Raw genomic sequence first — 72,089 nt, 5'->3', positions numbered from 1 at the left:
CCGAAGACACTGCGGGCGCTCTCCTGACGGAGATGCTGACTCTGGCTCCTTACAAGGTGCCGGAGAAGACCAAGAAGGCCAAGGGAACCCAAAAGAGTTCCCGACGCCAGGCGTCGTCGGACTCACCGTCCGATGACTCTGCGGCACACTCCTCCCCCGAAGAGGAGGAAGAAGAAGAAGATGCTCCCCCTTCAGTTGGGGGAGATAAGAAAAGGAAGGCCGTCCCAACTTGGGGGGGGCGAAGGGTCCAAGAAGGGAAGGACTCTCCTTCCAGACAGTTCCACCGCCGTCGACGAAGGCGAAGACGAGTGGTTTCCCAGGGCCAAGCCCCTGGGGAGATCGTAAGTATTCGGATACCAGAGTAAATCATAGCATTCCTTTGTCACACTGCTTTCCCTAACGCCGAACATGATTATGCAGGCCGCCCCGAGCCCATATCGATGTATCATCGGACGGCTCCCTTGGCTCGTCGGACATGGATAGCGATCCAGTCCTGTCGTGGAATTGTCACGGCACATGTCCTTAGTGTCAGGACTTAGTTGCGAGGCCAACGCATCTATGTGGTACCTTGAGAGGGGTTGAGCGGGACGAGAGACGCGATGTTTTACCCAGGTTTGGCCCCTCACGGTGGAGGTAAAAGCCTACATCCTGCTTCATTGATATTGATGATGATGATCACGGTTACAAGAGTGCTCTATCTTGAGAGCTATTGTCTAAACCTAACTTGTCCAACTTGTGGAACTTGTCAATCTTGTCCCTCTTGGGGTACCCTACCCCTCCTTATATATGTTGAAGGGGCGGTTTACATGACTAGTCCTATTAGGATTAGGATTACTCTATTACAAGTGGAGTCCTAGTCTTGCTTCCTTTGTAAGGGAATATTCCTTGTGCTTTCCTCATAAACCGACCCACCATTAAACGTGAACCGGCCTTCTGGGCCTTGGTCCTCATCATCCATCTGACCCGCCCGCCAGGTCACCAGTGAGCCATAATGACCAGGCGGGTTGCATGTAAACCGCCAGGTCAGGGCGGGTCGCCAGTGAACCGCCAAGTGTCAGCTGGATCTCAAGTAAACCGCCAAGTCTAGTCGGGTTATACTTCCAGCCGGTTTATGCCGCGGGGTATATCCCCGACATTAGCCCCCAGTTTAATTTGGATTTATCCATGTTAATATGATCCTGTAAAACAAACACAAGAACAAACTTGACAGATTATGCTCCGGGTTAAGAATTCTTGTAAACCGGCACCTGATCATCCTTAATTCCTTGTCATTTCCTTCTTCTAGAAAATCCAGGCCAATAAGCCAGCTTCATACTCAATTTGCTGTCATTGGTTTCTCACACAGAAATATTGTGAAGAATAATCTACTTGAGTCGGCTTCCAAAGCGCCGGCTTAAGAAATATTTGTCTTGAAATACTCATCTGATATTCATCTGGTTTGAAGATGTAAAACTTGTCGGTTTATCATTACAAAAATTGCCGGGTTAAAAAACAGACGATGCCGGGTAATAATTATTGTTGACACCGGGTCATGTAATTGATCTTCCTAATTTACTCAAAACTAATAATTTGAAGACGTTCCTCCTTTATATGCATAATCCCTATAGCCCCCAAGTCTTGAGTAGAGCAAAGTGATGACTTAAGACTTGCTTCAATATAAATATTACCACTTTGAAAAATCCATGTGTGTTCATCTCAATCACTAGTCAGAACTGAGTATTCCACATATGTAGTCCCCAAGTGCCGGGTTGTCATGCTTGCAGCAACCTGGGACTTGAATTTGCCTGATGCTCAAAAAACATCAACCAGTGTAGCCCCCAAGGGCCGGGTCATTATGCAATAATGAGCGGGGACTTTATAAATATGATCATGTAAATTTGAACAACAACGTGTAGCCCCCAAGGGCCGGCTCAGTAAGATAATATTGAGCTGGGACTTTATATATACTTCATTGAATATAACATCATATGATGTAACTCCCATCATGGGGCTTGAACCCACGTCCACAAGGTTAAGAGCTTTGTGCTTTACCAACTAAGGAGTGGACCCTTCAATATAATGGATAAAAACTTGTGTACCTTGAATTGTTGACAGGAGCAATTGGTAGCCCCCAAGGGCCGGCTCATTATAATGTAATGAGTCGGGTCTTCAATAAGGCCAATAAAAATGACTTTGCATTAGCCCCCAAGTGTCATGGTGCATGCTTGCAGCGACATGAGACTTGCATATTTGACACAATCTTAACTTGAATAATGTAGCCCCCCAAGTGCCGGGTCATAAGCCTGCAGCGCCTCGGGACTATTCCTTCAATTATAGAATAAATCATATCCATTGATAATATAATAGCCATTGCACTAAAGCGACTTTGAAAACCTTAATCATAATACTGGTTATTGATAACCATAATAAAATCCAGCCATGTTGGCTATTTGAAGATTTGAACAATATAATCCAATGATTTATGAGCGCCTGATTCCAATGACGTAATCCAAATATATACTGACGTCTTATAATCCTACGCCGGGCCGGTTTAATAAACACCAGATAATTTATCATCATACTGGCGATTTATAGTCAAAAGCCAGGCCGGGTTAATAAACGCCGGTGATTTATAATTATGCTTTATTCAACCTGTTTCTGTGACATTGAATCACATTGTTGGTTTACCAACTTTTTGTAGTAAGGGTGATAACCCAAATTTTAAGTACTGATAACTCCTCCCATATTGTGCCGGTTTATGATAAAACCTTCCGGGTTGTGATAAACATCGGTTTATTTCATACTGGTGACTTGTTAGTCAAAAATCAGACCGGGTTAATGAACACCAGATTATAACTGATCATGTACTGACAACTTGTAGTTGAACGCCAAGCTGGGTCAAGGACGTCGGTTTATCAGAAGATATTATGAACCTCAACAAAGGCGAAAAAACTTGGCAAATAGAAGTCAAAAAAGAACATGCGATGCTTTTTACGAGATGCCAGGCTCCAAGTCGAGGCTTTTCATGGGCTGCCAGGCCACTGAATTAACCATTTCACAAAGCCTCTTAAGATGGACCTCAATCTTTAACCAATCATGTTTTAACTTTGACAAGTTCAGGGTCTATGAGATTGACTGTCAAACGTTCGCGGGTCGTACCAGGTTTACCTGGGCGGAGTGACTTACTTAAAGAAGGCAGGTTAATTCGGGGTTTTAGGTGCGTACACCTGGCTTCCAAGCCTGGCTTGATAGCCTATTACAAGGGTGTAGACTCTTAGTTCATTGCGAAGCAAAGAGCCCCCAAGTAACTTCCCTGGTGGCCTTACGCCGATCAAGAGGTGTAGCTATGGTTCGAATACGAGCAAGCCCCCAAGTGATTTCCCTGGTGGACTTACGCCGATCAAGAGGTGTAACTATGGTTCGAACATAGCCCCCAAGTGATATTATGAGTTGTGCTCAAGGGATGCCCATGTTTGAGCTGTGCTGTGCAACAGACTCTCTTTGGCCCCTTATGATAATATTGGCTTGATAGCCGGATTACCGAAGTAACCAAAGCTGTGCTCTTATGACAATATTGGCTTGATAGCCGGATCAATATGTAATCAGAACTCCGCTTTATAAACAGAAGCCCCCATGCGATCAATAATATGATAAGCCAATAAGGCAGGATAACCCATGTTTGAACCGCGCGTCATGGCAACAGGTCCTCTTCGGCAACCTTTAACTTTTTGCAAGAGATAAATTCTTCTTGAACCGGGATTTGAACCGGAGATTGAGAGCTTCAAAGCTTTGTGGGAGACATCTTTCCCTTGAGCCGGATTTTAAACCGAAATCTTTATTTTCAGCTGGAAATATTCTGACAGCCTTTAAACTCGAACTTGTGAGAAATTAATTCTTTTTGAACCGGAATTTTAAAACCAGATTTGAAAGCTTCAAAACTTTGTGGGATACAGATTGTCCTTGAGCCGGATGTTTGAACCAGATTTGAGAGCTTCAAAAGCTTTGTAAGAGACAAATTTACCTTGAGCCAGATGTTTGAACCGAATTTGAGAGCTTCAAAGCTTTGCGGGAGAGAGATGTCTCTTGAACCGGATTTTAAACCAGAATCCTTATTTTGAGCCGGAAATCTTCTAATGGCTTTTAAATTTTCATCAATCTAGCAGTAATCTCCGGGGCCGGGTTATTTTTCCCTTCAATGACCCGGAGTTCTTGAATTTATTGAAACCGGCTAATTTGCCGAGTCATACCATTGTAGCCCCCGAGTCTCAAGACGACTCGAGGAGTTGGCTTGAGATTCTCCATATTTGACCATAGCAGAAGGTGTATATCATTGATGTTGATAGCACGATGTGAATCCGCAGAAGGTTGAGGTGACTGCAGCAGGTTATAAATAATCCCGTATGAGCCGTGTCAGCAACTCGGCCAATGGTTCCTTCCAACTGGCTGTTTTAAGTTTAACCAAACTTGTAGTGGCGGTGATGTAACGCCCTCGATGCGGTTATATCTCCCACGTGTCGAGGCATGACTTAGAGGCATAACCGCATTGAAAGCAATGTCGCAAGTTAGGCAATCTTCACAACATCCCATGTAATATAGATAATAAAAGGGGAGATAATATAGTTGGCTTACACTCGCCACGTCAATCACAGTACATGAATAGCATTACAACATTCAAACACTCATGGCCCGACTACGGCGCCAAAATAAAAGATAACCCAACATGCGACACGGTCCCGATCACCCCAACTGGGCACCACTACTGATCATCAGGGAAAGACACGTAGTATCGTTAAGAGTACTCGTAAAACTCCCACTTGAGCTCAAGCGCGCCATCTGGAGCGGAATCATCAGGCCCTGCATCTGGTTTGGAAGTAATCTGTGAGCCACAGGGACTCAGCAATCTCGCACCCTCGTGATCAAGACTATTTAAGCTTAATAGGTAAGGCAAGGAAAATATGTGGAGCTGCAGAAAGCGACTAGCATATATGGTGGCTATCCTATTCGCAAAAGAGAGCGAGAAGAGGAGGCAAAGCGCGAGCGAGTAACTAGAGGACAACCTGCGCAAACATTACTCCAACACCGTGTTCACTTCCCGGACTCCGCCGAGAAGAGACCATCACGGTAACTCACACTGTTGATTCATTTTAATTAAATTAAGGTTCAAGTTATCTACAACCGGACATTAAAAAATTCCCATCTGCCCATAACCGCGGGCACGGCTTTCGAAAGTTCAAATCCCTGCAGGGGAGTCCCAACTTAGCCCATGACAAGCTCTCACAGTCAACGAAGGAATAGACCTTCTCCCGAGACATTCCGATCAGACTCGGTATCCCGGTTCTTCAAGACACTTCGACAAGTTAAAACAAAACCAGCAACACCACCCGAATGTGCTGACAAATCCTGATAGGAGCTGCACATATCTCGTTCTCAGGGCACACTCAGATGAGACTAGCTACGAGTAAAACCAACCCTCAAGTTTCCCCGAGGTGGCCCCGCAGGCAGCTCAGTCGGACCAACACTCAGAGGAGCACGGGCCCGGGGGGGGGGGCTAAATAAGATGACCCTCGGGCTCCGAAAACCCAAGGGAAAAAAAGGCTAGGTGGCAAATGGTAAAACCAAGGTTGGGCATTGCTGGAAAAGCTTTATTCAAGGCGAACTATCAAGGGGTTCCCATTATAACCCAACCGCGTAAAGAACGCAAAATCCGGGAACATAACACCGATATGACGGAAACTAGGGCGGCAAGAGTGGAACAAAACACTAGGCGAGAGGCCGAGCCTTCCACCCTTTACCAAGTATATAGATGCATTAAGATAACAAGGCAATATAATGATATCCCAACAAGTAAATAATGTTCCAACAAGGAACGGTCTCCAATCTTCACCTGCAACTAGCAACACTATAAGAGGGGCTGAGCAAAGCGATAACATAGCCAATCAACGGTTTGCTAGGACATGGTGGGTTAGAGGTTTGACATGGCAATTTGGGAGGCACGATAAGCAAGTGGTAGGCATCGTAGCATAGGCATAGCAAAAGAGCGAGCATCTAGCAAAGCAAAGATAGTAGTGATTTCGAGGGTATGATCATCTTGCCTGCAAAGTTGTCAGAGTTGACTGGATCCTCGAAAGCAAACTCAACGGGCTCCTCGTTAGCGAACTCGTCTCCCGGCTCTACCCAAACAAGACAAACAAGCAAACGGAACACAATCAACCACGTGCAAAGCTCAAACAATATGATGCAAAGATGGTATGCTATGCGGGATGCGATGCGGGATGCATATGCAAGATTTGACGAGGAACGAATGAACCTGGCCTCAACTTGGAAATCCAAGTGTGCCACTGGAAATATGAGATGAAATCGCTTGAAAACGATATAAAGAACGCCGGAATCAGAGTTACGGTTTGGAAATGGCAAGCAATTCAAATATGACCACGTTCTGCGATTTACAGCAAGTAGCCATCTAAATGCAACAAGATGAACATGCTACAGCACCCAAACATGGCATCAAAATACATGGCAGGAATCCATTCAAGAAGCTTAAAAAAAGTCTAGCACTGAGCTGTGGCCAATTCATCCATTAACAGGTTCAAACAAGCATGGCAAAAATGCATTTGACAAACAGATTTCAGACTTAGTGAAATTAACACTTGTCTGGAATTTCAGATCAGATACCACTCTTCGAAGAATGAAAACTATATGGTACAGGACCTGAACATGGCAAATTAAAGCATGGCATGGAGCTACTCAAAGAGCTTAACAAAAGTCCCTTAGTGACCTTGAGCCAAATGGGATCAGAAAAATACAATTGCAAGCATGTGAAAATGGCAAAAACATAATCAGTTCTCAGACTTAGTGAAAACTGGAGCATGCTGAAAACAGATATCAAGTAGGCATGTTTACGAGCTCGATGCACTCACTACAGAGCAAGTCATGACAATCTAAGGATACACCCATCAAGAAAACACAAAATTCAAGCTAGACATGGCAAGAACAATACCATAGCATGCACGGATCAACTACAACATCATCGACAAAATCGCTAACAAGTAGACAATCTGCCCATATTCACGAAATGACAAAAGTAGAGCTCGATTGACTCAAGTTAGGGTGCTCCACAATTGCAAACAAGGACATGGATGGTTAGAGCACTACAATATTAACAAAACATCCTTACTGATCATTCTCAAAAGAGGCACAGATCACTAGGAAACAACATGAACATATGGCCATATTAGATAAACAGGTCAAGGACTTAGTGGAAATGCTAAGTCCCTGAAATCAGCATTAACAAATGCATCACTTTGCAAGCTTGTGCTAGTCACCACACACATCACAAAAATACATGGGTTGCACCTCTGGAGAGATGGCAAAACATATAACAAAACTCATGAAGAGCTCAGGGGCATATCATGCACACAATAATCATGGCAAAAATGACAAATATCTAATTGGAGCAGCAGATCTGACAATTATCTCAAATAGCACTCTTCTAACAGCATTTCGGGCATCAAGATGAGCTCAAATGAGAATGATTCAATGAGATGAAATGATGTGCTCTCTGAGACGAACATGTTGATATGCTATATGCCCAAAACGGAGCTATAGATGAGGAGTTACGATGCGATGAACATGGACAAAGAATTAGGGTTAGGGATGGAAAGTCAACCGAGTTTGGATCTAGATCCAGATCCGGGGTGCACGGAAAACGAGGTTCGCCGGGGAACTCGCTGGAGCTGCGAGAGACGGCGGCCAGACTTGAAGCTCGGAGGATCCGGCGACAAGGGGAGGAGGAGGCCGGAGCTGGCGGTGGCGGCGGTCGGACGCGGCGTGGCGCGGCGGACGGCGACGCGTCGGGCGGTGGGGGCGGCTTGCCGGAGACGGCGCCCTGGCACGGCGGCGGGCGAACGCCAGCGGGGAGGCAGCGGATGGCGGCGGGCGAGGGAGCCAGGCACGGGGAGGCGGCGGATGGCGGCGGGCCCTCGGGGGCCGGCTGCGGGCCGGGCGGGCAGCGGCGGTGGGAGGAGGCGGCCGGCCACGTGGCGCCTCCTGATTGGCGCGGGCGGCGGCGGCGACTTCGTCCGGCGGCGGCCGGACGTGTCCGGTGGCGGCCGGGCGATTTTAGGGTTTGGACGGGGGAGAGATCCGGATTTTCGGAGGAGGACCCATTTATAGGCATAGAGGGAGTTAGGAGTGTCCAAATGAGGTGCGGTTTTCGGCCACGCGATCATGATCGAATGCTCTAGATGATGGAGAGGGTTTTGGTGGGTTTTGGGCCAAATTGGAGGGGTGTAGGGCTGCAACACACATGAGGCCTTTTCGGTCCCTCAGTTAACCGTTGGAGCATCAAACGAAGTCCAAATGGTACGAAACTTGACAGGCGGTCTACCGGTAGTAAACCAAGGCCGCTTGGCAAGTCTCGGTCCAATCCGGAAATGTTTAATCCCCACACACGAAAGAAAGGTAGAAATGACCACCGGAGGAGAACGAAGCGCCGGAATGCAAAACGGACAACGGGGAAAATGCTCGAATGCATGAGACGAACACGTATGCAAATGCAATGCACATGATGACATGATATGAGATGCATGACAACGACAACAACACACGGAGACAAAAACCTGAACCCGAGAAAATAAAATAACTTAAGGCCGGAAACGGCAAGAGTTGGAGTACATATTGGGTAAATCATATCCGGGGTGTTACAGGTGAGTTGTGCGGCTGCCCATTGAGCCATCCAGTGCAGACGGCGGCTGATAATACATGATAATTTCCCTCCAATTTGTTGGAAGAAAAAACCGGGCTTCCCAAGCAGTGACTTGCTCATACTCAAAAAACCACTCATGCAGACAGATGCAGCCCAGTGTGTTGATGTAGACCAGGCCGCGAGAGACGGACAGTAAAGAGGACCGCAACATCTAAGGCGGCACAAACAGATGAACCAGCCATGGCGTTGTAAGCCGGTGCGGACGATGAGTCAATCACGAAGACTGGTTTGGAGGTGGGTCGCTCGTGCATGTTGAACTCCCCCTTCCCCCCTTTTTTTCTAAACACCCGGGTTTTTGAATCGCGCGTCTGCTGTCTGAATCACGCGTCGTGGTGGCTCAAAAGATTGTTGGAAGTGACGCAATAAAAAAAGCCAGCAAAACCTCTTAAGCTGAATAGCTGCAAGCATAAAATAGCACGAGCAGACAACATATGTTTGTATAATACGCATTTAATACGCAGAGCAATTTAACGGAAACAAGTGCACCTGATTACGTCCGTAGACATCTGCAGAGCAATTTGCAAACAAGGCGAGGCGGTGTGGTCGGGGCGGCTCGACGCGCCAGCGAGGTAACTTGGTGGCGGCGACTTGTGGTGGCAGAACCGGTTCAACCCGGTGGCGGATATCAGCGGAGGATGGTCAGCGCCAGCAACTCACACCCAGGAGGATGAGACCACGACGTCGGGCTTCGGCAGCGGAGACGGTAGCCTCTGGCGCAGTGGTATGGCGTTGGTTGGGGAGCCCATCGCTACTCAAGGCGTAGCTAGGCGGGTCAACGGAACAGATCAACAGAGCAGTCCGAGCCCTTGGAGAATCTGCTTCCGGGTCGTAATCTCCCTTTTTTCTTTTCTTTTTAAGCTGGACATGAAACAGGCCATTGGGAGATTCACGTGATGAACTTGACTGATTTTTGGTGCATGCCTTTTGTCTTATTCCTTTCCATCTAAATAGGTACTTCCTCCATTCCACAATGTAGTACTTCCTTTTTTTCCGTGCTTCAACTTTGACCTTAAATTTAACTACCAAAACCGATTGCGGTGGGAGCAAAAATTATATCAGTGAATTCATATTCAGAAGAAGTTCTCAATTATATAATTTTTTTCTCCCACCGCAGTTGGTCTCGTTGGTTAAATTTATGGTCAAAGTTGGACCTCGGGAAGCGCGGGCGCACTATATTTTGGAATGAAGGGAGTAGTAGTATTATTCCTTGGTTCCCGTGTGAACATTGCTCTGCTGTTTTGGCCTATACCTGGGACGCAGAGTAGTAGTATTTGATTCTTATGAGGAAATAGACTGCCCCCGGCCTGGCGGTAGCAGGAGCAGCGATTTGTCTAATCACTGGGTGATCTGATGCCTTTGAAGTAGCCATCAATTGGTACTTATAGCAGTACTAGTTTTGATCTTCACTTGATTTATCTTTGTATCCCCGCGGACTAGCAACACAAAACAGTCTCGGGACATTGAACAGGTAACCCAGCCGCAACAATTTTACGGATTCGGCGGATCGGACAGTGGCAACCCTTTGCCCGCTTCAATGGAAACTGTGACTTACAGCTTGCAGGACTCGGTGAGTCTCCCATCGGTTTGGACAGATCGTCTTGCGTCGGCGGTGAACCGGACACAAAACCCTAAAAAAAATTAATCTTAATCTCGTATTTCCCTCCGACTACTTGCCACGGAGATGATGTATCTTCTTCTGCGCCGGTTCTTCTTCATCCAGCACATCACGAACTTTTTTGATCCCTGTAAAGATTTCTTCAAGAACTCATCACCACCGTGCGCGAGCCCCACGGTGGGCGCCAACTGTCGTGGAATTGTCACGGCACATGTCCTTAGTGTCAGGACTTAGTCGCGAGGCCAACGCATCTATGTGGTAGCTTAAGAGGGGTTGAGCGGGACGAGAGACGCGATGTTTTACCCAGGTTCGGCCCCTCACGGTGGAGGTAAAAGCCTACATCCTGCTTCATTAATATTGATGATGATGATCACGGTTACAAGAGTGCTTTATCTCAAGAGCTATTGTCTAAACCTAACTTGTCCAACTTGTGGAACTTGTCAATCTTGTCCCTCTTGGGGTACCCTGCCCCTCCTTATATATGTTGAAGGGGCGGTTTACATGACTAGTCCTATTAGGATTAGGATTACTCTATTACAAGTGGAGTCCTAGTCTTGCTTCCTTTGTAAGGAAATATTCCTTGTGCTTTCCTCATAAACCAGCCCATCATTAAACGTGAACCGGCCTTCTGGGCCTTGGTCCTCGTCATCCATCTGACCCTCCCGCCAGGTCACCAGTGAGCCATAATGACCAGGCGGGTTGCTTGTAAACCGCCAGGTCAGGGCGGGTCGCCAGTGAACCGCCAAGTGTCAGCCGGATCTCAAGTAAACCGCCAAGTCCAGCCGGGTTACACTTCCGGCCGGTTTACGCCGCGGGGTATATCCCCGACAAGTCCCGACCGCCACCTCCCCTCATCCCGCGGACGACGCCGAGGTGCTGTCTCACGAGGCACCGGGTCGAGGGGAGACAGTCCCGGAGGTGCCTCAAGGCGGCCTCCCGGACTCCGGGAGCCGAGGGGACAAGGCCCCTGAGAGCTCCGAGTTCGGCCCTCAGCCGAACACCGCGCCGGAACCTCCAGTGGTTCCGGGCTCGGGCAGGCGGCCTCCTTCTAAGAGGGGCGAGACGCCTGTACCGGCGACCTTTGTCCATCTAGAGGTGCCGGACAATCTGCTGGAAGCGCTTCGCAGCGCTTCCATCGACGAGGAGCACCGTACTATCATGAGTGCGGTGATCCGGAAGGTTCAGTCCGCCAAGAGTGGATTGACTGAAGCCTGTGCCAGCCTTCTAACAGGCTTTGAGGTAAGTGTTTGAAATATAGGAAAATATTACCGCATAGACAGCAGCCCCTGATGCTATGTTCGGTGTTCACAAAGAAAAGCCAAACAGAGGATCAAACAATATCGTAGGAGTCTAATATGAGTATGTCAATATGCGTATGCAGGCTTCGCTGCTGGCATCCGCCGCACTGACTGCGGAGGTCGACGTACTAAAGCAGGAGCTTAAAGGGTCCCAAGACGAGCTCGGTCTTGCCAAGAGGCAGCTCGAGGAGAACAAAGATAAGTAGTACCTAGTCTGTGGATATGTATAAAAAGAATGCGATTGCAAAATGACAGGATCATCGTGAATTTGCCAGGGGCCACGACCGAAGTGGTGGCCCTAAAGCAAGCGTTGTCCGAGGCCAAAGATAAAACGGCCAAGGAGCGCACCGAGCGAGAAAAGCAAGAGGCTTGGGTGGGCGAGGTGCAGCAAGAGCTCCAGGCTCTCGTGACGAAGCACGAGGCGTTGGAGCTTGACTCGAAGACGCGAGAGTCTGAGCTTGCCGCGGCCCTCGAGAGCGCAAAAAGTGCCAAGGCCGAAGCCCAAAAGGCCCTCCAGGAGATCGACGGAATGAAGAAGATAGTGGCGGGTAAGGCATTCTATATGCAGAGTAAGCATGTAAAAGTAAATTACCGATTACTTACCCGAATTCGGAGCTCTCCAGGAGCATTCGCAGATTTGCCCCGCAGCGTGTCGGATGCCGCATAGTTTTACCAAGCCGAGGAGGGAAGCTCAACGGAGAAGCTATTCTGGTCTCAGTATACTGAGACCGAACACCCGATTCCCCTAAGCGACCAGCTAAAGCAGCTGGTCGAGCTGCACAAGGCGGCCGAACAGGCCATGAAGGGCCTTATAGTCCGGCTATGGCCTGGCGACGCCCTTCCGAACAGCTACTTCGGCCTGGTGAGGCGGCTTGTGGATGTCTGCCCACGGCTGGAGGTCGTCAAGCGGTCCATCTACATCGAAGGTGCACGCCGGGCTTTCGCACGTGTGAAGGTGCAGTGGGCGAAGCTAGACGCTGTGAAGCTGATCAAGGAAGGGCCGCCGCAGGGCAAGGAGCATCGCACCCCCGAAATTTATTATGAGGGTGTCCTGAAGGGTTCCTATCTTGTAGCGGACGAATGTTCAAAGGATGTAATATTTGAGTAAACTTGCTCGTGTGATCCTGTATGATGAAAACTTGTTTCATATGCGCTATGCAACGCTTGTGTGAATTTAAAATATTACCTTCTGGTTGGCTGTTTATCCAATCTGAGAGATGGCTAGTCCTCGGCTTCTACCCCCATGCCACGAGTGCTGGGGTGTTCGGGATAAACCTGAGTACTCTTGTTCCCATGTTTGGGTCCTTCGAGGGAGGTGCTCAGCACAACGAACAAGGTAACCGGACTAATAATGCTTTATAACTCTCACTTAGCCATAGAATTCTATAATTTTAAATTTCGGCGAAGCCCCTGGTATTTGGAAGGCCGAATTCGGGGCGTGATACACGCCTTTTAAGCCGGACAGGGCCGGCCCCTCGCTCCAAGCGGCATAAGTCTTTAGGGACTCGAAAACCTCGCCGAACAGCGACCAGTCTCTCGCCTTATCATGACAGTCAGTTTTAGCTTTCTCTACTGAGGTGCTTAGCCCAGCAGAACCGGGGCACAATCGCAGTAGTTCTCCTAGCACTACCTTAGCCGATAGAGCGGAACATAAGGTACCAAAACATAGGAGCCGGGCAAACCCAACATTTGACCAAAGACATGATTCGGAGCTGATGCATATAATGCTATAAGTTCGGGGTGCCGCACTTGTGAAAGTGTTTGGACTTTTCACACCATATTGTGGGGTACGTAAGCCCCTGGTGTATTGGCCGTACCAAAGTGTACGGTTGCAAGGCGTCATTAATGAACACATATATGTATAACAAGAATGCAATAATAGTCGCAATGTTATGCATTGTTTATTCAAAAAGGTGCGTTTAAAGCAGAATGATACAGATGGTGCGATAAGCAAAGAGTAGGACTATGTCCCTTCCAAGGGCAAGCTGAGGAATAGTATTAAATCAAATATTTCGCTCGTTATTGTAATCCACCTGGGAATTCCGTGGTGTGACGTAGCTTTCTGCCTCCTTGGTTGCTGCATCATGTGTTCGGCAATAGTGCTGCCGGACAGGGTTTCCAGAGATTAAGGTCCTGAAAAAGAGAAAAATAACCAAACAGGAAGCCCCTAGTGCGGTTTAAGCCACGTCTTGGGGCATGCCGCAGTTGTGCCCCCCTCCCCACCTGTGCCCATGGTATTTTTAATGCGTAATTATGTATGCGTGGCACGAGTTTCGCCATTCGGCTGGGACTGGGGTGGGGACCGCATTGCTACGCGAGCTCAGATCGCGCCAGGCGGTCTAGTTGCCAATTGCTCTGAGCGCGCTTGAAGGTGTCCGGGTCTTGAAATGCCGAACTGGTGGATTGCCTTGAGAGGTTGCTTTGCGCTTCTGCTGCGAGGGCCGCGGTGTGATCCTCCGTTCAGAGAGAGCGCTCTGTGTTTCCATTGACTGTAATAACCCCGCGAGGTCCTGGCATCTTGAGCTTGAGGTATGCATAATGCGGTACCGCATTGAATCTCGCAAATGCGGTTCGCCCGAGCAGTGCATGATAACCACTGCGGAACGGGACTATATCAAAGATTAACTCTTCACTTCGGAAGTTATCTGGGGATCCGAAGACCACTTCTAGTGTAATTGAGCCTGTGCAATGGGCCTCTACGCCTGGAATGATGCATTTAAAGGTCGTTTTTGTGGGTTTGATCTGTGAGGGATCTTATACCCATTTTGCGCACTGTGTCCTGATAAAGCAGGTTCAGGCTGCTGCCGCCATCCATAAGGACTCGAGTGAGGTGAAATCCGTCAATGATTGGGTCCAGAACCAGTGCGGCGAATCCTCCATGACGGATACTAGTGAGATGGTCCCTGCTATCGAAAGTGATCGGATAGGAGGACCATGGGTTGAACTTTGGGGCGACTGGCTCCAACGCATATACGTCCCTGAGCGCACGCTTTCGCTCCCTCTTGGGGATGTGGGTTGCGTATATCATGTTCACCATCCGCACTTGTGGGGGAAACCTCTTCTGTCCTCCGGTGTGTGGCTGTCGGGGCTCCTCCTCGTCATCGCTATGTGGCCCCTTGTCCTTATTTTCGGCAATTAACTTGCCGGCCTGCTTGAACACCCAACAATCCATGTTGGTGTGATTGGCTGGCTTTTCTGGGGTGCCGTATATTTGACACGAGCGATCGAGTATACGGTCCAAGCTGGACGGACCCGGCGTACTTTGTTTGAATGGCTTTTTCCGCTGACCGGGTTTAGAGCCTTTGAATCCGGCATTGACTGTCGTATCCTCGATATTATTGCTGTTAATGCGGCGCTTATGTTTGTTGCGACGTGACCTGCTATTGTCGTCCTTGGTATCCGAAGTACCATGGTCCTTTGATATGTTATTACTGCGAGCCAGCCAGCTGTCTTCTCCCGCACAAAAGCGGGTCATGAGTGTCGTGAGGGCTGCCATAGATTTCGGTTTTTTCCTAACCAAGGTGCCGGGCTAGCCATTCATCGCGGATGTTGTGTTTGAAAGCCGCTAGGGCCTCTGCATACAGACAGTCGACGATTTGATTTTTCTTTGTTAGGAACCGAGTCCAGAATTGCCTGGCCGATTCTTCTGGCTGCTGAATTATGTGGCTCAAGTCATCGGCATCTGGTGGCCGCACATAAGTGCCCTGAAAGTTGTCGAGGAATGCGGCTTCCAGATCTTCCCAACAGCTGATGGACTCTGTTGGCAAGCTGTTAAGCCAATGCCGTGCTGGTCCCTTGAGCTTTAGTGGGAGGTATTTGATGGTGTGTAAGTCATCACCGCGGGCCATGTGGATGTGGAGGAGGAAATCCTCGATCCATACCGCGGGATCTGTTGTGCCGTCGTATGATTCAATATTTACAGGTTTGAAACCTTCTGGGATTTGATGATCCATTACTTCGTCTGTGAAGCATAAGGGGTGTGTGGCGCCTCTGTATTGGGCTATATCACGACGCAGCTCGAATGGGTCTTGCCCGTTGTGTTCGGCCCGGCCGGATTTACCTTTACTGTATCCGGCGTGATGTTTATCGTCTCACATGGTGGTGCGCCCTCGTGATCCGTAGATCGATCTTGCATGCTTTGCTTTATCCTCCAATATGTCTCGCAGGTCTGGCGTATCTCCCCATGCCTTTTTATTTGAATAGCGTCGGGATGCAGGCTGAGTTTTTGGCTAGAATGCCTCTCTATCGCGGCCACGAGGTGGCCGATCAGCCGCGTCATATGCTTCTTCCTCCAGTCGGGGTAGCAACCTGCATTTTGGGTAACTCTTGGAGGGGCGCTCGAGTTTATATTCCTCGGCTGCGAGGACTTCAGTCCATCTGTCAGCTAGCAGATCTTGATCAGCTTGAAGCTGCTGCTGCTTTTTCTTAAGGCTATTTGCCGTGGCAATAAGCCGGTGTTTGAAGCGCTCTTGTTCGACGGGATCCTCTGGCACGGCGTATTCGTCGTTGCCGAGGCTTGCCTCGCCTTCGGAGGGGGGCATGTAATTATCATCCTCCGCCTCTCCATCTGCCGCTCTCTCAGGAGGGCTGGCTCCTCCATCCTCCTGCTCTAAATCTTGCTGGAGGGGATTGTTGTTGTCTTCGGCACTATCCAGAGTGTTATTATCTCATGTGCCGGTATCACCACTTTTGCTTTGGCGGGACTTAGAGCGGCGCCGCTGACGTCGGCGCTTGGGTTGCTTCTTGGAGGGGTCATCCTCTGCTATCTCGTCGCCATTGCCTTCTTTGGGTGTATCCACCATGTATATATCGTATGATGAGGTGGCTGTCTAGTGCCCTATGGGCAGTGGTTCCTCTTCGTCTCCCGCATCGTCGTCCATACCATCAATGTCTTCGTAGTCGAAGTCGAGCATGTCGGTTAAGTCATCGACAATGGCTACTAAGTGGGTGGTGGGTGGGCCGCGAATTTCTTCGTCGTCCGCATCCCAGTCCTGCCGGACATAGTTCGGCCAGGATCCTCCTGACAAGGAGAGAGACCTTAATGAGTTCAGTATGTCGCCAAAGGGCGAGTGCTGAAAAATATCCGCGGAGATAAACTCCATGGTCGGCGCCCAATCGGATTCGATAGGAAGGGCGCAGGCGGTTCGGAGTCCGTGGCCGGAGAAGGATCCGGTAGTTTAACAACACGGCTCTCGTGCAAGGTAAGGTCGATGTTTGGCTCGATCGCCGCTGAGGGTAAGGCCTCCGTGGCGGGGTCCATGGACGGCGCAACTGGCTCCGAATTGAGGGTCGGAGCGGCTGCCTGTGCGATCTCCTGAACACTGTCCGACGGTAGAGCTAAATTGTACTCATCGTGACCGCGTGACGCACAAGGCAGAGGCTCGAATCCGTCGAAGATCAAGTCTCCACGGATATCGGTCGTGTATTTTAAGCTTCCAAACCTGACCTGGTGGCCAGGGGCGTACCTTTCAATCTGCTCCAGATGGCCAAGCGAATTGGCCCGTAGTGCAAAGCCGCCGAATACGAAGATCTGTCCGGGGAGAAAAGTCTCACCCTGGACTGCATCGCTATCGATGATAGTAGGAGCCATCGAGCCTAACGGCGACAACACAAGAGGAACTCTCAATGAAAGCACCAATGTCGGTGTCAAAACCGGCGGATCTCGGGTAGGGGGTCCCGAACTGTGCGTCTAAGGCGGATGGTAACAGGAGGCAGGGGACACAATGTTTTACCCAGGTTCGGGCCCTCTTGATGGAGGTAAAACCCTACGTCCTGCTTGATTAATATTGATGATATGGGTAGTACAAGAGTAGATCTACCACGAGATCAGAGAGGCTAAACCCTAGAAGCTAGCCTATGGTATGATTGTATGTTGTCCTACGGACTAAAACCCTCCGGTTTATATAGACACCGGAGAGGTTAGGGTTACACAAGGTCGGTTACAAAGGAGGAGATACACATATCTGTATTGCCTAGCTTGCCTTCCACGCCAAGTAGAGTCCCATCCGGACACGAGACGAAGTCTTCAATCCTGTATCTTCATAGTCTAACAGTCCGGCCAATGGAGATAGTCTGGCTGTCCGAAGACCCCCTAATCCAGGACTCCCACAGTGGTGGTGGCAACGGAGGGAGCCTAGGGTTGCCCTGAGGACAGTCCTCATGAGGCTGGTCCCTCTAGGGCCCTCGCGAGGCTGGCCCTACCAACGGTCCTTGCGAGGCTGATCGTGCCACTCTTGGCAGGGGTTGCAGCCCTCCCAGCATCGTCCACTTCGGCCTCCTCCACGGCCATAGCCTCGATCCTTGCACTCAGGGCGATGACCGAGGCGCTCGTTGTAGATGGACCGGAGCTCCTGACAATCGTTGGTATTGTGGTTGTGCACATTGTGGAAGACGCAGAACAAGCGGCTGCCCTTGGATGACTCCGGGTGATCGCAACCGCACTTTCATCTCTGGTTCGGCCGCGAGCACGACTGCCCCCTTGTGCTTCACATCCTTGGCCTTGACTTTCTTATCCTCCGGGCCATCTTCAGGGAGCTCGAAAGGGAGAGGCGTCCCTCCTCAGCTCTCGCACACTTGGTCGCCATGTTGACCATCTCCAGAGCCGTGCACAAGTCCTCGTGTATGGCGAGCTCCTCCTTCATCTTGATGTCTCGTACGCCATCAGTGAACACGGAGATGATGGCCTCGTCCAACACCTTGGGGATCTTGAGACGAACGATATTGAAGTGCTAGATGTACTTCTGCAGGGTCTCCCATGGCTGCTGCTTGATGCACCGCAGGTCACCCACAGCCGGTGGGCGGTCACGAGTGCCCTGGAAGTTGGCGACGAAATGCTCGCGCATCTCGTCCTAGGAGGAGATCGATCCCGCGGGCAGGTTCAGGAGCCACAAGCACGCGCCATCCTTGAGGGCCATGGGAAACCAGTTCGCCATAACCTTCTCATCGCCGTTGGCTGCCTCGATGCTCAGCTCGTAAAGCTGTAGGAACTCAGCAGGGTCGGGGGTGCTGTCGTAGCGCGGGGGAAAGTCGGGCTTGAACTTCCCCGGCCAGATGACGCTGCGCAGCTTAGGAGTGAAGGCCCGGCAACCCGATGTGGTCACGGGAGCCCGTCGTGGAGGCGGAGCCTGATCTTGGCGCTCGCGCGCCACAGCCACAGGCGGCGCACGGTCTTGACGTGGCAGTGCTGGGAGTGCACAAGCATCTTCTTGCGGCCATTGAACCACCTGGCAGCTTTCTCCTTCACGCGCCAGCGCCCTGCACGGCGGGTCACACCACGGGACCTTGCGCCTTGGCTTGACGATGGCGTCTTGACGGGGAGGCGAAGGAGGTGCTCTGTGGGCTACGTCACCCACAGCTGGTGGCAGGCGAGGCAACGAGAGAGATGGTGCAAGCGAGCCCCTGGCGGCGCTGACAAGCTCGACGATGTGGTCCAGCCAGTCTTCATAGAGGTCGCCGATGGGGTGATAGCGCAGGAGCTCGCGCGCCATGAGCAACGTGGCATGCATGTCCGCCGGCCCGCGACGAGCATGGGATGACGAACCAGCCGGAGTCAACGACGGGGTGGCGGTGCACCCATCACGCCGCACGGAGGGGTGTAGCAACGAAGCTTGCTGCTCGTGCCCTGCCGGGCCGGTGGCGGCGTTGGCGGCAGGCGACGGGGAACGACGGGGAGGCCCGCCAGCTGGTGCCATCTGGGCGACGCGAGCGGCGAGGGCGGCCCAACGCTCAGCACGAGCTCGACGGGCGTCAGCCATGGAAGTGGTGGAGTGGTGGTGGGTCGACCGGCGGAAGAGAGGCTCCGACGCACCCCTACCCGGCGCGCCAAATGTCGGATTTGGGGTTCCGTGGACCCTTGAGAGATTCGAACTCTGGGGTGCGTGCGAAGAACTCGTCCTCCCCAGTCTGCCTACTCGCTAATCTCACGGCCTAGCTCGACGAACTGAATCGAAAAGAGACACAATAGTTTACCCAGGTTCGGGGCACCTTGCGGTGTAAAACCCTACTCCTGCTTTGTGGTGGATTGGCCTCGAGGGGCTGAGGATGAACTAGTACAGCGAAAGAACAACCTCAGGAGGAGGAGTGTTCTTGTGCTCGATGAGCTGCTGGGTGTGAGGGTGGTTTGAATAATCCGTCCCTTCTATGGTGGTGGCTAAGTCCTATTTATAGTGGCCTTGGTCCTCATCCCAAATGAAGGAGAGAAGGGATCCCAGAACGGACAAATTCAAAGGGAGACAACTAGTATATGTTATCCTGACAAAAGTAGTCTTCGCCTGCAAAAGTCTCTGGTCGTGACGCCATGGTGGGCTCGGCGATGACCTCCATCCTATCATCCTGGCAGTCTTGGTCTTGTTGCACCGGAATGGAAACCTTTGCCTGATTCCTCGGGACTCCGTGTTTGCGCCCGCCTCCTTAGCACAAAAGAGGAAACTAGTACATTGTGCCCGCCTGGCCTTGGTCATCATGGCTCACGTCATCCGAGCCTCACGAGGTGATCCTTGCATAGAAATCTCTGCTCCTCGGGAGCTAGCCTGAGGAGGCCTCTCTTCGTGGAGGCCTTGGTGTCGTCCACCTCGGGAGGCTTGGCCCCTCGCGAGGGACTTCAGTTGCCGATGCTGAAACTGGGTCATACCAGGTCATCAATGGAGCCACGCCTGGGCCGCAGGCAGGCAAGTCTGGGTACCCCCGTTCCCAGTACGCTAATAGTAGTCATCAGATCGCGTCTGCCAGATGTTCAAAGCGTATACATTAGTGGGAGGGGGCTTTTCACGTAGCGGTGCATCAAGGACATAATTCTTCTGTGCAGCAATGAGGATAAACCTCAAGTTACATACCCAGTCCGTGTAGTTGCTACCATCATCTTTCAACTTAGCTTTCTCTAGGAACGCATTAAAATTCAAGGGAGCTGTAGCACGGGCCATTGATCTACAACATAGATATGCAAAAACTATCAGGACTAAGTTCATGATACATTAAGTTCAATTAATCATATTGCTTAAGAACTCCCACTTAGATAGACATCCCTTGAGTCATCTAAATGATCACGTGATCCATATCAACTAAACCTTGTCTGATCATCACGTGAGATGGAGTAGTTTTCAATGGTGAACATCTCTATGTTGATCATATCTACTATATGATTCATGTTCGACCTTTCAGTCTCCAGTGTTCCGAGGCCATGTCTGTACATGCTAGGCTCGTCAAGTTTAACCTGAGTATTCTGCACGTGAAAAACTGTCTTGCACCCGTTGTATGTGAACGTAGAGCTTATCACACCCGATCATCACGTGGTGTCTCAGCATGACGAACTGTTGCAACAGTGCATACTCAGGGAGAACACTTATACCTTGAAATTTTAGTGAGTGATCATCTTATAATGCTACCGCCGTACTAAGCAAAATAAGATGCATAAAAGATAAACATCACATGCAATCAAAATATGTGACATGATATGGCCATCATCATCTTGTGCCTTTGATCTCCATCTCCAAAGCACCGTCATGATCTCCATCGTCACCGTCTTGACACCTTGATCTCTATCGCAACATCGTTGTCGTCTCGCCAACTATTGCTTCTACGACTATCGCTACGCATAGTGATAAAGTAAAGCAATTACATGGCGATTGCATTTCATACAATAAAGCGACAACCATAAGGCTCCTGTCAGCTGCCGATAACTTTTACAAAACATGATCATCTCATACAATAACGTATATCACATCATGTCTTGACCATATGACATCACAACATGCCCTAAAAAACAAGTTAGATGTCCTCTACTTTGTTGTTGCAAGTTTTACGTGGATGCTACGGGCTTCTAGTAAGAACCGTTCTTACCTACGCATCAAAACCACAATGATGTTTCGTCAAGTTTGCTATTTTAACCTTCAACAAGGACCGGACACAGTCAAATTCGATTCAACTAAAGTTGGAGAAATAGACACCCGCTAGCCACCTTTATGCAAAACAAGTTGCATGTCTGTCGGTGGAACCGGTCACATGAACGTGGTCATGTAAGGTTGGTCCGGGCCGCTTCATCCAACAATACCGCTGAATCAAAATAAGACGTTGGTGGTAAGCAGTATGACTATGATCACCCACAACTCTTTGTGTTCTACTCGTGCATATCATCTACGCATAGACCTGGCTCGGATGCCATTGTTGGGGAACGTAGCATGCAATTTCAAAAAAAACTACGATCACGCAAGATCTATCTAGGAGATGCATAGCAAGGAGAGGGGAGAGTGTGTCCATGTACCCTCGTAGACCGAAAGCGGAAGCATTTACTTAACACGGTTGATGTAGTCGAATGTCTTCTCGATTCAACCGATCAAGTACCGAACGTACGGCACCTCCGAGTTCTGCACACGTTCAGCTCGATGGCGTCCCTTGAACTCTTGATCCAGCAAAGTGTCGAGGGAGAGTTTCATCAGCACGACGGCGTGGTGACGGTGATGGTGAAGTGATCCGCGCAAGGCTTCACCTAAGCACTACGACAATATGACCGGAGGAGAAAACTGTGGAGGGGGCGCCGCACATGGCTTGGAACAATTGATGTGTGTTAGAGGTGCCCCCACCCCCATATATAAAAGAGAGAGGAGGAGAAGGAAAGGGGGTGCCGCCCCCTCCAAGGTTGTTAGAATCGCGATTCTGTTATATGATTCTATGACTTTACGATCCAAACTAACCTCTATGATTCTATGATTTTAGTTCTTAGAATCTACGTTTCTATGATCCTCATAGTGAAGATTCTACGATTTGAGGTCCTGCCATCGAAGCTCCAATCCGATTCAAAATCGTGATTCTGACAACCTTGGCACCCTCCCCTTGTCCAATTCGGACTCCTCCCTTGGGGGGGGGGCACCCCTTGTGGGCTGGTTTGCCTCCCTCCTATGGCCCATATCTTCCTCCGGGGGTTCCGATACCCCCCCAGGTACTCCGATATGTACCCGATACATTCTAAAACACTTCCGGTGTCCGAATACTGTCGTCCAATATATCAATCTTTACCTCTCGACCATTTATGTACTCCTTGTCATGTCCATGATCTCATCTGGGACTGTGAACAATCTTCGTTCACCAAAACACATAACTCACAATACAAATCGTCATCGAACGTTAAGCGTGCGGACCCTACGGGTTCGAGAACTATGTAGACATGACTGAGACACCTCTCCGGTCAATAAACAATAGCGGAACCTGGATTCTCATATTGGTTCCCACATATTCTATGAAGATCTTTATTAGTCAAATCGTAATGACAACATATGTCATTCCCTTTGTCATCGGTATGTTACTTGCCCGAGATTCAATCGTCGGTATCTTCATGCCTAGTTCAATCTCGTTACCGGCAAGTCTCTTTACTCGTTCCATAATACATCATCCCGCAACTAAATCATTAGTCACATTGTTTGCAAGGCTTATCAGGATGTGCATTGCCGAGAGGGCCCAGAGATACCTCTCCGATACTCAGAGTGACAAATCCTAATCTCGATCTATGCCAACCCAACAAACACCTTCGGAGATACCTGTAGAGCATATTTATAATCACCCAGTTACGTTGTGATGTTTGATAGCACACAAGGTATTCCTCCGGTATTCGGGAGTTGCATAATCTCATAGTCAAAGGAATATGTATAAGTCATGAAGAAAGCAATATCAATAAAACTAACGATCATTATGCTAAGCTAAAGGATGGATCTTGTTCATCACACCATTCTCTTAATGATGTGATCCCGTTCATAAAATGGCAACACATGTCTATGGTTAGGAAACTTAACCATCTTTGATTAACGAGCTACTCTAGTAGAGGCATACTAGGGACACTGTGTTTTGTCTATGTATTCACACATGTATCAAGTTTCTGGTTAATATAATTCTATCATGAATAATAAAGATTTATCATGATATAAGGAAATATAAATAACAATTTATTATTGCCTCTAGGGCATATTTCATTCATGCAGGTACTTACCAATGGCTTCTAAGTAAACTCATATTTGTTCAATAACCTTAACTTCATCCACTTGGGGAAAATTGTTGCTTGCTACAAATCCTTCCACTTGGGAGCCCAACACCTTCCTAGTTGAGAGGAAGCATGACATAGGCCATTCCTTCAAAATAAAAAAGGACTACGTCAAGGTGACCCTCTGTCTCCAATGTTATTTAACATTGTCGCTGACATGTTGGATATTTTGCTTAAACACGACAAATAGGACGGTCAAATTGCATGAGTAGTATCACATCTTGTCAATGGGGGGCTCTCTATCTTACATTACGGTGAAAATACGATTTGTTTTTGTGGAACACAACTTGGAAAAGGAGAAGAGTCTTAAACTTCTGCTTTCAGTTTTTTAGCAAATGACAAGTCTTAAAGTTAACTTTCATAAAAGTGAATTGTTATGTTTCAGAGAAGCTAGTGAGGCGGCTGTACAATATGCCGAATTATTTGGTTGTGCACAAGGACAATTCCCGATCAGCGCCTCACTAGTGAAGAGTGGAAACATATAGAAGAGCACTTAGAGAAACATTTGAGCAGTTTGAAAGGCAAGTTGCTCTCCATTGGAGGACGAGTGGTCTTGATCAATTATATACTCACAAATATGTTTCTCTGCATGCTCTCATTTTTTCAACTTCCAAAAGGGGTCCAACAAATGCTAGATTACTAGATTCTTTTGGCAAGGAGACCATGTAAAGACAAACTATCAACTAACAAAATGGATCGTTGTTTGTCGACCAAAAGACCAAGGAGATTTAGGCATTCAGGATCTCCGGGTAAAAAATGATGCCTTACTTACTAAATGGTTGTTCTGGCTACTTGTGGAGGATGATCTTTGGCAAACCCTGTCACACAATAGGTAGCTAGGCCAAAAGGTTATGTCTTTGGTATATTGGAAATCTATATATTCACAATTTTGGGTTCGTGAAAGAGCATGGTGCCCCCATGTTTGGTTTTGGTAATTGATGACAATTCCTATGAACAAATGGTTGCCTTGGGTTATATTTGAAGGGTTTGTCCATAGGCATTTCTTGAATACCATTTGTTGGTTTAAAGGTTATAAGAAAGAGATTATGTGTTGGCCAAGGTGCTATTCAAGGAGTTATCCAAACATTGATCATGCGGGAGTTGAGCCTATTGCAAGCATGTCTTGAATAAGAAGATTGTGTGAACATTCATGGTTACCTTTAAGACATCATTATGAAGAGAGAAGATAAAATACAAGGTTGAGCAAGTCAAGTACAAAGAGTGGATTCAAGTTGATCAGCACACAAAGCGTAGAAGATGTGCCGAGTGGGATCAAGTGATCCCATGGAATGGTAAGCATTATTCATTACGCTTTGTGTACTAATCCATGATCTACGTGAGGTTTATATGTGGGGCTAGGTATCGTTACATGCGATTGCATCAAAAGGAAGATCTCATATAACCCATGGAGGATGACATGAAGTGGTGATCATCGTCAAGTTTGTGTTGTGCAAGTTCAAGTGGAGCATCACGAAGAGATCACATGCTTGAAGCTTGTCGTCCATTATGGTGATAATGGGCATGTGGAGATGTGCCTATGAGAGGCTCACCCATAGTGGAGTATGAGGGAGCAATTCACTAGTCTTCATCAAGCCAGCGCAATCAAGAAAGGTGGTCCAACTTGAGGAGGTCAATATCATCATCATCTAGCTCAAGTGGACTATGTGTAAGGAAAAAGTATAACCTTGATAGGTTTTCTATCTTACTGGTCTCATGGTGTTAGTTGAGAGATCGGGTTATAGGATCAATAGTCGTACTATCAAGGGGGGCTCTCGAGTGAGTAGCTTGATCGTATCATTCGGGGAGAACTCAAACCTTTGCATCAGCATCAGCTTTCTTGGTTCTTGTTTGGCTTTTTCTCTATGTAACATTTTGAAGATTGTGGTTTTCTTCATCACAAGCTCAAGTTCATCGAAAACGGATCTCATATGCATCTTCTATTATGTTTTCGATGTTGGTGGTTTTTGCTAGTTCTTCACTTATGGAGGTTTCACACCTTTATATCATTGGAATATTACTCTTGCTAGTTCTGAATATATCTATTGTCATTAGCTTTCCATCAAGCTTGAGTTTGTTGAAATCATAGTTCATCTGTAGGAGTTATGGCGGTTTTGGCCTTACATGTTTCTGCAGTTCTACCTGGACCGGTTGTGCCACACGTGCTAGCAGTTGTACTGCTCCTTATGGAGTCGACACAACTATGAACGGCCGGGCAGTTGTACCGTGTACTCTGGCGGCTATATTGCTCAGTCAATGAGCGGTACTACAGGACCAAGTATTGGTCCAACTACCGCCCCAGGGGTGATTCCCACAGGTTTGGCAGCGGTGCTCGGGCGGTGGTCGAGCAGTTGTTCCAGTTAATTTAATAATAACAGGTACAACTGGGCAACCGAGCAGTTCCGCTTTGTTTGCCATGGCCACACTTGTAGCCAGTCCACAACTGCTAGTTTTACTGCCTGGATCGGTTGTACTGCTCAGCCAAGTGGTTGTACCACTCTCGTGTTTTCTGCATCATAACGGTTTGATTCATGGGGTCCTATAAAAGGGGTTCTTCTTCCCAAAGCTAGTAACGGATCTTGAGCAAGTTTTCCCCATCATTGTTGACCTCTTGGAGCTTGCTTTCTCTCTATTCCTCCCATGATTCTTGCCGATCCATCTGTCCTCTAAGTGAGGGGGGCCCTTTGTATCTAGATCTTGGAGTTATTTTGTGTTCTCCTCCTTTGTTCTTCCTCTCATATTCATCCATAGCATTAGCTGTTATGGTGGGATTTGGGAGAGAAGGACTTGAGCACTTTGTGTGCTCTTGCCATTGCATTTGGTGCATCGGTTTGAGTTCTTCACAATGATACGTGGAAGTGAAAGTTGAGAAGCTTATTACTTGTGGGTGCTTGGGTACCCTAGACGGTTGGTGTTGTTGCGAAGATAAATCATCGTGGTGTAAAGCTTTGGGGCATTTCAGGAGCCTCCAATTAAGTTGTAAAGATCGCCTCAGACAATTTGTATGGGTTCGGTGACCGCCCTCAAGAGTCTCCAATTGTACAGGTTCGGTGATCGCCCTCAAGGGTCCCTTAGTGAAGACACAACACTTGCATTGTGTGAGGGCATGAGGAGAATATTGTGAGCCATTGTGGCGCTTGTCGAGCATTGTGCCTCCACATTGCTCTAAAGTAGATTAGCATTCACAAGGGTGTGATTTGGGATACATCATCGTCTCCATGTGCCTCGGTTATGTCTTACCCGAGCCAGTTACTTATGCACTTACTTTGTGATAGCCATAGTGCTTCATGTTATATATCTTGCTATCATATAGTTGCTTATCATGCTCAACATAAGTTGTTGGTAAACATAGTTGATCCTATTAGGTTTTGTACTTGACAAATTAAATGCTAGTTCTATTTCACATTTGGTCAAGCCTAAACCGTAATTGTTTTTAAACTGCCTATTCACCCCCCCCCCTCCAGGTGACATTTGTTGGGGAACGTAGTAATTTCAAAAAAAATCCTACGCACACGCAGGATCATGGTGATGCACAGCAACGAGAGGGGAGAGTGTCGTCCACATACCCTCGTAGACCGTTAAGCGGAAGCGTTATGACAACGCGGTTGATGTAGTCGTACGTCTTCACGATCGACCGATCCTCAGCACCGAACGTACGGCACCTCCGCGTTCAGCACACGTTCAGCTCGGTGACGTCCCACGAACTCACGATCCAGTAGAGCTCCGGGAAGAGTTTCGTCCGCACGATGGCATGGTGACGATGTTGATGAAGCTACCGCAGCAGGGCTTCGCCTAAACACCGCTACAGTATGACCGAGGTGGATTATGGTGGAGGGGGCACCGCACACGGCTGGAGAGATCTCAATGATCAACGTGTGTGTCTAGAGGTGCCCCCTGCCCCCGTATATAAAGGAGCAAGGGGGGAGAGGCGGCCAGCCAGGAGGAGGCGTGCCAGGAGGAGTCCTACTCCCACCGGGAGTAGGACTCCCTCCTTTCCTAGTTGGAATAGGAGAAGGGGGGAAGGAGGAGGGAGAGAGGAAGGAAAGGGGGCACCCCCTCCTTGTCCAATTCGGACTAGAGGGAGAGGGGGCGCGCGGCCTGCCCTGGCAGCCCCTCCTCTCTTCCACTAAGGCCCATCATGGCCCATTAAACCCCCGGGGGGTTCCGATAACCCCCGGTACTCCGGTAAAATCCCGATTTCACCCGGAACACTTCCGATATCCAAATATAGGCTTCCAATATATAAATCTTTATGTATCGACCATTTCGAGACTCCTCGTCATGTCCGTGATCAAATCCGGGACTCCGAACTACCTTCGGTACATCAAAATATATAAACTCATAAAACTGATCGTCACAGAACTTTAAGCATGCGGACCCTACGGGTTCGAGAACTATGTAGACATGACCGAGACACGTCTCCGGTCAATAACCAATAGCGGAACCTGGATTCTCATATTGGTTCCTACATATTCTACGAAGATCTTTATCGGTCAAACCGCACAACACTATACGTTGTTCTCTTTGTCATCGGTTGTTACTTGCCCGAGATTCAATCGCCGGTATCCAATACCTAGTTCAATCTCTTTACCGGCAAGTCTCTTTACTCGTTCTGTAATACATCATCATGTAAATAACTCATTAGTTATCATGCTTGCAAGGATTATAGTGATGTGTATTACCGAGAGGGCCTAGAGATACCTCTCCGACAATCGAAGTGACAAATCCTAATCTTGATCTATGCCAACTCAACAAGTACCATCAAAAACACCTGTAGAGCACCTTTATGATCACCCAGTTAGGTTGTGACGTTTGGTAGCACACAAAGTGTTCCTCCGGTATTCGGGAGTTGCATAATCTCATAGTCATAAGAACATGTATAAGTCATGAAGAAAGCAATAGCAGTAAACAAATGATCAAGTGCTAAGCTAACGGAATGGGTCAAGTCATTCACATCATTCTCCTAATGATGTGATCTCATTGATCAAATAACAACTCATGTCAATGGTTACGAAACTTAACCATCTTTGATCAATGAGCTAGTCAAGTAGAGGCATACTAGTGACACTATGTTTGTCTATGTATTCACACATGTATTATGTTTCCGGTTAATACAATTCTAGCATGAATAATAAACATTTATCATGAAATAAGGAAATAAATAATAACTTTATTATTGCCTCTAGGGCATATTTCCTTCAATCTCCCACTTGCACTAGAGTCAATAATCTAGATTACATAGTAATGATTTTAACACCTATGGAGCCTTGGTGTTGATCATGTTTTGCTCGTGGAAGAGGCTTAGTCAACGGGTCTGCAACATTCAGATCCGTATGTATCTGGCAAATCTCTATGTCTCCCACCTGGACTTGATCCCGGATGGAGTTTAAGCGTCTCTTGATGTGCTTGGCTCTCTTGTGAAATCTAGATTCCTTTGCTAAGGCAATTGCACCAGTATTGTCACAAAAGATTTTCATTGGACCCGATGCACTAGGTATGACACCTAGATCGGATATAAACTCCTTCATCTAGACTCCTTCATTCGCTGCTTCCGAAGCAGCAATGTACTCCGCTTCACATGTAGATCCTGCCACAACGCTTTGTTTGGAACTGCTCCAACTGACAGCTCCACCGTTTAATATAAACACATATCCGGTTTGCGATTTAGAATCGTCCGGATCAGTGTCAAAGCTTGCATCAACGTAACCATTTACGATGAGCTCTTTGTAACCTCCATAAACGAGAAACATATCCTTGGTCCTTTTCAGGTACTTCAGGATGTTCTTGACCGATGTCCAGTGATCCACTCCTGGATTACTTTGGTACCTCCCTGCTAGGCTAATAGCAAGGCACACATCAGGTCTGGTACACAGCATTGCATACATGATAGAGCCTATGGCTGAAGCATAGGGAACACTTTTCATTTTCTCTCTATCTTCTGCAGTGGTCGGACATTGAGTCTTACTCAACTTCACACCTTGTAACACATGCAAGAACCCTTTCTTAGCTTGATCCATTTTGAACTTCTTCAAAACTTTATCAAGGTATGTGCTTTGTGAAAGTCCAATTAAGCGTCTTGATCTATCTCTATAGATCTTGATGCCCAATATATAAGCAGCTTCACCGAGGTCTTTCATTGAAAAACTCTTATTCAAGTATCCTTTTATGCTATCCAGAAATTCTATATCATTTCCAATCAGCAAGTCATCGACATATAATATTAGAAATGCTACAGAGCTCCCACTCACTTTCTTGTAAATACAGGCTTCTCCAAAAGTCTGTATAAAACCATATGCTTTGATCACACTATAAAAACGTTTATACCAACTCCGAGAGGCTTGCACCAGTCCATAAATGGATCACTGTAGCTTGCACACTTTGTTAGCTCCCTTTGGATCAATAAAACCTTCAGGTTGCATCATATACAACTCTTCTTCTAGAAATCCATTCAGAAATGCAGTCTTTACATCCATTTGCCAAATTTCATAATCATAAAATGCGGAAATTGCTAACATGATTCGGACGGACTTAAGCATCGCTACGGGTGAGAAGGTCTCATCATAGTCAACTCCTTGAACTTGTCGAAAACCTTTTGCAACAAGTCGAGCTTTGTAGACAGTAACATTATCGTCAGCGTCTGTCTTCTTCTTGAAGATCCATTTATTCTCGATGGCTTGCCGATCACCGGGCAAGTCAACCAAAGCCCCACTTTGTTCTCATACATGGACCCATCTCAGATTTCATGGCTTCAAGCCATTTTGCGGAATCTGGGCTCATCATCGCTTCCTCATAGTTCGTAGGTTCGTCATGGTCAGTAACATGACCTCCAGAACTGGATTACCGTACCACTCTGGTGCGGATCTTGCTCTAGTTGATCTACGAGGTTCGGTAGCAACTTGATCTGAAGTTACATGATCATCATCATTAGCTTCCTCACTAATTGGTGTAGGAGTCACAGAAACATATTTCTGTGATGAACTGCTTTCCAATAAGGGAGCAGGTACAATTACCTCATCAAGTTCTACTTTCCTCCCACTCACTTCTTTCAAGAGAAACTCCTTTTCTAGAAAGGATCCATTGTTAGCAACGAATATCTTGCCTTCGGATCTATGATAGAAGGTGTACCCAATAGTTTCCTTTGGGTATCCTATGAAGACACATTTCTCCGATTTGGGTTCAAGCTTATCAGGTTGAAGCTTTTTCACATAAGCATCGCAGCCCCAAACTTTAAGAAATGACAACTTTGGTTTCTTGCCAAACCATAGTTCATAAGGCGTCGTCTCAACGGATTTTGATGGTGCCCTATTTAACATGAATGCAACCGTCTCTAAAGCATAACCCCAAAATGATAGCGGTAAATGAGTAAGAGACATCATAGATCGCACCATATCTAGTAAAGTACGATTACGACATTTGGACACCATTACGCTGTGGTGTTCCGGGTGGCGTGAGTTGCGAAACTATTCCGCATTGTTTCATATGTAGACCAAACTCGTAACTCAAATATTCTCCTCCATGATCAGATCGCAGAAACTTTATTTTCTTGTTACGATGATTTTCCACTTCACTCTGAAATCCTTTGAACTTTTTAAATGTTTCAGACTTATGTTTTATTAAGTAGATATACCCATATCTGCTCAAATCATCTGTGAAGGTGAGAAAATAACGATACCCGCCGCGAGCTTCAATATTCATCGGACCACATACATCAGTATGTATGATTTCCAACAAATCTGTTGCTCGCTCCATAGTTCTGGAGAATGGTGTTTTAGTCATCTTGCCCATAAGGCATGGTTCGCAAGTACCAAGTGATTCATAATCAAGTGATTCCAAAAGTCCATCAGTATGGAGTTTCTTCATGCGTTTTATACCAATATGACCCAAACGGCAGTGCCACAAATAAGTTGCACTATCATTATCAACTCTGCATCTTTTGGTTTCAACATTATGAATATGTGTATCACTACTATCGAGATTCAACAAGAATAGACCACTCTTTAAGGGTGCATGACCATAAAAGATATTACTCATATAAATAGAACAACCATTATTCTCTGATTTAAATGAATAACTGTCTCGCATCAAACAAGATCCAGATATAATGTTCATGCTTAACACTGGCACCAAATAACAATTATTTAGGTCTAAAACTAATCTCGAAGGTAGATGTAGAGGTAGCGTGCCGACCGCGATCACATCGACTTTGGAACCATTTCCTACGTGCATCGTCACCTCGTCCTTAGCCAGTCTTCGCTTAATTCGTAGTCCCTATTTCGAGTTGCAAATATTAGCAATAGAACCAGTATCAAATACTCAGGTGCTACCGCGAGCTCTGGTGAGGTACACATCAATAACATGTATATCACATATACCTTTGTTCACCTTGTCATCCTTCTTATCTGCCAAATACTTGGGGAAGTTTCGCTTCCAGTGACCAGTCTGTTTGTAGTAGAAGCACTCAGTCTCAGGCTTAGGTCCAGACTTGGGTTTCTTCTCCTGAACAGTAACTTGTTTGCCGTTCTTCTTGAAGTTCCCCTTCTTCTTCCCTTTGCCCTTTTTCTTGAAACTGGTGGTCTTATTGGCCATCAACAGTTGATGCTCCTTCTTGATTTCTACCTCTGCAGCCTTTAGCATCGCGAAGAGCTCGGGAATAATCTTATTCATCCCTTGCATATTATAGTTCATCACGAAGCTTTTGTAGCTTGGTGGCAGTGATTGAAGAACTCTGTCAATGACACTATCAATAGGAAGATTAACTCCTAGTTGAGTCAAGTGATTATGATACCCACACATTTTGAGTATATGCTCATTGACAGAACTATTCTCCTCCATCTTGCAGCTATAGAAATTATTGGAGACTTCATATCTCTCAATCCGGGCATTTTCTTGAAATATTAACTTCAGCTCCTGGAACATCTCATATGCTCCATGACGTTCAAAATGTCGTTGAAGTCCCGGTTCTAAGCCATAAAGCATGGCACACTGAACTATCGAGTAGTCATCAGCTTTACTCTGCCAAACGTTCTTAACGTTGTCAGCAGCATCTGCAACAGGCCTGGCACCCAGCGGTGCTTCCAGGACGTAATTCTTCTATGCAGCAATGAGGATAATCCTCAAGTTACGGACCCAGTCCGTGTAATTGCTACCATCATCTTTCAACTTTGCTTTCTCAAGGAACACATTAAAATTCAATGGAACAACAGCACGGGCCATCTATCTATAACAACATAGATAAGCAAAAATACTATCAGGTACTAAGTTCATGATAAATTTAATTTCAATTAATCATATTACCTAAGAACTCCCACTTAGATAGACATCCCTCTTATCATCTAAGTGATCACATGATCCATATCAACTAAACCATGACCGATCATCACGTGAAATGGAGTAGTTTTCAATGGTGAACATCACTATGCTGATCATATCTACTATATGATTCACGCTCGACCTCTCGGTCTCAGTGTTCCGAGGCCATATCTGCATATGCTGGGCTTGTCAAGTTTAACCCGAGTATTCTGTGTGTGCAAAACTGGCTTGCACCAGTTGTAGATGGACGTAGAGCTTAGCACACCCGATCATCACGTGGTGTCTCGGCACGACGAACTTTGGCAATGGTGCATACTCAGGGAGAACACTTTTATCTTGAAATTTAGTGAGAGATTATCTTATAATACTACCGTCAAACAAAGCAGAATAAGATGCATAAAGGATAAACATCACATGCAATCAATATAAGTGATATGATATGGCCATCATCATCTTGTGCTTGTAATCTCCATCTCCGAAGCATCGTCATGATCACCATCGTCACCGGCGCGACACCTTGATCTCCATCGTAGCATCGTTGTCGTCTCGCCAACTATTGCTTCTACGACTATCGCTACTGCTTAGTGATAAAGTAAAGCAATTACAGGGCAATTGCATTGCATACAATAAAGCGACAACCATATGGCTCCTGCCAGTTGCCGATAACTCCGTTACAAAACATGATCATCTCATACAAAAATATAGCATCATGTCTTGACCGTATCACATCACAACATGCCCTGCAAAAACAAGTTAGACGTCCTCTACTTTGTTGTTGCAAGTTTTACGTGGCTGCTACGGGCTGAGCAAGAACTGTTCTTACCTATGCATCAAAACCACAACGATAGTTCGTCAAGTTGGTGTTGTTTTAACCTTCTCAAGGACCGGGCGTAGCCACACTCGGTTCAACTAAAGTTGGAGAAACGGACACCCGCCAGCCACCTGTGTGCAAAGCACGTCGGTAGAACCAGTCTCGCGTAAGCGTACGCGTAATGTCGGTCTGGGCCGTTTCATCCAACAATACCGCCGAACCAAAGTATGACATGCTGGTAAGCAGTATGACTTGTATCGCCCACAACTCACTTGTGTTCTACTCATGCATATAACATCAACGCATAAAACCATGCTCGGATGCCACTGTTGGGGAATGTAGTAATTTCAAAAAAAATTCCTACGCACACGCAGGATCATGGTGATGCACAGCAACGAGAGGGGAGAGTGTCGTCCACGTATCCTCGTAGACTGTTAAGCGGAAGCGTTATGACAACGCGGTTGATGTAGTCGTACATCTTCACGATCGACCGATCCTCAGCACCAAAAGTACGGCACCTCCGCGTTCAGCACACGTTCAGCTCGGTGACGTCCCGCGAACTCACGATCCAGTAGAGCTCGGGGAAGAGTTTCGTCAGCACGACGGCGTGGTGAAGATGTTGATGAAGCTAGCGCAGGAGGGCTTCGCCTAAACACCGCTACAGTATGACCGAGGTGGATTATGGTGGAGGGGGGCACCGCACACGGCTGGAGAGATCTCAATGATCAACTTGTGTGTCTAGAGGTGCCCCCTGCCCCCGTATATAAAGGAGCAAGGGGGAGAGGCAGCCGGCCGGGAGGAGGCGCGCCAGAAGGAGTCCTACTCCCGGTGGGAGTAGGACTCCCTCCTTTCATAGTTGGAATAGGAGAAGGGGGAAGGAGGAGGGAGAGAGGAAGGAAAGGCCCCCCCTCCTTGTCCAATTCGGACTAGAGGGAGAGGGGGCGCGCGTCCTGCCCTGGAAGCCCCTCATCTCTTCCACTAAGGCCCATCATGGCCCATTAAACCCCCGGGGGGGTTCCGGTAACCCCCGGTACTCCGGTAAAATCCCGATTTCACCCGGAACACTTCCGATATCCAAATATAGGCTTCCAATATATAAATCTTTGTGTCTCGGCCATTTCGAGACTCCTCGTCATGTCCGTGATCAAATCCGGGACTCTGAACTACCTTCGGTACATCAAAACATACAAACTCATAAAACTGATCATCACAGACCTTTAAGCGTGCGGACCCTACGGGTTAGAGAACTATGTAGACATGACCGAGACACGTCTCCTGTCAATAACCAATAGCGGAACCTGGATGCTCATATTGGTTCCTACATATTCTACGAAGATCTTTATCGGTCAAACCGCACAACACTATACGTTGTTCTCTTTGTCATTGGTATGTTACTTGCCCGAGATTCGATCGTCGGTATCCAATACCTAGTTCAATCTCGTTACCAGCAAGTCTCTTTACTCGTTCCGTAATACATCATCCTGTAAATAACTCATTAGTTATCATGCTTGCTAACGGAATGTTACTTATAGTGATGTGCATTACCGAGAGGGCCCAGAGATACCTCTCCGACAATCGGAGTGACAAATCCTAATCTTGATCTATGCCAACTCAACAAGTACCATAGGAAACACATGTAGAGCACCTTTATGATCACCCAGTTACGTTGTGACATTTGGTAGCACACAAAGTGTTCCTCCAGTATTCGGGAGTTGCATAATCTCATAGTCATAAGAACATGTATAAGTCATGAAGAAAGCAATAACAGTAAACAAACGATCAAGTGCTAAGCTAACGGAATGGGTCAAGTCAGTCACATCATTCTCCTAATGATGTGATCTCATTGATCAAATAACAACTCATGTCAATGGTTAGGAAACTTAACCATCTTTGATCAATGAGCTAGTCAAGTAGAGGCATACTAGTGACACTATGTTTGTCTATGTATTCACACATGTATTATGTTTCCGGTTAATACAATTCTAGCATGAGTAATAAACATTTATCATGAAATAAGGAAATAAATAATAACTTTATTATTGCCTCTAAGGCATATTTCCTTCAACATCCACATCCTTTCAGTTGGTCTGATGGCGGCAAGGAAACATCTTTTTCACTTTGGATCTTTTGAGATAAAGAACGGCTCAAAGATACATTTCTGGAAGGAAAATTCGCTAGGAAATGCTACTCTCTGAGAACAGTATCTAACCTTGTATTGTATTGTTCGCGATGAGAATGATACTCTAGCGCATGTGCCCAGCACCTTCCCACTGGATGTTTAATTCAGGTGAGATTTGATTGGTCCTCGTCTTATGTCATGGCAGCATCTTCTATCATAGTTGGATTCGATTAGGCTAACGCAAGGATGGGATGTGTTTCGCTAAAATTTCAGGACATTTGGGTCCTTCACAGTTGACTCTATGTATCGTCGGTGGATAATAATAAACCAATATGAAATTCAAACATACCAGTATACCACTAAAAGTTAAGATTTTCATGTGGTATTTTCGGAGGAGAGTTGTGCTAACCAAACACAACCTCACTCTCCGCAACCGAGAAGGATGTAAGAGGTGTAGTTTTTGTTCTCACGGTGAGACAATCAAACACCTCTCCTTTCCGGTGCAAGTTTGTGCCATCCAACTAGCGTCCAATTTATATTCGTCCACAAGTGTCGTCAATATTTATGGTCACTGGATGGATGGAGTACCAAATAGGTTTAGAACGCTAATAAGCATGGGAGCGTCTGTCTTATTATGGTCGCTTTGGTTATGTAGAAATTATATTGTTTTCAATGGCACAAACTCTTCTCATACGATGGTTATTTTCTATTGTACGCACTGAACAAAGTACATACCGTTGCAGTGTTTATGCGGTTGGATCAGGTGGTTAAAGAGGGTTTTTCAGAACATGGTCTATACTGCACTGAACAAAGTACATACCGTTGCAGTGTTTATGCGGTTGGATGAGGTGGTTAAAGAGGGTTTTTCGAACATGGATGGCATGATAACCTCTGGATTGATCCACCACTTCCTTCTAGTTAAGCCGGGGTTTTCCTTTAGTTACTTGGGTCAGAATAGTTGTGTTGGTTATGTGCATCCTAATTATGCAGAGGTAGGGTGTTGGTCATTATGTGTTATATTCGCTTGATGCTATATTTTGAGTTAATAAATTTGTCTTAAAAAATAGATAGTTGCTCCAAAGTCCAAACTGATGAAGAGAGGCAAACCATATATTTCAACACTCCTTCACGTCTAGACTATATTAGTTCTTGGATGTGGGATCAATGTAGACCGCAAAATCTTTTATGTTTAATACTGTGTCAGCAGGGCCTTGAACTTGAGACATCTTAGCTCAGATACCATATTGAATTCATGCTCCAATAGTTCAAACTGGTGAAGAAAGGAGAACATTATATTTCAACAATTTGCTAGTCTCTCCAATCCATAATATTTGTCTTAGATTCACCTAGTGTTAGATACATCCATATCTAAACAAATCTAAGACAAATAATGTGGATCGAAGACAGTACTTTTTGTTGGCAGAAATCATCATGGAGAATCTATCATATTAGGTTGTGCTCTTCTGTCCATTGAAGAGAGTGAGACTTTTGTTTGGTTATTTAAACACTGGCTATGTTGTATGTCAAGCAAACGACCAAATGCTATAATCACTGACTAGTGCAGATCAATGGAGAATGGTATTGAAGAAGTCTTCCCTCAAGCTCGTCATAGATGGTTATGTAGCACCTTATGAATTTCTGCATCCTAGGGCAAGAGAACTATGCTGTTTCTTGTGAAATTTCTGAGGTCCAAACATGCCAAGTAGAGCAGTACACACTAACAAGAATGTGTTTGGAAAAGGAAAGCACATTTTGTTTCCTCTATTGAAACTGTCTGTCCTCTTTAGATACATCGTACAACACACGGTGAGTAGACCGAGCTTGACACGGACGGGGGATCAAGCAACGCAGAAGCGTACGCTGATCTTTCCTCCATCTGCACATGCAGCAACTCCCTTGTCGCCATCAAATTTTGATAAGGCAAGCTCAGGCCTATCAATGGTATGGAGCTGAGTGATTTCCGTGTAATAGATCAGATCACCAGATCACGGCTGCAGAGGGCTCCCGAGTTCAAAGTCAAAATAGGGCTGCTACTCGGCTGGTGGTTGGAGTGCAGAGTTCCCGTTCCCGATTTGTTTGGCTGCAAGAACCCTGTCCAAGGTCTCATCCAGGACCTTAATTCCATTTGTCTCCATTTCTGCGACCACGGCGATGGCCGCATCCATCTCCTCCAGATCAAGGCACAGCAAGATTACCTCGTCGTACAGCGGGCTGATTCCAGTACAAAAAAAGTAACGGAAGGTATATTAGTACACCTTGCCACATATACACAAAATATTTCAGAGCTGCAGTTCACTGGATTATGTGTGTTTTGCAGTCCATGAGATAGTAATATCCTTGAAATGAAAATACTCCAACAGTATTAAACTACATGCACGGTGCAAAAGTGCAGTGGCCTATACACTTATTTCTGGACGGCGAGAAAAAAAACTGTAATGCTCGTCAGACAGATACAGAGCTAAAATTCCAACATGAAATGGGCAAGAAAATCATGGATGTAACCTGTTTAATGCAGCAATAGCCATAACAATTTAACATTTACCTTCCAAATTTATGGCCCAGGCTATGTGTTGTTTGCAATATTGTAATAAAAGCAGAGGGGACTGGAGCTCTCATTGCTGCGCGCAGTATAATGGCACAATCTCCAATAGTCGGACTACCACCCAGCTCTATTACCTGAAATTCAACAAAACAGTAATATGGCACAGTTTGAATGTCAGGCCTCTTTAACTTTTGTGCAAGCCCAAAGCACCAACACAACGCCACATCACTAATCAGGCTAACCTAGAAACCAACAAAAGCAATGTATAATTGAAAGAAAACTATGTATCGAACTGGAAAATATTCTAGTAAAACAAAGCATATGTGTTTGGCGTCCTTTAGTCTGCAAAACAGTGGAGGTCCACAGCTTTGTGAGAGAAAATGGTTAACCAAAGAAAGCAATAGTCAACGAGACAACATCATACCAGGAAAACAACTCTTAAGAATTTGGCTAGAGAACTACGAATACCTTATTCATTATCTTGATAGCTAACTCAACCTCCCATTCCTGTGACCATCTGCGTGGCATCTTTTTCTTTAGCTCTCTCTCCCATGTCCATCCCCAGGCATCCGCGGTAGTATACATATCTGCCACGTCAAACATTCTTGTCTCGCGCATAACCTTGAAAGCTTCAATTGGATCTTCAGGAAACCAATCTTCGTCATCATCAATCTGCAGATACAGCAAGAAATATGCTTCAAAATCTGTAAGAATCTTACAAAATTAGCTCTTATCGCTATATCCACCTGACATAACAACTGGACACAATTTATATCTAACAAAGGTCACTAACATGAATTTTCAAATTAGAGGAAACAACAAACATAGTTTTGCTACGATCTGCTAACTAAAGCCTACAGATTCCTCAAGAATATATTCCAAACCTTATCTTAATTCTCGACAATTTAAACAAGAATACAGATACAAAATTTAACACCTATGCAATTTGTTGCCATGGTAGTCATTTGATGCTATTTAGATGATTGGAAAGTTTCAATTCACTAGCCAACAAAAAATAATTAATTGCGTTGTAAGGTCCAGGAAAGTCTTAAATTTCCTAGAATGAAAGCATATGCACTATATAGATAGACAAAGATATCAAAAGCTTTAACGGACTTATAGTGAAAACAAGTTAAGCATCTCTTAGAACACACCGTCAGATTAGTTCCATACCTCAGGTATTTTTTTTAATTTCTTTGTTGAACCAGATGCCTTCTCTAGATCCTTCAATAACTGGACTCCTATCATTTGAAGATGCTGATTGGGTCCTTTCGCTGGTTTGTCCTTAGTCTCGTCATCACCAGCTTGATTTTCCGTTCGGTCAATGACCTCATCATCTATCTCATCTTCATCTGCTTCTTTGGCGGAATCATCGTCATCATCATCGTCGTCGTCCTCATCTAACTCGTCATCAAAATCTGGATCTTCTTTGCTATCTTCTTCACAAAGATGGTTTCGAGTTTCTCCCAGAAAACGCCGTTTCCAGAACTCTGTGTTTCCATCTTCTAGCTTGATTCGTGAGATCATTTCATCTAACTCTTCGTCGACCTATCAAGAGTGTTGTGTGTGACATTAAAGAACTGTATATAAAAAGTAACACAATTTACTGATAACATTGTTACCTGTCACATGGTAAAGTAACAGATGAAAAACAATTATAGGAAGTATTGTCACATTGCATACCACTTCATCATCTTCTACAGGAGGAACCCAAAGAGGTATACCACGTGAACGATTAATTCGCCTGGCCTTTTGAACTCGCTGGTAAAGTACTTGTCTAGTTCCATCTGTAGGTAACCCTTGCGCCTCCAGCTCGATTTTCAATTCAGCTACTACCATTTTGCTCGCTGCCTTGGGCTTAACAACATTCTTCTTTGGCCCTACAACTAATTTCTTTAATCTTTCGACTACTCTTCGTACATCATCTTCAGATACATCACCTAAAATACCAGGGCCTTCATTCCGCAGTGTAATTAAGAGTCTTCGGTGATATAACTTCAATTCCTCAAAACACCGCAGTTTAAAAGATGTCTCTATTGGATTTGAATAGGCAAAACCAAATTCATCTGGATCTAGAGGAGTTTTCCCTCTACGAGGCACCCAACGTTTGCGCTCACCTGTAAGACCTCCTTCTTCAATATACCTGCAAAACCAACACGGGTGGAACAAATATTGTAAACAACAATACTATGGAGGAACAAAACTTGCAGTTGCATGTATGAGATCTCTCTAGAATTGCAATACTTATTGTTAAAGTTTTGAACCGCTATTCGATCATCTTGTGTTCTCAATCTAGGGGCATATGTTACTCTTTTTTCGAACCATGCAGGAGAACTGCATGTAGATTAAAAAGAGAAAAGAGGAGGGCAAAGAGCCCATACAAGGTCCTAGTACACAACATCAAGTGTCGAATCTTTTGCATGGTATGTTTTGCTGCCTCAGGTGTAACTTCAGATATCAATGTTATTCTCATCACACTGGAAGTTCTGCAGAGGCTGTATCAGATCTTGAACCTCACGGAAGCTTGTCATCCCACAGTGAACAGTATATGTATTTTATATACCAATAGGGTACGAAAATATATCACTAAGGTTTTTGTATTTTCTATATATCAACAGAACACGATAGTCAACCAGCAAAATGCGAGCATTCAGCCATTGATCTGACAGATCCTCTTGTAATTAACGGACCACAACTGATAAATCTTGATAAGGGGGCTAGGCTGGAAAAAAAATTAAGAACCAAAATACTAGCCCGCGAGTTTGGCATACATAAATAAACTAATGTTGCATGTTAGGACCCGAAGCCGCAATGTCACTATGTGCACCAAACCCTTCACAACCCAAACCCTTCACAAAAACTATGTACAAGCCCATCACCAAAAAAGAAGAAAATAGTTGACAATTAGGCATATCATGACTGGTTAATCATCCTGAATTGTAAGAACCTAAGACCACTTAATGTTTTCCTCAAAACAAAAACTTTTCAAGGTCATACCTGGCTACATAATCAATGTCGAAGCCAACATCAGCTTCTTCTTGTAATGGTTCTATCCAGGAGCTCACCAATGTGCGGTATTTTCGGTTTAAAATCATTGCTCGAGGTGCAATAGTCTGGTTATCGTCAGCCATTGCTTCTAAGGCCTCAAGCAACTCATCAGCTCTTCCTGGTTATAAAAATAAGTTACCTGCTCAGGAAAGTACTAAATGTTCACAATAATGCAAAAGCTCCTAAAAGTATAAAAGACAAATGCTAGTTGATATTTTGAGCACAGAATACATAGGGGGTGAAACAATGTTGTGTAAAACTAATCAACAGAAGGGTGAAAGCTCACCATCAAGGCACAGTGAACGTAGATAGAGAGAAAGTGGATCGCCGCAATTCCCTGCATTGTACAGAACTTTTGTTCCTCCAGGAATTCTCCGTAAAGCGCGAAAATGCCTGATCGCTTCATTGACCATACAGTACTTTGTAAAGCATTCCACTAACAACCTGGGAACAGTAGCTGGTCATCCATCGTTGCTTTAGAAAAACACATATTACAAGAAAAATGAGAGTTGGCAAACTAGAAACAAGAACATTTCTATTGATTTTCAGAAATCACACATAGACACAGTATAATCGATCCCTTTGAGAATCATAAGCTCTTCAAATAGTGACTACTCTACAAGGGAAGTTCTTACGCATAAGTTCTTGCATTAGGCTGAACACGTTTGTAGTCTTCCACCATCATCCCGAGTAGTTCTGCCACATCCGGTGCCCTGCAGACAATAAAACACCATAAATGAAGACAAAAAAGAAGAGTAATTCTTAATAACAGTCAAAATCATGAATATAACTCAAACATGGATCATAGTGTAACATGTTCTCACACAAAAAAGTGAGTTATTATTTCCAGGTTTCATTCTCAAAAAGGAAACATGAAAAATTAATTGAAGAACTAGGTGAAAGATCCGCAAAAGCAGAAGATGCAAAGGCTGCAAAAACATTTTTTTTGTCAAATATACGAAGGAGACTTGCATATATTTTCATTGAAAACAAGAGAATACAAACTGCCTTTCGACGCTACAACGGCAGCCAGAACATGAAGCATGGAAGCACAATCCTATGCAGTTTCCTATATTTACACTACTATTGATGGCAGCGAAGTTAGAGGTTCCCTCAGTTCTCCAGTCAACATAGCATGCTTCTTTTCAAAGTTTTTCCATGTTTAAGAAACAGTAGCTATCACAGAGCAAGGTGAGATGCCGTTCCAAAATTTTGAGCTTTCCCTACATATGCCATGGAGCTACAACTACCATTTGTTCTTTTACATCTAACTGTTTCAAACATTCAGGTTTGATACAAATACACATGCTTGTGTTAACAAGCTAACTATGATAAATATGAAAAATAGAACAAAGCAACACATATGGCAGAAAATCTGGAAGTAAATATTAGGCATACCTATCATGGGAAGTAGCTCTAGTAAATGCCTGTATAACCCAATTATAAGACTCGGTATCAGGTTTCATGTAATCTACAATGAGAGGGAAAGGGAAGTCAGCATCAAATTTAATTCAGTTTCAAAATTAGGAGAGAATCAGTATCTAGATTACATGAAAACATCATGATTGCACATGTGATATAAGTTAGCCAGATATTTCTGTTTTCCTTGTACAAGAAAGCTAGTATTACTACTGCTGAGATACATTAAATATTGTAGTAACAGTGGGAGAATTCTGTTGGAGAACTAGTGAACTAAAGGTCAACAATCCAAAAAGAACATATGGTGCATTTGTTTGCACATAAGCTACATTGACTATAAGGTTGAACACTCAAACCTTGTTGTCACCTTGTATATTGTAACTTTCTTACGGATTCGTATTGAGGTCAATAATATTATAATTCATAGGAGGCGGAGCAGCGAGGCTCAAGGATGGCGCAGGTACATAACAATGTATGCAGTTGGAGGATTATCTTTTGGTTAGTGTTGGAGTAGTGAGGAATCGAGTTAGTACATTGAGTCATTGTCTTAGGAGCCAAGTCATGTTAGTTCTGTAAAAGGGAGTCCACTGGGATATAAAAAAGCTCTTAGGCAAGCAATAAGAAACTTCTTCCTAAAACGTATTCCAATCCTCTGTGCTTTCTCTCATCTACCCGGTTACCTTTCTACAACTTGTCAGCCACGGTGCTAGCACAGCACCAACGGCCTCAGCCACAGGTGAACCACCTGGGGAATTTCCACCACCACTAAGCCTACATCGACCTTACAATCCACAATCCGATTTCAGTAACTACTAACTACAGACTAGTTCAAGTAGACAAATAACAACTAGTTCAAGTAGACAAATAACAAAATAGCAAAACACCACCTGCCATAAATAAATGGAGAATATAGACATAATGTCCTAGCAATGGTTAAACATGCACACCAAATGCTAAACGAACCGTTTACCCGAATGATGCTTATCAATACCACTCATGTAACACCCCAGCCTCTCGCCCAGACCGGCAGTCATTACTCCTGGTGGGATCTAGACAGGCCCACAAACCAACATCGGTCACACTTTGTCCTCACTCGTGCGCACCTGAGAAGAACTTCCCGGTCGGTCAACCATCCCCAAATTGCACCAAGCCAACCACACTTAACCCAGAGGATCGGAGATGGGCTTCCAGAAAGAAGGTGCAACTTGTTGATACGAGTAGTCTATCATTCCCTTTTAGCTAGGATGGCGAGTTGTATGGACTATACACATGAACACAATATTTTCACGTCTTAAGTTTAAATTGTTAGCATAAAACCATTAATTATATGTTAAACAAACAATATTTGGTAAAATAAATATGGTTAAGACTTCCCAAATGTCTGGCAAGAAAACAGGCACAACGAATAAAATGAAAGCAAAAGGCATAGCAGATTCGGTGGACGTGATGGGCGTACCTTCACCTCCATATTCCATGTTCTCATAAGTTGAAAATGCAATTTCAGGAATTCCACATGTAGCCTGAACAAAAGGAATTTTTATTTTAAAACGTTGAACTTATTCGTATAGAATCTAAAACATAAACACTCATGCAATGAACCATGTTCCTAAAGGAGACGATATATCGTCTGAAGAATTTCTAATCTAATGGCAGTTTAAACAGCTGATGCATCAGGATTAGTTCACAACACCTAAGACTAACCAAACCCAGCTCACTTACAATTTATGAACTGCACATATGCTACTACCACCATGTGATGTGTTAGAGATCATAAATGTCACAGTGTACGACAGTTAGATAGATAGACCTAGAACACCATTGGTGTAGGTAAAGTAAAACTCACACCTGTAGTGAAAATTTAGAAAATAGTCCAAGCATTAGCATTAACCCCTATATCATGATATACATTACTATGCTGCATAAGCTGCTTGCTGTTCTGGGAGCAGAAGTCATATTATTTTCACAAATTAATCTCGATAGGATTTTTTTCCCTGGATGAAGTATTGGTAGAAAATAATCCCTATATATATTCCTCTACTATGCCAACTGAACAAATAGATGGCAGAAGGAAATAGCAAACTATGGTGTAAATCAAGGTCACACCTGCACACTGAGAAGGCAATTAAAATGGAATGTGGTTGCCATTCTTCCAGCAGCCTCCATTTGGTATGCAACTGTTAGAGCATTGGAGTGGTCTCCAGCTTTACAATCTTCTTCAATCAAAAGATCGTAAAGTTCATCAGTTCCTTGTAAACCACCTTTTGCTCCTTTCAGAAATACTGTATTGGCGTCCTCCAGATAATGGTTCCTGACTAGCTCCTCTGTTCACAGAAGGAAGACTACAATAACCATTCAACGAACAAATCAAACATGCAAGACAAGCCAATTTTCATACCTACAAGAACTAGCCAAGCCTTGCGAATATCATACTTATATCTCTCCATAGCAGCAAGAATCTCCATTGCCCTGGTAGAAAGACCCTTCTTGGCAAAGACACGGACTAGAGCCACAAAAGTTTCATGTAAAGGACGCACGCCGGAACTTAGCTCCCTCCTAAGAGCTTGCATCTGCATACAAAATGTAACATTGCATTCTGTAAATTCAATACATGTGATTATTTGAAAAAAAAAACATGTAAGTTTTTACATTCAAAAAACATTCATCAAAGCAATATGCAAGCGTCCCACAAAAATAATTAAGCATCATAAACATAATTAGGACACAAGTCCAGAATAACCTGGCTATCACTGAAATAAACTTAGGATCACAGAATCAACATATCTATGCATGTATATATTTACTCTGAAGCCTCCATAGAGAAGCCAGAGGCAGAGGTAACGACCTCTGGCCTTAAAAATCTTAAGAGGTTCTACCCTTGAATATATTTGAGAACTGACCTTGCGCTGATAACTCATTTAAGTTTGATGTTGACCAAATCAATTTACATGGTGTTCAATTTGTTGACAGAGATCTTAGGTCAGTAAGGCACGGGCACGCGCACACACAACACAATTTTTTCTTTTCGCAGAAAATGAGATGCCGTGCCTGCATATATATCTTACTCCTCACCAGAATTCCAAAACACCATTGGTCAGCCCCACAGCATCTAAATACTTCGACACCTTTCATCTACTTTTATATACATCGTGGCTGACCACTGCAGACTGGATTGTCCCTGAAGAAGAAGCCCGACATGTATTTTGTTCGCTGGAGATATAATGCTTTTATAAACAATATATGGTTGGGTTACTACTTGTTTGACTGTTACCCTACTTGCCTTCTTGGGTTTTGATGTCATAATTCATATGTTACCATCAGATTCCTGTGTGGCACCGCTGCTTTTCATTTTTCCATTTAGCTTGCAGGATCAACAGAATTTTAAATCCACGTATGGTGCACCAAACAACAAATCACCGGAGCACTACATACCGCTTGAAAGTCTTCAAGGCGGTAAGAACACGAAAAAGGATTTCCCCCCGCTTTATATTATAAAGCAACAGCACCAAGCATCCAACAACAAGTCAAGACAGGTTCAAGTTCAAGGAAGGCGGTAAGAACAAAGCTAGCAAACCTTGAGCTTTGCCTCCGAGAACCTCCTGTTCACTCGACAATTGCACATTTATGACCACAGAAAACCAACCAAAGCAAACGCTCATGGACTCATAACTTGGTGAAACAACTCCGGCCAAGCACCCAGCCGCCTTAATTACCTACCAAGCACAGACACCCCAAAGGGGCGCGTGCATTTCATCAAACACCTCACGCGAACTTCTGTGGTCTCACACCGGTGCAATAGACGAAGCTAGAAAAAAATTCCTATGGGGTCATCATTATATTATCTCTGCTACATTGGTGTCATCTTCTACAAATACACATTAGTTTGTGCTAACTAATGAAGTGTTTTCAAACATTCATTGGGGTCAGTTAACCCCAATGCCAATATACCAGCTCCGTCAAATCAAAACTTAACATCTGTGTACACTTACAGCGCCTTCGGCGTCGCCAGCGAGGGCGTGTGCGGCGACGAGCCCGTGAAAGGAACGGGGCCCGGGCGAGAGGCCTGCGGCGACCATGTCGTAGATGGTGTCCGCGACGCCGAGGGCGTCGGCAGCGCGGGCGCGCTCTGCGAGCTGCTCCAAGAAGGCCAGGCGCAGGCCCTTCTCCACTGCCCCCGCGGCCGCCGAGCGGTCGCCGCCGCTCCCTTCGGGTAGTCGCCGCCGCCGCGTACGGCGCCGCTCAGCGAGGGCGGGGATGCGCGTGCCGGAGGTGGAGGCGCGAGGGAAGCGGGCAGCAGTAGTGAGGGGGAATGCCGAGGAGGCGGCCGTGGAGGCGGAGGTGGAAGGGGTGGCCATCGTGGCCGGGGTTTAGTGGAGAAGACGAGAGTGAGGGTTTTGGATAAGATAGGCAGGTTTTCAAGTTTTGGAGGGAGAGCGAAGGGCCGGCGAAGCCGTTCGCCCTTTTTCTTCTTCTTTTTTCGACAGTTGCTAGACCATGTTTTCAAGTAATTTAATTTTTCAAATAATAAGTATCACACGTGCGGCACCAAACTACACGGTCGTAATGCCTTCATTATCATCTGTTTTGACACATCTAACAAATGACATCAGTGGTTTTGTTTTGGTTTTTCAGACTTCAAAATGTCTTATCTCTTAACTAAAAAATCTGATTAAAAACCCATTTTTATCATTAAATCTATCTTGAAGAGATCTTTAAAAGTAAATCTCATATTGATATGTTTCGACGATTTTTTTCGACCAAAAGTTACCATGATGTTACACAGAAGTTACCATAGTGTTTACACTAAAGTTATCATGATATGTTTCATTTATTTTTTTCTTCTAAATTTAAAGCTATCATTGTATTTCAACTACTTTTCAAGGCAAATTTTATTAATGGGCCATGGCAATTTTTAGTAATTAACCACGAGAAACTTAATTCATGGATCATGGCAATTTTTAGTAATTCATCATGGCAAATTTAATTTATAGATCATGTCAATTTTAGTATTTTGACCATGGAAACTATTTTTTGTATAAACCATGACAAATTTTAGTGCATGTATAATGGCAAATTTAAGTAATTCGCCATAGCAATTTTAGTTTCTGGTTCATAGCAAATTTGAGTAATTGACTATGCGTTTTTAAAGTAATTGATGACGAATTTATTTTTAATTATGAACCATGTCAAAATTATTTCATGGATCATGGCAAATTTTAGTAATTCTCCATGGCAAGTTTAGTTTCTTGATTTCCTTTTCTTGTAACATGTCAAAATTTACTTTGAACGTCGAAGAATAAATAGTTAAAGCATATCATGGCAACTTCGGTGTAAATACCATGGCAGTTTATGTGCAATAGACATGGCAACTTTTCACCGTAAAAAATATCGTCGAAACATATCGATATGGGATCTAGTTTCGAAGTCCTCGTCGTGGCGGATTTAATGGTGAAAATGAATTTTCAATCGGATTTTTTATTTAAGAGATAAAACATTTTAAAGTTTGAAATCCCAAAAGATTTCTGCTGACATCATCTATTTTTGTCCATGTTTACATGCATGTGTGAAAAGAAAAAAAGGCTGATGTGCCACAATGGGTGGCTAGAAAGGCGTTTGACCCGACCTCCTTCAGCCCACACGTGTGAACGGAATTGCTTCATGCCACACGTGTGACACTTATCGGGGTCCTTTAATTTTAGATGTATAATATACAGTTTATTTTCGGAAACAGTGACTTTTATCTATTATAAATAGGATTACAATCAGGGTTAACTAGACATGGCAATCTATTTTAATTATGTGCAATTTCCCAGGGAATAAACACATGAGTTTCCTCGAGGTGCTTCATTTCTCTCATGAAGTATCCATAATTGTCAGGACACTTGAGCACAATACGATTAGTTTGGATTACAATTGGCAGATCTACCAATGAAATGATATGGCTACACCCTCCATATCACCATTAATAATTTCACCTTCTAGAGCATCATTGGCTTCAATAAATACATCGTCGATAGATAGGGCCACCAAGTCCGTCGACCGTTGGGAACAAGGTTTGTACGAAGCCACAACACACAAGGGTAATTCATAGAACACTAGACCATCGAAGCCCCTCTCACACGTGTGACGCGGGATGTGGGGCAACAAAAAATTTAGATAAATTGCAAAAGTCGGGATTTGAACTAAGACCTTAAGATCTGATATCATGTTAAACTCCATGCACTAGCCAACACAACCAAAAGTTTCAACTGATGAAAAGGGTTAGGCAATCCACACATACAATTCAACAAGAATGTCCCAAACTAAGTGGATCGAAACTTGAACTCAAGACCTTAAGCTCTTATACCATGTTAAACTTCATGCACAAGTCGATGCAACCAACAATTTGAACTGATGAAAAGAGTTAGGTAATCCACATATACACTTCAACAAGAATGTCCCAAACTAAGTGGATGGATATCACCTTTGTAAGCAAGATAAAACTTGGTGTGAATATCAACATAGATCTTTTTGCTTCTTAATTATGTAAAACTAAATTATTATCAAGGCAAACTTGTAAACCCAAAATTCAAATAAAAATCACCTAAGTGAAATCTTGGACCATATAATATTTTTCCAAGATTATCCATGGCCCAAGACTAGCCCTTAAAATTAGTGGCACTTAAACCCTAAAACAAGAGTTTAGCTTAAGTGCAAAAGCTTATGAAGTAAAATTTCTTGGAAGTCAAACTAAGACTTTACAACACCCTATGGCCTCACTTGCAGCAATTGTTTTTTGAAGTGGTCCCAAGATTTTCTTTTCGTGTCATTTTAAAAATCAGCATTTTAGCATTTAATTAGTAAAAATAAGTTTTGGTTTTGGCAAACTCCATAGAAGTTCAACTTAGTTTTTTTTGGACTTTCCAAGCGCTTCTAGGTCAAAAACCTATCTAGCCCCTTTTCAAAAAGTTTGATGGTCAAACCTGATTTGGTTCAAACTTTGGTCAAGCTAAGACTTGGAGCTAACCACTTCAAAAATTGTGAGGAAAACCATTGAGGTGCTCTATTCCACCCCCAACCCTCTAGACACCAGATTTATTCCATGGACTTGTAACATTGAACTCTAGCTCAATTCAAACTTTTGTTTTGAATTTGAATTCAAACACATTATGTCTGAATCTTCACCAAAACTTCTAGAAGCCCAAGTCTGGCATGTGGGACCCCAAGGGTCAGTAGGACCCACAGGAGCCACCAAATCCTCCTCGACCAACGAGCCAACAACCCATCAAGGAATAAGACGAAAAAAGTCAAGAGTATCTACATCAACCATACTCACGGACCAAGCTCCATTACGGGTACTGATCGGTGGCTTGTCGATGATAAGGCAAATTATCTACGACTTGCCCTCATTATCACTCCAACGGGCCTCACTACAGAATGTAGGTTATTTTGTGACGACCCACTTGTGTCATGTAAAACTGATTTTTATCGTTGGAAATGGTCTGGTGATGGCTTACGCCCATCATCCCCACCGCCAACGAAGCACCGTCACAAAAAAAATCTTGATAGTACGACTTCTTTTACCACGTAAGATCGTGTCTTAGTTGATGAACCCATCTTGTCATGAATGGTCATCTTCGGTGATGGCTAAAACAGTCACCTATGATATGTCGATTTTTCACCTAAATTGTTTTTTGTGATGATAATGTGTCACCAGTAATCGGGTTGTCAGTTTGACCGATCATAGATTCTAACATATGGGCACAAGAGTTGCTGACGTGGTTGCTTCCATGTGGGTCTGACTATGGTTTTTTCACCAACGGGGCCCGTTACTAATAAGTTGGGCGTTAGTTTTGACCGGTCAATGGTGCTGACATATGAGCCCATAAGGCTTTGACATGGCTGTTGCGAAGTGGGTCAAAACATTGAGTGATGTGGCTTCTTACATGTGGGTCCATACGCCGGTGACAGCATGCATAGACTTCATAGTTTTTAGACATGATGGATTTTTTTATATTGCAGTTAGCGGGAAATTTTGTACAAAATTCATAATTTTGAAAATTTAATATGAATTTGTGCAAAATTTGAATTTGATCAACTCTCACTGTTGTGATTCAATTGCAAACTTGAGAATTGGCACACATACTAAGACATTAGAATAACCAACCATGGCAAAGAGTCACAAAATAAAAGTAGGCACATGAAACGGTTTCATGACCAGCAAAGAACGCAGTAGTATGAATGGGGTGTTTGTTCAGCTGCATCAATGGGATGCTGGCGACGCAATCCTGGCGACGAACTTAAACATTCAATCAAGATCATTAAGGCTCTTTTCAAAATCCAAAGTTTTATCTTCCTTGGCATGTTTTTTCCTGCTGGTCTACAAGGGCAGTGTTGATAGATTCAAGACGAATGCGAGGTCTAATAGTACCATTTTTAGACCTTCAATTTCATCATGTTATTCTGGTAGGGCCTTCTTGATACCTTCAAGTACTTTTTGCTGCTCTACAAGGGTAATCTTCAAACAATGAAGATCATGGTATGCATATGGAAGGACATGCTTCACAGCTTCATATTGTTGTTGTTGCTCTGTCAGGGCCTTCTTGATAGCTTCAATTTCTATTTGTTGCTCTGCTAGGGCCTTCTTCATAGTTCGTACTGCTACTTTGCCAGGGTATGCTCGATAGTTACTAGTTCTTCCTGCTGCACTACCGAGCATTGTTTATTGCATCTGTTTGTTGTTTCTGGGGCCCCAAGACTTGCAGTATGGTCATCATTTGAGAATCCTAACTTTCCCTACACAAAAAATATACCCAGGTTACAACATATGGAAGAATCCCAAAATGTAGATGCATTTGCCGCAATATACAGTGGTAGGGTATACAAGGACAATCATACAATTTAAAGAAGTGTTTACAGAAAACAGTACGCCGACTCACCGCTTGAATCCTCTTTCTCTTTGATGTACTTGAGATTGGCATTACATCTAAATTAAGAGACATGAGTCGTTCAAACTCTTGATGTACCATCTGTATATCCTTAGTGCATACTTCAAGTTGATGACTTCCTACCATAATGTAGTTGAAGATATTAGATTGTAGTTTACAATTTATATTACCTATGCGTGTTAGAGAGAGTAAACATATTCTAACTGTAGATGAAGAGTTGCAATAATATTGTCCTATACATCTTTAGACATGGCCAAATTTGCATTATTTGGTTCACTTTCAGTTTCACGGTCTATCAAGTCTTCTTGACGGTGTGCAGTTATGTCAAGGAACACGAGTTCCTATATCTGAACCAATGTTCAAAATATCATCCGATTCACCAATTTATCGGCTGATTTATCGCTTATCACTGAGTGGCCGCTAAGGTTATACCTTATCTTTGCTATTTATTAGTTGGGTTGATTTATCGCTATGACAAGCTATTAATCAGGAATATAGCGATTAACCCTTGTAGCCAGAAACCCCAAAATATGGCCTCCCCTTCAATAGCATTCCACACATCACCTAAAACTCTAAGCTCCCTTGTCAGGAGCTCTCCTGGTGAATTGTGGGGTATGGAAAGTGTGTGGAACCCCAGTGACAGTGGGATAGACGTTTTGTGAGGGCAGCTGGTTCCTTCCATGTTCATTTTTTTCTTTGGTACGTCTCCTCCGTGTAGTGTGGAAGATAACTGGGCTCCACGAGAGATAGCATGTCGAAGCGGTAGGTCAATATAAAAATGTTGTGAATTAAATCGCTGAGAGTTATCTGTGAACCTTTTAAAATCTTTGAAATTTATTTTAAATTTTCATTTTTAAATCTATTTAAGAAAATCATGGTTTAGAAAAATCTTTTGATTTAACAAAAAAATAAAAAAAATAAGTGGCTTTTTATAAGATTGCAGTAGAGTGGGCGCCAAAATAGTTACTAAGCGAGCGAGTCGAGCTGAGCGAGTGGGAGATTCGTGGACCGACCCATGTGAACATTGTATCAGCAATTATACAATTTCATCGTGGAATATAAGCTCCCAAGGGGCTCACACAAGGACCACCTGCTAACATCAAGACCAAAATATGTAAGGATATCACAAACATGCACCGAACAACTCCAGTTTCCTCACAAAACAAATATCATCTTTATAGGCACCCTAGCACGATATACAGATTAAAAAACCATCAGAACATAATTAAATTCAAGCCAATGCAGTTAAAACCAAAAAATAATAATCAACCACAATAATCATCTTCTCCTTTTGTCCAAGTTTGCCAAGTTTCTTCACGAGGAGGAGGGACGCGCACTGCGCCACCGGCACCTTGGATGCCGCTGCGGCCTGCCGTGCACTCTGGCGACTAGGGGTTGAGGACACTCTGGCCTTGGGAGGTGCAGAGGGCCTGCGCGATGGAGCACCAGCGATGATGGGAGCCTGGACGTCCTAGAAGAGATGGTGCAGTCCTCCGATCTATAGCTGCTGCACCTGCTGGGTCATCGCACCCAGTTGCAGGCTCGTGGCCACCACGGGCGCGGGAGTGTGGTAGGCCAGGATCAGGTCAGGCTGCATGCAGCTAGATAGCGTCTCGTCGACGGTGCCATGCAAGCCAACATGGACCCCACTAGCATGGCCTTCAGCATCCTTGAAGGACAGCGGGGCGGCCAGGGCATCGGCGATGGAAGACTCTAGCGCGATCTGCACGTGATGTCTACTACGCAACCTTCTTCTTGTAGCCTCGTGTTGGGCCTCCAAGCATAGAGTTCTGTAGGACAGTAGCAAATCCCCCTCAAGTGGATGTCCTAAGGTTTATCAGTCCGTGGGAGGCGTAGGATGAAGATGGTCTCTCTCAAACAATCCTGCAACCAAATAACAAAGAGTCTCTTGTGTCCCCAACACACCAAATACAATGGTAAATTGTATAGTTGCACTAGTTCGGCGAAGAGATGGTGATACAAGTGTAATATGGATGGTAGATATAGGTTTTTGTAATCTGAAAATATAAAAACAACAAGGTAACAAGTGGTAAAAGTGAGCGAAAACGATATTGCAATGCTTGGAAGCAAGGCGTAGGGTTCATACTTTCACCAGTGCAAATTCTCTCAACAATGATAACATAATTAGATCATATGGCAATCCCTTAATGTGCGACAAAAGTCACTCCAAAGTTCCTATCACGGAGAACATAAGATTAAATTGCTTGTAGGGTACGGAACCACCTCAAAGTTATTCTTCCTGATAAATCCATTGAGCTATTCCTATAAGTGCCACAAACAACCCTAGAGTTCATAGTAAAATAACACCATATGACAGACATCAACCAACCCTAATGTCACCTAGATACTCCAATGTCACCACGAGTATCTGTGGGTCAATTATACGATATGCATCAAACAACTTCAGATTCATAATATTCAATCCAACATAAAGAACCTCAAAGAGTGCCCCAAGATTCCTACCGGAGAAACAAGGATGAAAACGTGCATCAACCCCTATGCATAGATTACCCCAATGTCACCTTGAGAATTCGTAAATTGAGTGCCAAAACATACATCAAGTGAATCAATAGAACACCCCATTGTCACCACGGGTATCCCACGCAAGACATACATCAAGTGTTCTCAAATCCATAATAGTATTCAATCCAATAATAGTGAAACCTCAAAGATAAAACTCAATTCCTCAAAAGAAGGTAGAGGGGAAGAAACACCATATGATCCAACTATAGTAACAAAGCTCACGGTACATTAAGATCATGCCATATTAAGAACACGAGAGAGAGAGAGAGATCAAATACATAGCTACTAGTACATACCCTCAGCCTCGAAGGGTGAACTACTCCCTCCTCGTCATGGGGACCACCGAGATGATGAAGATGGCCACCAGTGATGGTTTCCCCCTCCGGCAGGGTGCCAGAACGGGCTCCCGATTGGTTTTTTGTGGCTACAGAGGCTTGTGGTGGCGGAACTCCCGATCTAGGTTTCTTTCTGGGGGTTTCTGGATTTATAGGAATTTTTGGCGTCGATTTCAAGTCAGGGGGTCCACGAGGCAGCGGCAAGGAGGGGGGCACCCTTGTGGATGCCTCGTGGCTCCTGTGGTCCATCTCCGATACTTCGTGGGCTTCTTCCGGTCCATAAAAAATCGTTGTAAAGTTTCAGCTCGTTGGACTCCGTTTGGTATTCCTTTTCTGTAAAACTCAAAAACAAGGAAAAAACAGAAACTGGCACTGGGCTCTAGGTTAATAGGTTAGTCCCAAAAATAATATAAAACAACATATAAATGCATATAAAACATCCAAAACAGATAATATAATAGCATGCAACAATAAAAAATTATAGATACGTTGGAGACGTATCAGCAGGCGATCTGGAGGTGGCGGTGGAGGCAGGGCCACGCGCTCCATGTCGAAGAAGCCGTCGAACCCATCAGCAGTTGCCGCCGTAGGGGGGCGACGGTGGTGGGAGCTCGATCGCCGCCAGGGAAGGCACGGGGGGTTCCTTCTGAGGCTGCTGCACACCAGAGTGGACATGGCGGAGCAGAGCGTCTTTCCAAGAGCGGCGGCCATCCCGCCGGCCGTCACGGTCGTCGTCGTCGCGGTGCGCCCCCAGCTGCAACCCTCCATAGCCCGAACGGCCACAACCACGGGGTGGCGCCAGGGCTGGCCCTGCCCATCCTCGACGTGCATGACCCACGTGCCAGGCCAGATAGCGGGCATGGGCCAGCCCTTGTCGGAGTCGGAGGAAGGCAGACCGCTCTGCGCGGAGTGAGATGAACGCGACGAGGGCGGTGACCAGTCCTCGACTCGGTCCACATGGATCAGCATGTCGTGTTGCCAGACGCGCGATGATGGCGCCCCATCGCAGCTCGACGGCGAGAAGCCAAGCATGGCGTTGACGCGACTGGCAGCACGGGGTGCCCTCCAGAGCGTGAGCCTGATCGGGATGTGAGCGACGCCCCACACCCATGTCCAGCACGCGAATGTCTTCATGTGGCCCCGCTTGTGCGTGTGGCTGTCCAGCCGGTCGACGATGCAGTTCTTGCCGAGCACCTTCTCGGCCCCCGCCGTGACCAGAACTACATGGGCATCTAATGACACACAAGTATAGGGGATCTATCGTAGTCCTTTCGATAAGTAAGAGTGTCGAACCCAACGAGGAGCAGAAGGAAATGATAAGCGGTTTTCAGCAAGGTATTCTCTGCAAGTACTGAAATAAGTGGTAACAGATAGTTTTGTGATAGGATAAATTGTAACGAGCAACAAGTAACAAAAGTAAACGAAGTGCAGCAAGGTGGCCCAATCCTTTTTGTAGCAAAGGACAAGCCAAAACAAACTCTTATAATAGGAAAAGCGCTCCCGAGGACACATGGGAATATCGTCAAGCTAGTTTTCATCACGTTCATATGATTCGCGTTCGATACTTTCATAATTTGATATGTGGGTGGACCGGTGCTTGGGTGTTGTTCTTACTTGAACAAGCATCCCACTTATGATTAACCTCTACTGCAAGCATCCGCAACTACAACAAAAGTATTAAGGTAAACCTAACCATAGCATGAAACATATAGATCCAAATCAGCCCCTTATGAAGCAACACATAAACTAGGGTTTAAGCTTCTGTCACTCTAGCAACCCATCATCTACTTATTACTTCCAAATGCCTTCATCTAGGCCCAAATAATGGTGAAGTGTTATGTAGTCGACGTTCACATAACACCACTAGAGGCTAGACAACATACATCTTATCAAAATATCAAACGAATACCAAATTCACATGACTACTAATAGCAAGACTTCTCCCTTGTCCTCAGGAACAAACGTAAGTACTCACAAAGCATATTCATGTTCATAATTAGAGGGGTAATAATATGCATATAGGATCTGAACATATGATCTTCCACCAAATAAACCAATTAGCATCAACTACAAGGAGTAATCAACACTACTAGCAACCTACTAGCACCAATCCCGAACTTTGAGACAAGAATTGGATATAAGAGATGAACTAGGGTTTGGAGATGAGATGGTTCTGGTGAAGATGTTGATGGAGATTGCCCTCTCCCAATGAGAGGAGCGTTGGTGATGATTTCCCCCTCCCGGAGGGAAGTATCCCCGGCAGAACAGCTCTGCCGGAGCTCTAGATTGGTTCCGCCAAGGTTCCGCCTCGTGGCGGCAGAGTCTCGTCCCGAAAAGTTCCTCTCTATTTTTTTCTCATGGAAAGACTTCATATAGGAGAAGATGGACATCGGAGAGCCACCAGGGGGCCCACGAGGTAGGGGGCGCGCCCTAGGGGGGGGCGTCCCCCACCCTTGTGAGCAGGGTGTGGGCCCCCTGGCCTTCATCTTTGGCAAGGATTTTTTATATTTATTTTAAGATGTTCCGTGGAGTTTCATGACTTTTGGAGTTGCGCAGAATAGGTCTCTAATATTTGCTCCTTTTCCAGCGCAGAATTCCAGCTGCCGGCATTCTCCCTCCTTATGTAAACCTTGTAAAATAAGAGAGAATATCCATAAGTATTGTGACATAAAGTGAAATAACAATCCATAATGCAATAAATATCGATATAAAAGCATGATGCAAAATGGACGTTTCAACTCCCCCAAGCTTAGACCTCGCTTGTCCTCAAGCGAAAAGCCGATAACAATAAATATGTCCTCATGTTTAGAGGTAGAGGCGTCGATAAAAATAAAAAACGGACATGAAGGCATCATGATTATTCTCATAACAGCAACATATATGGATTTTGTCATATGATTACTTATGTTCAAGTGATGATCTATTCACAATGCAAAAGTGTAAATCATAAACCTTATTGGGCTCTAACAAACTATAATCTCAGTCATTGAAGCAATTGCAATTTATCATAACATCGGAAAGAGTCTATGTCAGAGCTAAAAAGCAAGTCCACATACTCAACTATCATTTAGTCCTCCATAATTGCTAACACTCACGCAATACTTGTGGTTACGGAGTTTTAATCGGACACAGAGAAAGATAGGGGCTTATAGTTTTGCCCCACAACCTTTTACCTCAAGGGTAATTTCAACAATAATGGTTCATGCTCCCCTACATCCAATTAGATATATATATATATATCATGTTCTTTCCAACATGCTGAGCTTGCCAAAGGATAAAATGAAAAAAAGAAAAGGTGAAGATCACCATGACTCTTGCATAAGGTAGAAGATAATAATAAAAGATAGGCCCTTCGCAGAGGGAAGCAGAGGTTGCCATGCGCTTTTATGGTTGGATGCACAAAATCTCAATGCAAAAGAACGTCACTTTATATTGCCCCTTGTGATATGAACCTTTATTATGCAGTCCGTCGCTTTTATTACTTCCACATCACAAGATCGTATAAAGCTTATTTCTCCCACACCAATTAATCATACATATTTAGAGCAATTTTTATTGCTTTGCACCGATGACAACTTACTTGAAGGATCTTACTCAATCCATAGGTAGATATGGTGGACTCTCATGGCAAAACTGGTTTAAGGGTATTTGGAAGCACAAGTAGTATTTCTACTTGGTGCTGAGAATTTGGCTAGCATGAGGGGGAAAGGCAAGCTCAACAAGTTAGAGGATCCATGACAACATACTTTATCTCAGATTTAAGAAGGACATAACTCATTACGTTGTCTTCCTTGTCCAACATCAACCCTTTAGCATGTCATATTTTAATGAGTGCTCCCAATCATAAAAGATGTCAATGATAATATATCTATATGTGAAAACCTCTCTTTCCTTATTACTTCCTATTAATTGCAACAATGACCAAAGCTATGTCTGCCAACTCCCAACAACTTTTAATCATCATACTCTTTCTATGTGAAGTCATTACTCTCAATAAGATCAATATGAACTTTTTGTTTCTTTTTATTCTTTTCTTCTTTATTTTATTCACCCAAGATCATGGCAAAATAATCAAGCCCTTAACTCAACACTAATCTTTATTATATATAGCTCACGGACTCGATTACAAAGAGAGATCATAAAGCAAACTCAAAACTAGATCATGCCATAAACTTTATTCTACTAGATCAAGATACTACTAATAGGATCAAACTAAGAAAAACGATAAAGATAGGAGGTGTGATGGTGATACGATACCAGGGCACCTCCCCCAAGCTTGGCAGTTGCCAAGGGGAGTGCCCATACCCATGTGATTATGTCTCCTTTGTCGGTGAAGAAGGTGGCGGTGATGTTGGCTTAGTTCATGGCTTAGGCTTCTCCCTTAATTTGCGCTTGAGGACGGCATTTTGATCTCTCAGATCATCAATCTCCCACTCCAGGGTTAATATCTTTTTGCATAGGTCCTGCTTATTTTCCTGCAAGAGACGAAAAGGGATAAACTCGAACTTGGGTTTCTTTACCCTATCAGGGAGACTTGACTTTTTGAACTCCACGTGCATGTCCCCAGGTTGAGGTAATGGTGCTTCATCTTCATCTGAGCTCGTCTCCTCCTTCCCCTTGGGTTCATAGTCCTCTTCTTCCTCCGTGGTCCATCCATCATGTTCCACATCTCCATAGACCTTTGGATTTGCTAAGTAATCATCCACATAGCTTTCTCCTTCCGAATCCTGGGAAGACATGTTCATTTAATCTGCAACGGGGCAGCTCGAAACGAAAACAGAGGATATTTGCATGATACGGGAGTCAAAACCTTCGGGAGGTTATATAATGAATTTTTACCGACCAAAATACGTAACGTGCAAGAAAACGGAGTCCGGAAGGCACACGAGGTGCTCACGAGGTAGGGGGCGCGCCCACCACCCTCGTGGGGCCCTCGTGTCCTTCCCGGACTGCTACTTATTTTTCTATTTTTCTAAATATTCCAAACCGGAGAAATATTGCCTTAAAATTGTTTTGGAGTCGGTTTACTTATCGTACCACATACCTATTCCTTTTCGGAGTCTGAAACGTTCCGGAAAGTGTCCCTTATGTATTCCTCCGGGGTTACGGTTCCAATAATACTGGTTTCAACATTTATGGGATTACATGAGATATAATGTTTAATTCTTTGACCGTTTACCACCTTAGGATTTGTGCCTTCAAAGTTGTTGATCTTTATGGCACCGGAACGATAGACCTCTTCGATAACATAGGGGCCTTCCCATTTAGAGAGAAGTTTTCCTGCAAAAAATCTTAAACGAGAGTTGTATAGCAATACATAATCACCTACATTAAACTCACGCTTTTGTATCCTTTTTTCATGCCATCTTTTAACTTTTTCTTTAAACAACTTGGCATTTTCATAAGCTTGGGTTATCCATTCATCGAGTGAGCTAATATCAAATAACCTCTTTTCACCGGCAAGTTTGAAATCATAGTTGAGCTCTTTAATAGCCCAATATGCCTTATGTTCTAGTTCGAGAGGTAAGTGACATGCTTTTCCATAAACCATTTTATACGGAGACATACCCATAGGATTTTTGTATGCAGTTCTATAAGCCCATAATGCATCATCAAATTTCTTAGACCAATTCTTTCTAGACCTATTAACAGTCTTTTGCAAAATTAATTTGAGCTCTCTATTGCTCAACTCTACTTGACCACTAGACCGAGGGTGATAAGGAGATGCAATTCTATGATTAACATCATATTTAGCAAGCATTTTACGGAAAGCACCATGAATAAAGTGTGAACCACCATCAGTCATTAAATATCTAGGGACTCCAAACCTCGGGAAAATAACTTCCTTAAGCATTTTAATAGAAGTGTTATGATCAGCACTACTAGTTGGAATAGCTTCTACCCACTTAGTAACGTAATCAACAGCAACTAAAATATGTGTGTATCCATTAGAGGCAGGAAAAGGTCCCATATAATCAAAGCCCCAAACATCAAACGGTTCAATAACAAGAGAATAATTCATAGGCATTTCTTGACGTCTACTAATATTACCAATTCTTTGACATTCATCACAAGACAAGACACACTTACGGGCATCCTTGAAGAGAGTAGGCCAATAAAAACCAGATTGCAATACCATATGTGCAGTTCTATCTCCAGCGTGGTGTCCTCCATAAGCCTCGGAATGACACTTGCGTAGGATCTGTTCCTGTTCATGCTCAGGTACAGAATGTCTAATAACACCATCTACTCCTTCTTTATAAAGATGTGGGTCATCCCAAAAGTAATGTCTTAAATCATAGAAAACCTTTTTCTTTTGCTGGTATGTGAAGCTAGGTGGTATAAACTTAGCAACAATATAATTAGCATAATCAGCATACCATGGGGTACTACAAGAAGTACTTATAACATTTAATTGTTCATCATGAAAGCTATCATTAATAGGTAGTGGGTCATCAAGAACATTCTCTAACCTAGACAAGTTGTCTACAACGGGGTTCTCAGTTCCCTTTCTATCAACAATATGCAAATCAAATTCTTGTAGCAAGAGAACCCATCTAATAAGTCTAGGTTTAGCATCTTTCTTTTCCATAAGGTATTTAATAGCAGCATGATCAGTGTGAATAGTTACTTTAGAATCAACAATATAAGGTCTGAACTTATCACAAGCAAATACAACTACTAAAAGCTCTTTTTCAGTAGTAGCATAATTTCTTTGAGCATTGTCTAGAGTCTTACTAGCATAATGAATAACATTTAATTTCTTATCAACTCTTTGCCCTAGAACAACACCTACAGCATAATCACTAGCATCACACATAATTTCAAAGGGTAAATTCCAATCAGGTGGCTGAACAACTGGTGCAGAGACTAATGCTTTCTTAAGTGTTTCAAATGCTTCTACACAATCATCATCAAAGACAAATGGTATATCTTTTTGCAATAAATTAGTCAGAGGCCGAGAATTTTTTGAGAAGTCCTTAATGAACCTCCTGTAAAATCCGGCGTGACCAAGGAAACTTCTTATACCTTTGATGTCCTTGGGACATGGCATCTTTTCAATAGCATCGACCTTGGCTTTATCAACTTCAATACCTCTTTCAGAAACTTTATGCCCCAAGACAATACCTTCATTAACCATAAAGTGGCACTTTTCCCAATTCAAGACAAGATTAGTTTCTTCACATCTCTGCAAAACTCAATCAAGATTGCTCAAGCAATCATCAAAAGAGGAACCATAGACGAAAAAATCGTCCATGAAAACCTCACAAATCTTTTCACAAAAGTCAGAGAATATAGCCATCATGCATCTTTGAAAGGTAGCAGGTGCATTACATAGACCAAAAGGCATATGTTTATAAGCAAAAGTACCAAAAGGACATGTAAAAGTAGCCTTTGATTGATCTCTAGCCGACACAGGTATTTTAGAGAAACCAGAATAACCATCTAGAAAGCAATAGTGTGTATGTTTGCATAATCTTTCTAGCATTTGATCAATACAAGGTAAGGGGTAATGATCTTTCTTGGTAGCTTTATTTAATTTGCGGAAATCAATTACCATCCTATAACCTGTGATAATTCTTTGTGGAATCAATTCATCTTTATCATTAGGAACAACAGTAATACCTCCCTTCTTAGAGACACAATGGGCAGGACTTACCCACTGACTATCAGCAACGGGATAGATTATACCCGCCTCCAGAAGCTTGAGTATTTCTTTTCTTACCACTTCTTTCATTTTAGGATTCAGACGTCGTTGAGGATCACGAACTGGTTTGGCATCTGCTTCCAAATTTATTTTATGTTGACATAGAGTGGGACTAATGCCCTTAAGATCATCAAGAGTATATCCAATAGCAGCACGGTGCTTCTTCAGAGTTTTCAATAATCTTTCTTCTTCATACTCTGTAAGGTTAGCACTAATAATAACAGGATATATCTTCTTTTCATCAAGATAAGCATATTTAAGATTATCGAGCAAAGTTTTAAGCTCAAACACGGGATCACCCTTGGGTGGAGGAGGATCCCCTAAAATTTCAGCAGGCAAATTGTGTTGCAGGGTAGGTTCCTGTTTAAAGAATACTTCATCTATTTCCCTTCTTTCATTCATGAACATATCGTTTTCATGGTCTAGCCAATAGTGTTCTAAAGGATCACTAGGAGGTACGACAATAGAAGCAAGACCAATAATTTCATCCTTACCAGGTAATTCTTCCTCGCGATGTTGTTTACTAAATTTAGAGAAATTAAAATCATGAACCATATCATCCAAGCCAACAATAACAACATTCTTTGTGCAATCTATGGTAGCATTGACAGTATTTAAGAAGGGTCTACCAAATATAATGGGACAAAAGCTATCTTGTGGGGAACCAAGAACAAGAAAATCAGCAGGATATTTAGTTTTCCCACACAAGACTTCAACATCTCTAACAATTCCCATTGGTGAAATAGTATCTCTATTAGCAAGTTTAATAGTAACATCAATTTCTTCTAACTCAACAGGTGCAATGTCATGCATAATTTCTTTGTATAAGTCAATAGGTATTGCACTAGCACTAGCACCCATATCACATAAGCCATGATAACAATGATCTCCTATTTTAACAGAAATAACAGGCACGCCTACCACAGGTCTATGTTTATCTTTATCACAAGGTTTAGCAATTCTAGCAGTTTCACCTTCGAACTGAATAACATGCCCATCAATATTATCAGACAAGAGATCTTTAACAATAGCAATATTAGGTTCTACTTTAACTTGCTCATGAGGTGTATAAGTTCTAATATTGCTTTTACGAACAACAGTTGAAGCTTTAGCATGATCCTTTATTCTAACAGGGAAAGGTGGTTTCTCAACCTAAGAAGTAGGAACAATAGGATCATTATAAGTGACAATCTTTTCTTCAACTTTAATAGGTGCAGCTACTTTTAATTCTATGGGAGGATGATATTTAAACCACTTCTCCTTAGGGGGATCAACATAAGTAGCAAAAGATTCACAGAAAGAAGCTACTATCTCAGAGTCAAGTCCATATTTAGTGCTAAACTTACGGAAAATATCGGTATCCATAAAAGATTTAACACAATCAAACTTAGGTGTCATACCTGACTCCTTACCTTCGTCGAGGTCCCAATCTTCAGAGTTGCGTTTAATTCTATCCAATAAATTCCATCTGAATTCAATAGTCTTCATCATAAAAGAGCCAGCACAAGAAGTATCGAGCATGGTGCGATTGTTTTCAGAAAGCCGAGCATAAAAACTTTGCATAATTATTTCTCTCGAGAGCTCATGATTGGGGCATGAATATAACATTGATTTAAGCCTCCCCCAAGCTTGAGCGATGCTTTCTCCTTCGCGAGGCCAAAAATCGTATATATAATTGCGATCACGATGAACAAGATGCATAGGGTAATACTTTTGATGAAATTCCAATTTCAATCTTTTATAGTTCCATGATTTCATATCATCACATAGTCTATTCCATATCAATGCGTCTCCCTTCAAAGATAAAGGGAAGACCTTCTTCTTAGCAACATCATCGGGTATACCTGCAAGCTTAAATAATCCACAAACTTCATCCACATATATTAAGTGCTCATCAGGATGCTTTGTTCCATCTCCTGTAAAAGGGTTAGCTAGCAGTTTTTCCATCATACCCGAAGGAAATTCAAAAGGAGTTTCATTTTCAATAGGTTCAGTAGGTTGAGGAGAAACTCTTTGCTCTACTGGACGGGGTGAAGATACCCCGAACAAGCCCCTCAGAGAATTACTTTCCATAGTAACAAGTGACAGTAAATTTCAGCACACTATATAAATTTTTCCTTACCAAATTCCACCTACCAAAGGCGCTACACTCCCCGGCAATGGCGCCAGAAAAGAGTCTAGATGACCCACAAGTATAGGGGATCTACCGTAGTCCTTTCGATAAGTAAGAGTGTCGAACCCAACGAGGAGTAGAAAGAAATGATAAGTGGTTTTCAGCAAGGTATTCTCTGCAAGTACTGAGATAAGTGGTAACAGATAGTTTTGTGATAAGATAAATTGTAACGAGCAACAAGTAACAAAAGTAAACAAAGTGCAGCAAGGTGGCCCAATCCTTTTTGTAGCAAAGTACAAGCCGAAATAAACTCTTATAATAGGAAAAGCGCTCCCGAGGACACATGGGAATATTGTCAAGATAGTTTTCATCACGTTCATATGATTCGTGTTCGATACTTTCATAATTTGATATGTGGGTGGACCGGTGCTTGGGTGTTGTTCTTACTTGAACAAGCATCCCACTTATGATTAACCTCTACTGCAAGCATCCGCAACTACAACAAAAGTATTAAGGTAAACCTAACCATAGCATGAAACATATAGATCCAAATCAGCCCCTTACGAAGCAACACATAAACTAGGGTTTAAGCTTCTGTCACTCTAGCAACCCATCATCTACTTATTACTTCCCAATGCCTTCCTCTAGGCCCAAATAATGGTGAAGTGTTATGTAGTCGACGTTCACATAACACCACTAGAGGCTAGAGAACATACATCTTATCAAAATATCAAACGAATACCAAATTCACATGACTACTAATAGCAAGACTTCTCCCTTGTCCTCAGGAACAAATGTAATTACTCACAAAGCATATTCATGTTCATAATTAGAGGGGTAATAATATGCATATAGGATCTGAACATATGATCTTCCACCAAATAAACCAATTAGCATCAACTACAAGGAGTAATCAACACTATTAGCAACCTACTAGCACCAATCCCAGACTTTGATACAAGAATTGGATACAAGAGATGAACTAGGGTTTGGAGATGAGATGGTGCTGGTGAAGATGTTGATGGAGATTGCCCTCTTCCGATGAGAGGAGCGTTGGTGATGATGATGGTGATGATTTCCCCCTCACGGAGGGAAGTATCCCCGGCAGAACAGCTCTGCCGGAGCTCTAGATTGGTTCCGCCAAGGTTCTGCCTCGTGGCGGCGGAGTCTCGTCCCGAAAAGTTCCTCTCTATTTTTTTCTCATCGAAAGACTTCATATAGGAGAAGATGGACGTCGGAGAGCCACCAGGGGGCCCACGAGGTAGGGGGCGCGCCCTAGGGGGGGGCGCCCCCCACCCTCGTGAGCAGGGTGTGGCCCCCCTGGCCTTCATATTTGGCGAGGATTTTTCTTTATTTATTTTAAGATGTTCCGTGGAGTTTCAGGACTTTTGGAGTTGCACAGAATAGGTCTCTAATATTTGCTCCTTTTCCAGCCTAGAATTCCAGCTGCCGTCATTCTCCCTCCTTATGTAAACCTTGTAAAATAAGAGAGAATAGCCATAAGTATTGTGACATAAAGTTAAATAACAATCCATAATGCAATAAATATCGATATAAAATCATGATGCAAAATGGATGTATCAGCATCTTCTCAATGACAACCCGGACGTGCAACATGTAGTCGTGGAGCATGGTGTGGTCGCCCTCGTGCCACGGCTTGATGACGAAGTGGACACCGTCGACGGTGAGCGCTGATACGTCCATTTTGCATCATGCTTTTATATTTATATTTATTGCATTATGGGCTATCAATACACATTATGGTACACTTACGCCGTTCTCTCTTATTTTACAAGGTTTACACAAAGAGGGAGTATGCCGACAGTTGGAATTCTGGACCGGAAAGGAGCAAATCTGAGAGACCTATTCTGCACAACTCCAAAAGTCCTAAAATTTACGAAGAATTATTTTGGAATATATAAAAAATATTGGGTGAAGAAAATACTAGAGGGGACCCACCAGGTGGCCATAAGCCTAGGGGCGCGCCCTACCCCCTAGGCGTGCTCCTAGGGCTTGTGGGCCCCCTGGCAGGTCTCCAGTGCCCATCTCTTGCTATATGGGGGGTTTTGACCTGAAAAAAAATCATAAGAAAGGTTTCGGGATGAAGCGCCGCCGTCTCGAGGCAGAACCTGGGCAGAAGCAATCTAGGGCTCCACGGAGCTGTTTTACCGGGGAAACTTCCCTCCGGGAGGGGGAAATCGAAGCCATCGTCATCACCAATGATCCTCTCATCGGGAGGGGGGAAATCTCCATCAACATCTTCACCGCCACCATCTCCTCTCAAACCCTAGTTCATCTATTATATCTGATCTTTGTCTCAAAACCTCAGACTGGTACCTGCGGGTTGCTAGTAGTGTTGGTTACTCCTTGTAGTTGATGCTAGTTGGTTTATTTGGTGGAATATCATATGTTCATATCCTTAATGATATTCAATACCCCTATGATTATGAACATGAATATGCTTTGTGAGTAGGTACGTTTATTCCTGAGGACATGGGAGAAGTCTTGTTATAAGTAATCATGTGAATTTGGTATTCGTTCAATATTTTAATGAGATGTATGTTGTCTTTCCTCTAGTGGTGTTATGTGAACGTTGACTACATGACACTTCACCATGATTTGGGCCTAGGGGAAGTCATTGGGAAGTAATAAGTAGATGATGGGTTGCTAGAGTGATAGAAGCTTAAACCCTAGTTTATGCGTTGCTTTGTAAGGGGCTGATTTGGATCCACATGTTTCATGCTATGGTTAGATTTATCTTAATTCTTCTTTCGTAGTTGCACATTCTTGCGAGAGGGGTTAATCATAAGTGGGAGGCTTGTCCAAGTAAGGACAACACCCAAGCACCGGTCCACCCACATATCAAATTATCATAGTAATGAACGTGAATCATATGAGCATGATGAAAACTAACTTGACAGTAATTTCCATGTGTCCTCGGGAGCGCTTTGCTTTATATAAGAGTTCATCCAGGCTTCTCCTTTGCTACAAAAAGGATTGGGCCACCTTGTTGCACCTTTGTTACACTTTTTACTTGGTACCCATTACGAATTATCTTATCACAAAACTATCTGTTACCGATAATTTCAGTGCTTGCAGAGAATACCTTGCTGAAAACCGCTTGTCATTTCCTTCTGCTCCTCGTTGGGTTTGACACTCTTACTGATCGAAAGGACTATGATAAATCCCCTATACTCATGGGTCATCAAGACACTTTTCTGGCACCATTGCTGGGGAGTGAAGTGCCTTTGGTAAGGAAAAAATTATATAGTGTGCTGAAATTGACTGTCACTTATTGCTATGGAAAATAATCCTTTGAGGGGTTTGTTCGGGGTATCTTCACCCTGACCGGAAGAGAAAAGAGTTGCCCCTAAAACTACTGAACCTATTGAAAATATGTATTATGATATTCCTTCGGGTATGATAGAGAAACTGCTAGCTAATCCTTATGCAGGAGATGGAACCTTACATCCTGATATGCATCTAATCTATGTGGATGAAGTTTATGGATTATTTAAGCTTGCCGGTTTGCCCGACGATGAAGTCAAGAAGAAGGTCTTTCCTTTATCATTTAAGGAGAAGGCATTGACATGGTATAGGCTATGCGATGATATTGGGACTTGGAACTACAACCGATTGAAGTTGGAATTTCATCAGAAGTTTTATCCTATGCATCTGGTTCATTATGATCGGAATTGTTGGAACACGCGGTACGCTACGCTAGCGCCAAATAAAATTCTCTACCGCGCACCCAAGATCATGCTGCTGGAAATAGATCACGAGATCGAGTTTACCACTAGACGCGCAGTCACCGCAGCAGAAGTAGAGTTGGTGATGCGTGTAGCCGATCTCCCGCGAACAACAAAGACCCGTGAACGGTGATCTCCCGCGAACGGCACCTCGCGGTTCCCTCAAACGGTTCGTCCAAGCACCGCAGATGCGATGCTGTTGGTGTCAAAACCGGCGGATCTCGGGTAGGGGGTCCCGAACTGTGCGTCTAAGGCGGATGGTAATAGGAGGCAGGGGACACGATGTTTACCCAGGTTCGGGCCCTCTTGATGAAGGTAATACGCTACGTCCTGCTTGATTGTTCTTGATGATATGAGTATTACAAGAGTTGATCTAACACGAGATCAAAGAGGCTAAACCCTAGAAGCTAGCCTATGGTATGATTGTATGTTGTCCTATGGACTAAAACCCTCCGGTTTATATAGACACCGGAGGGGGCTAGGGTTACACAAGGTCGGTTACAAAGGAGGAGATATACATATCCATATTGCCTAGCTTGCCTTCCATGCCAAGTAGAGTCCCATCCGGACATGGGACGAAGTCTTCAATCTCGTATCTTCATAGTCCAACAGTCCGGCCAAAGGATATAGGCCGGCTGTCCAGAGACCCCCTAATCCAGGACTCCCTCAGTAGCCCCTGAACCAGGCTTCAATGACGATGAGTCCGGCGCGCAGTGTTGTCTTCGGCATTGCAAGGTGGGTTCCTCCTCCGAATACACCATGTAAGAGTTTGAATACAAGGATAGTGTCCGACCCTGCAAAATAAGTTCCACATACCACCGTAGAGAGAATAATATTTCCATAAATCTAATCTGTTGACACGTTTTGACAGCATGACATCACGCCATGGCCCGGTTATTATTCGAACCACTTTTCTCAACCAGTTCCGCACATATCGCGAGGCGGTTTTCTTGATACGTCCTGTCAAAGCAGAGATCGTGTTCCCCTTATCACGGGATTCTCATCAATACAGACGTGGGTAACCCAACCGCGCCATCAATTACGGTGCCTGGGGAATAAGCGGTTTTGCCAGGCAAGTGGGGAGACACATCACCTCTTCCGCCCTTATAAAGGGACAAAGATTTACTTTTTTCACCCACGCCTTCTTCCTCCTTGCTTACCCATTCCCGCACACTCGAGCTCTAGCGCCCAAGCTCACTTTCTTCTTCTCAAACCACTCCAAGCATGTCCGGAGCAGGAGGCAAGTGGATGGTCTCCTCCGTCACGGAGGAGAACATCAAAAAGTTATGGGAAGCCGGATACCTGGCTGCGGATATCGCGCACCGGCTGCCAAATGCGGGGCAGATCATCCCAACGCCCGAACCCCATGAGAGGGTAGTTTTCCTTACCCATTTCGTTCATGGACTGGGATTTCCTCTCCACCCGTTTGTCCGCGGGCTCATGTTCTACTATGGGCTGGATTTTCATGATCTGGCTGCCAATTTCATCCCCACCATCTCGGTGTTTATCGTCGTGTGTGAGGCCTTCCTCCGCATCAGGCCCCACTTCGGCCTATGGCTGAAAACCTTCAATGTCAAACCAAAGGTGATGGGTGGCCAGCAAGCAGAGTGCGGAGGCGCCTGATGACCCACAAGTATAGGGGATCTATCGTAGTCCTTTTGATAAGTAAGAGTGTCGAACCCAACGAGGAGCAGAAGGAAATGATAAGTGGTTTCTAGCAAGGTATTCTCTGCAAGTACTGGAATAACTGGTAACAAATAGTTTTGTGATAAGATAATTTGTAACGAGCAACAAGTAACAAAAGTAGATAAAGTGCAACAAAGTGGACCAATCCTTTTGTAGCAAAGGACAAGCCTGGACAAACTCTTATATGATGTAAAGCGCCCCCGAGGACACATGGGAATATCGTCAAGCTTGTTTTCATCACGTTCATATGATTCGCGTTCGGTACTTTGATAATTTGGTATGTGGGTGGACCGGTGCTTGGGTGCTACCCTTACTTGGACAAGCATCCTACTTATGATTAACCTCTATTGCAAGCATCCGCAACTACAACAAAAGTATTAAGGTAAACCTAACCATAACATGAAACATATGGATCCAAATCAGCCCCTTATGAAGCAACGCATAAACTAGGGTTTAACCTTATGTCACTCTAGCAACCCATCATCTACTTATTACTTCCCAATGCCTTCCTCTAGGCCCAAACAATGGTGAAGTGTCATGTAGTCAACGTTCACATAACACCACTAGAGAAGAGACAACATACATCTCATCAAAATATTGAATGAATACCAAATTCACATGACTACTAATAGCAAGACTTCTCCCATGGCCTCAGGAACAAAAGTAACTACTCACAAGGCATAAACATGTTCATAATCAGAGGGGTATTAATGTGCATATAGGATCTGAACATATGATCTTCCACCAATTAAACCAACTAGCATGAACTACAAGGAGTAATTAACACTACTAGCAACCTACTAGCACCAATCCTGGACTTGGAGACAAGAATTGGGTACAAGAGATGAACTAGGGTTTTGAGATGAGATGGTGCTGATGAAGATGTTGATGGAGATTGCCCTCTCCCGATGAGAGGAGCGTTGGTGATGACGATGGCGATGATTTCCCCCTCCGGGAGGGAAGTTTCCCCGGCAGAACAGCCCCGCCAGAACCCTAGATTGGTTCCGCCAAGGTTCCGCCTCGTGGCGGCGGAGTTTCGTCCGAGAAGATGGCTTATGATTTTTCCCCCATCGAAAGAGTCCATATAGCAGAAGATGGTCACCGGAGGGCCACCAGGGGGCCCACGAGGTAGGGGGCGCGCCTAGGGGGGTAGGGCACACTCCCACCCTCATGGGCAGGGTGTGGCCCCCCTGGTGAAGTTCTCGCGCTCAATGTTTTTTATATATTTGGAAAACATTATCTGTGAAGTTTCAGGACTTTTGGAGCTGTGCAGAATAGGTCTCTAATATTTGCTCCTTTTCCAGCCAGAATCCTAACTGCCGACATTCTCCCTCTTTATGTAAACCTTGTAAAATAAGAGAGAATAGGCATAAGTATTGTGACATAATGTGTCATAACAGCCCATAATGCAATAAATATCGATATAAAAGCATGCTGCAAAATGGACGTATCAACTCCCCCAAGCTAAGACCTCGCTTGTCCTCAAGCGAAAAGCCGAAATCGAAAAATATGTCCACATGTTTAGAGATGAAGGTGTCGATAAAAATAAAATACGGACATGAGGGCATCGTGATCATTCTTAGAGCAACAACTTATATAATTCTTGTCATATGATATCTTATTCTAGTGCAATAATTCAATCACAATATCAAGTATGAATTGTAAACTTCATTGAAAACTAAAAAACTATAATCTCAGTCATTGAAGCAATTGCAATTTATCATAACATAGGAAAGAGTCAATGTATAAGAGCTTTTCAGCAAGTCCACATACTCAACCATCATATAGTCTTTCACAATTGCTGACACTCACGCAATATTTATGGGTATGGAGTTTTAATCGGACACAGAGAAAGATAGGAGCTTATAGTTTTGCGTCCCAACATTTTACCTCAAGGGTAATGTCAACAGTAATAGTTCATGAAAACCCACATCCAATTAGCCATATATACCAGGATCTTTCCAACATATTGTGCTTGCCAAAGGATAGAATGTAAAAAGGAAGGGTGAAGATCACCTTGACTCTTTTGCAGTATAGGAGATAAAAGTAAAAGATAGGCCCTTCGCAGAGGGAAGCAGAGGTTGTCATGCGCTTTTATGGTTGGATG

The 72,089-nt window shown here is 44.3% G+C and overlaps 1 protein-coding gene across 1 annotated transcript; it reads right to left on the bottom strand.

Moving 5' to 3' along the window:
• Positions 1-37,560: 37,560 nt before the first annotated feature.
• On the bottom strand, positions 37,561-47,337 carry LOC125508391. The gene is made up of 13 exons (XM_048673100.1): positions 46,910-47,337; positions 45,319-45,490; positions 45,027-45,244; positions 44,380-44,443; positions 42,903-42,975; positions 42,140-42,217; positions 41,791-41,948; positions 41,454-41,622; positions 40,140-40,599; positions 39,630-40,004; positions 38,925-39,128; positions 38,457-38,590; positions 37,561-38,125 (listed from the first exon to the last, which is right to left on the bottom strand). The coding sequence occupies exons 1-13, from the start codon at positions 47,273-47,275 to the stop codon at positions 37,945-37,947; spliced, it is 2,652 nt and encodes an 883-aa protein (XP_048529057.1). The 5' UTR covers positions 47,276-47,337; the 3' UTR covers positions 37,561-37,944.
• Between the last annotated feature and the right edge of the window lie 24,752 nt (positions 47,338-72,089).

Source organism: Triticum urartu, chromosome 1, assembly GCF_003073215.2.
Source record: "Triticum urartu cultivar G1812 chromosome 1, Tu2.1, whole genome shotgun sequence".
Classification (NCBI taxonomy): domain Eukaryota; kingdom Viridiplantae; phylum Streptophyta; class Magnoliopsida; order Poales; family Poaceae; genus Triticum; species Triticum urartu.
This window is presented reverse-complemented; position numbering and strand designations above follow the sequence as displayed.

Excerpts from the sequence above, each read along its gene's own strand:
- LOC125508391 (XM_048673100.1), bottom strand. The coding sequence starts at position 47,275 with ATGGCCACCCCTTCCACCTCCGCCTCCACGGCCGCCTCCTCGGCATTC. Across the intron at positions 41,949-42,139 it reads CCTAATGCAAGAACTTATGC|GTTGTTAGTGGAATGCTTTA; the intron begins GTAAGAACTTCC and ends TACTGTTCCCAG. Across the intron at positions 39,129-39,629 it reads AATTAAAAAAAATACCTGAG|ATTGATGATGACGAAGATTG; the intron begins GTATGGAACTAA and ends CTGTATCTGCAG.